General features: G+C 41.1%; 1 protein-coding gene across 3 annotated transcripts; it reads right to left on the bottom strand.

Moving 5' to 3' along the window:
• Positions 1 to 18,070: 18,070 nt before the first annotated feature.
• Positions 18,071 to 71,666, bottom strand: SCGN (secretagogin, EF-hand calcium binding protein). 3 transcript variants are annotated; one of them, XM_040250054.1, is made up of 11 exons: positions 71,299 to 71,666; positions 70,351 to 70,421; positions 58,459 to 58,551; positions 55,412 to 55,501; positions 45,465 to 45,521; positions 44,963 to 45,040; positions 29,781 to 29,836; positions 25,784 to 25,829; positions 25,477 to 25,536; positions 24,323 to 24,391; positions 18,071 to 18,643 (listed from the first exon to the last, which is right to left on the bottom strand). In XM_040250054.1, exons 1-11 carry the CDS (start codon positions 71,378 to 71,380, stop codon positions 18,515 to 18,517), a joined length of 831 nt encoding a protein of 276 aa, XP_040105988.1. In that variant the 5' UTR covers positions 71,381 to 71,666; the 3' UTR covers positions 18,071 to 18,514. The 3 variants fall into 3 exon arrangements, with proteins under 3 accessions (XP_040105988.1, XP_040105989.1, XP_040105990.1); XM_040250055.1 differs by having other exon boundaries at positions 55,412 to 55,447; positions 71,299 to 71,641; XM_040250056.1 differs by having other exon boundaries at positions 18,084 to 18,643; positions 24,305 to 24,391; positions 71,299 to 71,613.
• Positions 71,667 to 72,089: the final 423 nt, after the last annotated feature.

Genomic DNA, 72,089 nt, shown 5'->3' with positions numbered 1-72,089 from the left:
TACTATCAAAAGGACAAGAAATATCAAATATTGGAGAGAGAACATGGAGAGAAGGGAACTTCCGTACACTATTGGTAGGGAAACCGTGCACTTCTGATTGGGACTTGAACCCAGGTGCCAGGACTCAAACCCAGCCCAAATCTAGATGGGGGCTTAAATGGGCCTTTTAATTAGAATCACTCAAACCTGGTGCCTGGACTTACTGAGGCTCCCAGGTTCGTGTGTGTCAGCCCAGAAGGAATTCAGCAAGAGGCAAAGTGATAGGCAAGAAATAGACATTAATATAAGACACTTGTGAAGGGTGCAAGTAGGCATACGAGGGGGCTCTGCCCCAAGGATTAAGTAGGATACAATTTTTATAATCAAAGTAAAGTGGAGGAGGAGGCAAAGACCTTCTTTGCCTCATTTTTGCCTCACCTTCCTCATTTTTCAAGTAGAGGTCTGGGTTACATCACTAGTTCATCTTTCATATAGGGCAGGAGACCCTATGAGTTCAAACTAGGACTGTCATAGCACATATTCAAATCACTAGAAGGATGGTAACATTTCTTTTTTTTCACTTAATGACCTGGGAGGTATTTCATGCTTTATAGTTAAGCAGGCCTGCTTTGTTCCACGAACTATTCAGATAGCTTTCCTGAGTGATCATTAATGTACAATGGTCTCCCAAAATTCCCTAGGTTTCCCTCTCTTTCTGTAATCTCCTACTGGGACTTCTACAACTACCTGTATAACTCTATTTTATCCCTATCAGTAGGACCTACAGAAAACAATTTGAGGAGTCCTCAAAAATTTAAGAATAGAGTTACCACATGATCCAGCAATTTCACCTCTGGGTATCTATCCAAAGTATATGTATGAAAGTGAAAGTCACTCAGTCATGTCCAGCTCTTTGCAACCCCATGGACTATACAGTCCATGGAATTCTCCGTGTCAGAATACAAGAGTGGGTAGCCTTTCCCTTCTCCAAGGGATCTTTCCAACCCAGGGATCGAACCCAGGTCTGCTGCATTGCAGATGGATTCTTTACCAACTGAGCCACAAGGGAAGCCCAGAAACATCAAAGAAACATCAAAACACTAATTCAAAAAGATATCTGTGCCCCAGTTTCCACTGCAGTGTTATTTACAGTAGCCAAGATATGGAAACAATCTAAGTGACCATCAATAGATGAATAGCTTGGAAAGGTGGGATGCATATACATAATGGAATACTATTCAACCGTGAAAAAGAATGAAATCCTGCCCTTTGTGACAACTTGGTTGGATCTTGGGAGCATTATGCTAAATGAATGTCAAAGACAAATACCATTTGATTTCACCCATATGTGAAATCTTAAAAACAAAACAAAGGATTAAAAAAAAAACCTCATAGATACAGAAATCAGAGTAGTAACCACCAGAGAAAAGCAGGGTTGGGGGGTAGAGGCGGGGAGGGGGTATAGGAGAAATGAGCAAAGGGGTCAACTGTATGTAGATGGATGGTAACTAGACTTGTGATGATAATTTTGTAGTGTATACAGATGTAGAATTATAATACTGTACACCTGTAACTTACATATTATATACACATGCCAGATGTTTTTGGCTTTGCAAGACGTTCTCTGTCATAACTACTGGCACAGCATGAAAACAATAAGGATCTAAATGAATGAGCAAGACTTGATGGGGCCCATGTGGGGCTAGATTTGGCCCAGGTTTGTAGTTTGTTCACCCCTGATCCTAGCCCTGACCAGTTGAAGTGCCCTGCCCCTCTGGCCACTGTGACTGGCTCAGGGATAGTATGTGATCCAAGCCAGACCAACCAGAATATTCCCTGGACATTTCTGTTGAAGCAACTAGAAAGGTTGGCCCTGCAGTTAGTTGTGAAGATGTGGATCTGGAGCTGCCAAAGTCCACCTTGGCATGATAGAAAGGTTCTGGCTGAGAAATGGAGGGGAGAAAGAGGAATGAGAGGATTCCTGGGGTCTCTAGAGTCCTAGTGCAGGGTTCAGGTCTTCCTTTATGGTGTGAGTGAGTGAAGTCACGTAGTCGTGTCCGACTCTTTGCAACCCCATGGGCTGTAGCCTACCAGGCTTCTCCGTTACCATTTCCTTCTCCTTTATGGTTCATAGTTCTATTCATACAGAATAGTGCCCACCATTTTCTGGAAGCTAGGTTGAGTCTGGTTTTGGTCTTACTCTGAGACCCCTTTCTTCCTGGCTAGTTAAAACTTCTCTGGCATTCTTGGGAAAGGATCCCTGTCCTTTCCCATCATTGCATCGTGACTCCAGGGCACGTGTGCATGTGTGCACACATGTGGAAGGTGTTTATCATTTGGTCTTCATCCCTTTGTCCACTCTATGTGGTCTGCAGGGCTGCCAAGGCCTGCTGCTTCCCAGACCCTTCTCTGCCATACTTTGGACACAGGGAGCCTCGATGTGACACGTGACAGTCTCCCCTCCAAGCTCTTGCTGAAGCTGGGTCCAGTTCAGCTGCCCTAGGAGCCAAAGGCCTTTTTACCTGTTCCAGCAAAGGGAAAACTTGTTGTTGGAAGTGGGAAGATCAGCTTGCCTCCTGCTTCTCCAAGATTCTTTTCCCCCCTCAATCCTCTTCTCCTTTCTACATTTCCACAGACTTTATGAATTCTTAGGCTTTTGGAAGCGAACCCCCCACCCCCACCCTAGACTTGCCAGCTAAGACAGTCAGCCTCCCCTGCGGCTATGGGGGATAGCGAGCCAGTTGTGCGTGTGCGCTCAGTCGCTTCAGTTGTGTCCAACTCTGTAGGATCCCGTGGACTGTAACCCACCAGGTCCCTCTGTCCCTGGGATTCTCCAGGCAAGTACACTGGAGCAGATTGCCATGTCCTCCTCCAGGGGATCTTACCAACCCAGGGATCAAACCCGCATCTCTTACATCTCCTGCATTGGCAGCAGGTACTTTACCACTAGCGCCACCTGGAAAGCCCAGAGTTGTTTACTTGTTGATAAGTGGCAGGGACGCTTCCCCTGAATTAAAACTTCAAAACAGTCATCTGGCACCATAGGCATAACAAGCTGCACTGGAGCCTGCGGCAAAGGTCAGTGTTACTGGTTTTGCCTTTAACATTTTAGTACTTTTTTTCTTTGTGGGGTTTTGTGTATTATGACTTTAAAAGAAAACACATTGTATTAAAAATAGTATTTTTTTTTTTTTACTACAGAACTTTTTCTGTTTTTACAGTTCCCTAATTTTTTTCTCCCAAGGGTAGCACCTCATGTGCTCTATCCTAGTCCCAACTCTGGCTTGCAGAGACTGCTCCCCAAATGATCACCATAATTATCTTCTGGATGAGAGGAAAGATAGGCTGAATCTTTGTGACAAAGCTCACTTGAGTCTTGGGTCAAGGCCCCCATGCTTGCAACAGCAACAAAAATTCTAATACATTCTAATAGGTAAATGTGGTCTGTGTTTTGTAAATGAATTCATATCCTGCTCTTTTACTTACTAGCTTGGAGACATCAGACAATTTAATTATCCTCTCTGAGCCCAAATATTCTAATTTGTAAAATAGAAAAATAACCTTCCAGTCTGTTCTCTGTTCAGAAATCAGTTCCAATTGGTCAGCTGTTTCAGCTGCTTCCAACCAAGAGTAAGGCCAGATTCCCTGGACTGTTATTAGATGCAGGCCTAGTGGGGAACCTGGGAAGATTTGTTTCAAACTGTTTAAATGTAGGAATAGGGATCAAGTTTACAAGAAAAGAGAATTAAATGCAGGCAGAATGAGTGCCGGGGACTGTGCTGGGGGGTTGGGGGAGAAGAGCCCTCCTTGACCCCTCTTGAGTTCTTGTGTCTGGACCAGCAATAAACTGACACAAGTCAGGTTAACAGGAGAAAAACAAATTTTTGTTCATGCACAGGAAGTCCTCATGGAAATAGGAGCTAAGAAGTGGCCAAAGCAAGCAGCTTCTTAATTTTTTAGACAAACAATAAATGGAATCAATAGGACAAAGAAACTAGGTTTGGGTTGTAAATTATAAGGAATGTAAGCAAAGTTTGCAGTAAATTAAAGAAGTAACAAGGTTTGTTTATAGGGGCTCTTCACCCTGAATTCTAGAGATAAGGGTGTCCTACCTTCAGATACAGGGTGGGTACCTTCCATGTGAAAGATGTATTTCTTCCTTTCAGGAAGACAAGAGGGTCAAATGTTCTCTTGCATTGGCTTTTTCTTAAGTAACTTTAAATCAAAATAATCAGTATGCCACTGAGACACATTTGGGGATGACCCACCCTGAGGCCCAACAACTACACAGTTACATAATCATGACTTGTAGCCTGAATGTGTGGTGTATGGACCCACAGTGTATACTGCATAACTAAAAGGGATTCTGCATAAGCGATTTGTGGAGCAGGGATGAGACAAAGGAATGACAGACTTTGGGTTTGTTTTTTTTTTAATATAGTCAATTTACAATGTTAATTTCAGGTATACAGCTTAGTGATTTTTTTTTTTTTTGCAGATCACATTCTATTATAAGTGTTATATTGAGTATAATTCCCTGTGCTATACAGTATAACCTTGTTACTTATCTATTTTATGTATAGTCGATTACATCTGTTACTAATTTGTCCCTTTTCCCTTTGATAACCATAAGTTTATTTTCTATGTCTGTGAGTCTGTTTCTGTATATAGATTCATTTGTGTTATTCTTTAGATTCCACATATAAAAGAGATATTATATGGTGTTTATCTTTCTCATTGTGATTTACTGTGCTTAGTATAATAATCTCTGGGTCCATCTATGTTGTTACAAATGGCATTATTTCATTCACTTTTATGACTGAGTACTATTCCATTGTGTGTATGTACCACATTTTTTATCCATTCATCTGTCAATGGACATTTAGATTGTTTCCATGTCTTGGCCACTGGAAAAGTGCTAGTATGAACATCAAAGTGTGTGTATCTTTTTGAAATATAGTTTTATGTGAGTATATGCCCAGAAGTGGGATTGCTGGATCATATAGCAACTCTCAGTTTTTTGAGGAACTTCTATACTGTTTTCCATAGTGGCTGTACCAATTTACATTCCCATCAACAGTATAGGAGGGTTCCTTTTTCTCCACACCCTCTCCAGCATTTGTTATTTATAGACTTTTTAATGCTGGCCATTCTGACTGGTGTGAGGTGGTACCTCGTAGTTTTAATTTGCATTTCTCAAGTGTTGACCACCTTTTCATGTGTTTACTGGCCATCTGTATGTCTTCTTTGGAGAAATGTTGGTTTAGGTCTTCTGCCCAATTTTGGATTGGATTGTTGGGTTTTCTTGAGTTGTATGAGCTGTTTTGAAAATTAAGCTGTAAGTTTTCTTTTCATTTTGTTTCCATTGCTATGCAAAAGCTTGAAGTTTGATTAGATCCCATTTGTTAATTTTTGCTTTTGTTTCTATTGCCTTGAAAGACTGACCTAAGAAAATGTTGGTACAATTCATGTCAGAATATTTTGCTTTGGTTTTCTTCTAGGAGTTTTATGGTGTCTTTTTTAACATTTAGATCTTTAAGCCATTTTGAGTTTATTTTTGTGTATGATGTTAGGGTGTGTTCTAACTTCACTGATTTACATACAGCTGTTCAACTTTCCCAACACCGCTTGCTGAGGAGACTATCTTCCCCATTGTATATTCTTGCCTCCTTTTTCAAAGATTAATTTGTCCATTGGTCTATGGGTTTATTCCTGGATGCTTTATTTTATCCCATTGGCCTGAATGTCTGTTTTTGTGCCAATGCCATTCTCTTGATTACTGTAGCCTCATAACATTGTCTGAAGTTTAGAAGGGTTGTGCCTCCTGCTTTGTTCTTTTTTCCTCAGGATTGCTTTGGCAATTCTGGATCTTTTATTGTTTCATATAAATTTTAGTATGTGTCCTATTTCTGTGAAAAATGCCTTGGTAATTTAGTAGGGACCACATTAAATCTGTAGATTACTTTGGATAGTAATGGCCATTTTAACAATATTCTTCTAATCCAAGAGCGGGGCTATCTTTCAGTTTCTTTGAATCAACTTTAATTTCCTTAATGTTTTGTAGTTCTCAGTATATGTCTTTCACCTCCTTGATCAGGTTTATTCCTAAGTATTTTTGGTGCAATTTTTAAAAGGATTGTTCGTTTATATTCCCTTTCTGATATTTCATTGTTAGTGTACAGAAATGCAACTGATTTCTGTATGTTAATCTTGTATCTACCACATCTTCTTAAGCCAGTTGTCTGTTGATAGACACTTGGGTAGCTTCCATGTTTGGCTCTTGTAAATAGTGCATGAAAGATTGTTTTAAACTCTATTACTTAAGATGGTAACGAAACAAACCTCCCCCTTTCCTCTTCCCTGTTACTGTCTCACCTACCTAACGTTTTTGCAAAGCATCAGTTTATAAAATGTTTTCATGTACATTAGTTCAATCAGTCACACAGTGTTTTCACAAATCATGTGAGGTACATAGTCTTATTACTATTTATTATTTCCATTTAACAGGTGGAGAGGTTGAGGCTCAAAAAGGTTGGGCGTGAGTATCCATAGATATGCATGAGTACACATAGGACATAGCTGAGATTTTAACCAGCTTTCCTGATACCAAGTTCAGTTACTTTTGCCCTCATCTGTGTAGGTTTGGTTTTTTTTGTTTTCTATTTCTTTATGCATGTCCTTTCTGATCTCAAGTATCCTAGCACTTTCTTCACATTGGATGCATTTGTTTGGTCCCAATGCCCTGCACTTGCCCTTCTATATAACATACAGACAGGCCCCATGAAGCCATTTAGCTCATAAAAACAACTTTAAACTTTGATCATCCTCTGGGCAACAGTTGCTAGCAAGTGATTTTAAATGATAATATCTGTAATTAAAATACAAAATGAAAGCATTTGCTTACTCTTCCATGATAGTAGATGTTTCCATGATGTTGACTGCTTTGTTAAATTGTAAGCTATTGTTTTCTTTAATAATGGTATTTTATCATTCTACAAACAACCATAAGCAAGGGGTGGAGGAGAGACACACAGATATCAAAACATGTTTGTTTTTATTTTGTCAAGTACTTTTTTTTCTCTTTCTTTTTTTTTTTTTAAGGCAAGTGAGGGAACTAGAAAATTGTTTTCTAATTCTGTCTTGGCAGGAGTCAAAACTGGTAAGGATTTCTCCTGACATACCCTAAGTTCTTCAAGCTTTTTAGAACTGTTAGATTAAATGAGAATATTTACCCAGCTCTTTTCCTTTAGAATATTGCAACATTAGAAACATGTCATGAGACTGCCTCCCTTAAAAGTGTACCCATCTGATTAATTTTGAGTAAGAGTTCAACTCATATTCACTTACTCTGATGTAAAATAAGTCAGGTTTGGCAAAACAGTTGCAGGGAAATTAGACCAGAGGGAAGAAGAGAGAGTAGGAGGCTGGAGTCTGGTCCAGAATCACAAGCCTACCAGCCTCCTTCCCAGCCGATAACTTGCTGTGGCTCCTGGCCAAGACACAGTCTCGTTAGACTTAAGGACTATATTAATATAAATAGTTGTGTAAAACAACCTACATAGTCACAAGGATATTGGGAAGGAAAATAAGAAACCAATATCTGCTTTTCATTCAGTGAGGAAGCACAATCTGTATTCTTACTAAAGAAATATGGGAGAATTGATGGTGTTAATAATATTAGATTTTTTTAATGTATTTGATTTTTTTCTTCATTTTTTAACATAGCAGCCTAAATCCTCCTTTTAACTCAGGCTATGGTAAAAAGCCAGAACCATTCAAATCTACTGCAGCTGGGGGTGGGCCAGGCTAAAGAGGCGAGTAACAGGAAGCACATTATAAATAAATGGGGCCTGGTGATGTGAAAGGGAGCCCGTGGGTCAAATGCTGCATAAAAAGTTTGAACCAGGTCTTCCTTACTCAGGGCTTATGGTAGGTAGGTCACAGAAATGGCTTCAGTTCTTTTCCCCTTAAATCAATGCCCTTGCATAGATTTTGTAGTTCTCTCTTCCTCTTGGTCCTACTCTTTGATTCTGAGCTTTGCTTTAGTCAGTGAAAGGTTAGCAAATGCCACTCAACAGGAAGCTTGAACAGTGCCTGCCCACTCATCTTTCTGCAGTTACCATGAGGATAGTATGGCCAAACTAGCCTCCTAAGAATGAGACTCACAGAGCTGAGCTGAGTTGCCCAAGCTAAGGCCAGCCTCTACCAACCAGCCAACCCCGGGATATCTGAGCCAGCCTAGCCAAGATCAGCTGCTCTTCTTATTGTTATCCTACTGAGATTTTGTGGTTGTTTCAAAGGAAATGTTAATTGACACAGTCTCTATTCTACCAAGTTTTCTACCTGGACTCAAACCTAGTGGTCCTGGTGACAGGGAAAACTAACTTGGAGTTTATCCAAAATACCGATTAGGAGTAGTGGAAATTCAGCTAGGGGTTTACAGTCCAGCCAGGATGGTTCTCAATGGAACTCTTTCCCATGTGACTAGTTGAGTGTTGACCACTTTTCTGTTTTCAATTTCTACTTCCGTCCTGTGGCTGAGAAATGTTGTTCTTTCTATCATGTTCCCTTTCATTTCTGAGACTTCCTTTTCTAAAGAGCTGAAACACAGAACCACAGACAGAAAACTAGGGAAGGCGGTCATTCATGCTGCTTGTTAGAAACTCCAACATGCACCTGTGTCCCCAAAAATCATTTCCACTGGCCTGTGTTTCAGAAAAGAATCCACCTAGCAATGCAAAAAATGCAAGAAACACACCTTAGATCCCTGGGTCAGGAAGGTCCCCGGGGGGTAGGAAATGGCAACCCACTCCAGTATTCTTGCCTGGAAAATGCCCTGGACAGAGGAGCCTAGCAAGCTACTGTCCATGATGTCACAAAGAGTCAGAGACGACTCAGCACAGCACCACCACCCACTCCTTTGAGAGACGGCACCATTCTCAAATAACAGGATTATGGTGCTACTATGCTCACTGAAAGGCAGTTCATTAAGTTATCAATTTTGCAACATGGTTGTTATCAAGTATATGTTACAGCTAGAAGGAACCTTAAGTATCTGTTAGTTTGGTCTTTCATTGTAGGTAGAAGAAGCATAATCCCAGGAAAGTTAGGTGACTTTGTTCAAAATAAAATAACCTAAACTGAAACTCCTCCAGGATTTCATACCTCAGGTTCAATGCCTCTCCACCATGCTGCTGTGTTTCAGGCAGCAGTTCCCAGCCCTTCAGAGGAGAAGAACCCATACACATCAGATTGGCTTTCTGGGTACTACCAGATGTCACTGAATTAAAATTAAGCAGCCTTGTGGCCCACGCCCTGCATGATTTATTCAGGGAAACACCAATCTGATAACCAGAAAACTTAAAGAAAACCTAAAGCATTATTGAACCGTCTCAGTAAACATCAAAGGGAGATTCCATTATTAAAATCCAGTGGCCTGTCTTCTCCCTTCATACTCACACGCAGTCCCGTCTCTCTTCCCTCTCTTGTAAACTCCCAAGCTCTGCCTCAAGTCCAGCTCACACAGCTGCTCGTTTATTCCCTCCTCTCCTCTTTGGATCCGTCCTTCTCCCAACAACTCCAGACCTTTCCTATGTAAACCAGTTGAAATTCTCGACTTCTGCAGTTCTGTCTCTACCCTGTTTCTGCCTAAAAGACTTAGGAATCTAGTGGGCAAAATAAAATTCTCCTCAGTGGATGGGAATGAGAGAGAAGGTATCTGCACACCAGGATGTAAGATCAGGGAGCAGAACTTTGTGTCCTTGATCCTGTTACATATTGACTACCCAGAAGAATGCTAGTATGTTGTATTAATTGAATGTATAAATATTTGCTAAATAAAAGAGATATCACATGCAAGGAAACTTCCAGGAGGTATGAAAGAACAAAGACTATCCAATTGTGTTGTCAGTCATGTGGATACCATGGCAGCAAAGTGGCTGGTGTCAGGGAGAGGATCTTATAATCTGACAAAGCACGTTGTGCCAAAGACATTAATCCTGTTGACTCCAAGTAATAAAGTATTGGGTTGGCCAAAAAGTTTTTTCAGTTTTTTTTTTTCTTTTTAGATGTTATGGAAAAAATCAAACAAATATTTTGGCCAACCCAATAAAATTAAGCATGAAGGATCATATTCTCATCACATGAGGTTTTCCTGGTAATAGGTGAACACAGGATGGCAGACAAGCCACTTGTTGTTGCCCCTCTTTTTACAGTGAGTGAAAAGTGAAAGTTAGTCGTTATGTCTGACTCTGCGATCCCATGGACTGTAGCCAGCCTGGCTCCTTTGTCCATGGAATTCTCCAGGCAAGAATACTGGAATGGGTTGCCATTCTCCTCTCCAGGAGATCTTCCCAACCCAGGGATTGAACCTGGGTCTCCTGCATTGCAAGCAGATTCTTTACCACCTGAGCCACTAGGGAAGCCAGTGGGTATGGAAAGAAAAAGACATTCCCTCTCCTGTAATCTAAAGCATGAAATAAATGGAGTTTATCATTTCATGGTCTAACAAATTAATGATCAATTATTAAAGAATGCAAGATACAAGCCATAATTCTCTGAAAATGCCTTCCCTGTGCAAATGACTACCTCAGTTCTGTTGCAATATCATCTTCAATTTTCATGTAAAATAAGTTGAGAAATCTTTAAAAATAATTAGATCCCAGGAAGGCCAATTAGACAAGTGCTAATACTATTTAAAGAGGATGATAATGGATAGTTTTGTGACAAGACACAGTACCGGGTAGGGGAAGATCAAAGGAATCCCATGAAGTGTGCTTCAACACTGGCCCAGCTTTCCCACATCACCACTGTCAATCTCCACAGAGAGCTGGGAGTATTTCCTAGCAATGTGACATAATGGACTAGAGTCACGACAGATCCCTCTCATTTGTCTAAAGAATGTCTCTAGATGACCGAATGTTCCTTCTAAAAGGTTGAATCATCGATCTCTGCTTTGGAAATATTTCCTAATTCATTTCAGTCTACCTTTAGTCATTTCCTGTTTATGCCCCCCATGATCTGAAATGTCTTTGTACAGTTTTTAAAGTTGTAAAAGACTTATTGGAGAAAAAAATAGTTAACTTCATTCTCTACTGTCAGGAAAGTATGAAGAATAAACAATGGAAAAACTTTTTACCACAAAGGCATTTTCTGAAATGATTAGGTAATAAGCTTACTTGGAAATGCTCCCTTGTCTTTGGCATCTAGCCTTGCTGATTAAAAAAAAAAAAGTCTGCTTGCAATGATAACTTAGTAAATATTCTTCTCATTTTCTCAGCTAGCTTTTGAAGTTTTCCATTTTAATCTTTATTTTTGACAGTTTTGCTAGAAGGTGTCTGATGTGAGTTTATTTTTATTTACTAGATTTAGCGTTGATTGTGTATTCCTATCCTGAGGACTCAAGTCCGTTTTCATATCTGAAAACTCTCACCCATTATCTCTTCAGGTTTTATTTATCCATCATTCCTTCTATTCTTTTTGTTTGGAATTGCTGTTAGAGGTGTTGTGGACTCAATATAGCTACTATCTTTCTTTTACATATTTGTTATCTCAGTAAGTCTCTATGTGACTTTCTGTGTGAATTATCTACTCTATTTCTATTCACTAATTACTTCCAACTGTGACCAGTCAAAAATTATTTCTTGCATAGATATTGTCTCAGTGATTATACTTTAGGCCAAAGCTGGTCATCAGGTACAAACTTCCAGTTATATAAAAAGCCCTGGAGATGCAGTATACAATAGGGTGACTATAGTTAATAATATTGTATTGTGTATTTAATACCAGCTGTTGGTATCAAGCAGTGAGACCAACTCTTGCCTTCAGTCCCTTTTAATGCCTGATGTTAACCCTCTTGCCTTAGAATCAGGAGCTTGGCAAGACCTCAAGCTCTGTGTTATCTTACAGGAAGATTGCTGTACTTGTGGACATTATTTTTAGAAGTCTTTTTATTATTATTATTATTGCTTGCTGGGACACGGCTATGCATTTGGAATGGTGGCCTGGGAAGGGATGTGCTCAAAGCCTGAACAAACAGCATCATTTTCATAGAAAGTCGGCGTGACTGTTTTACAAGACAAGGAAATTGATGTGCAGACAGACTAGGGGATCTTTTCCTGGCAACAGACAGAATTAGAACTAAATGCCCGGCTACATGTAGTCTTATAATTCAGGCTCTTCACATTACACAGTGATACTTTAAGTTTCTGATCAGTCCTGGTGTCAACCAAAACAAACAATCAGTAGTCAATCTAAGAAAGAAATGGAAAATTTTATTCAAGCCAAACTGAGGAGTATAACCCAGGAGACAGTGTCTCTCAGAGCTCTGAGAACTATTCTGAAGAGATGAAGGGGGAGGCCAGTACATATATGATTTTGTCAAAGGGTACGTGCAATCAAGAACTCATCTTTGAAGATTTTACTATTTTTGAGGAACAGATACCTTAGTTAATGAACAGTATCATTGCTTTTCTAAGTATGGGAAGATGCAAGAAACTGGGGTCACAAGTCTGAAAATACCTAGCTCAGGGCCAGTTCTGTCAGTCTTCCCAGAGCACAAAGCATCTCATCCTGATTTTTGCCTTGAAGTCCTTTCAAGGTGTATGATGTCAGTGACTACCACATGGCTGATGACTTGATTCTTACAGAACTAGATAGTGGGTAACATCATTTTACAGTCTCCCCCCGCCTTTCTGTCTTAATTTCAGACAAAATTTGGGAGGCATTTCATGGTAACTTTGTCCCATGGGGCTAAGAATGCTCATTCCCAAGTTAGGCGAGGATTTCCTTGATAGGTCACAGCACACAAGTCCAGTAACAGCACACGAGTTAAAGTAGCCAAAAGTCTCTGGACCACCTGTCTTTCTAGCCTGTTCTGTTCTAGGAAATCTTTCCTTTTTGTTGCTTCTTCCCCTATCTAGAGTTATAATATTACAGCCATTGATCTTACAGAGCTGGATATTTGATCATTTCACATCGCCAAATCATTCATTTTATCTGAGGCTCAGCCATGTATTTAGTAATGTAAGAAATAGTCTTGTAAAATAAGCAGAATACAGGTAACATAGCTAGTAGCCTTAATAAGCTCAGAAGTATTTATGCTAAGAACTTACATTAGGTGTGGTGCAATGTATTGCCCGGCTATCTGACCAGTCTGTTGTGCACTAATTGCAATCTTTAAGGGAAATATTACACTGGCTGCACCTGTAGGTGGTCTGCACCTACAAGGCGAGTGGTGAGTCATCATGACCCCTTATATGATAGAGAAAGAATGTTACCTTCTAAGGAGTTACATGGCTGGCATCAGAAGGAGAAAAGGATCTTTATGGTTGAGCGTGTGTTTCTGCCCCTGGGGAGTCTGATTAACGCATACTGTGGATGCATAATGCACATGAGAAGAAAGGAGGAGGCCCAGAAGGGCAGAGAAAAATTTTATGTCTGAATTTTCCTTGTCTTGTCTTAAACTGTGAATTTCTATTTCGTTACTTGGCATTGTACTAAGATGTATGTGTGTGTGCTATGTTAGGGTAGGACCAGCATTTGGAAGATATCTGAAACAAGGTTTTCTGAACTTGAAAGCAGCTTATCACTTCATTGGAAATGACAAAACCTGATGTCTAAAAAAACTGCAGAATTAGAGTCAAAGTATGAAGTATTGGCTAAATAATGATAGAAATTGGTGGACAATTTGGGAAAATTGACACGAGCATATTTTTAAAGAAAGAATAGATTTTAGCTAGTGAAGGGAAGATATATGAGGTGGGAGGAAGAGACTAGAGACCAGAAAGAGGTAAAGAAGAGGGAATAGCCAGCTGTAGGCACCTCTGCAGAGAAGGGAGAGGGCAGCAGAGAGCAGAGCCCACCCTCAGGGAATGGAGCCCACCCAGAGACACTGAGACTCCCTAGTTATGTGGAGAGGGAGCATTCACAGTTGCAATTATTAGTTCTTCTAAACCTGGAGGGAAAGAGGAGAGGATCCATGAGGGAATAAAGACAGATTTTTATCTGTCAGGTTGATTGATTTGATAGTTAGAAACTTAATTATCCTAAAAGTCTGAGACTCATATATGTTTATCTGAATAAAGCAGAAATACGCTGACTATTACTATTTCTAAAACTTACAAGCCTTCAGAACTTACACACAATCAAGAGGCAGTCAAGCAGTCAAAAAGCAGAACTTTTTAAAAGCCTATCTACTGGTACTAGGGCCTCTGAAGTTGTTGGTTTGTTTTAAAATAGCAACTCTTATCTGAGTTCAGTAAGAAAGTCTGTTATTTGTGCAACTATTAAATTCATTCAAACTGCTGGATTTTATAGGAATTTTGGCTTAATTGATCAGATACTGCAATGTTAGGACAAGGTAAAGCTAGTTACCCACACCAGTTTTACTGAAATTTTATAGAAATTGAAATCTTTCACTCAACCTTTTATTTTAGGTGACATTATGTAGTAAATTGGAGAAGGAAATGGCAACCCACTCCAGTACTCTTGGCTGGAAAATCCCGTGGATGGAAGATTTGTTTGTTTTGCCGTGTAGAAGCTTTAGTTTGATTTAAATCAGTGGTTCCACTTACTGATTTTTGCTTCTCTTGCTTGTGCCTTTGGTGTCATATCCCACCCCCCCCACACACACACCAAAAAAAAAATTGTTGCCAAGACAAATGTCAAGGAGCTTCTGCTCTTATTTTTTTCAAGGAGTTTTATTGTTTCAGCTTTTACATTTAAATCTTTAATCCATATGAAGTTAATTTTTGTGAGTGGTGTAAGATAGAGATCCAGTTTCCCCAACACCGTTTATTGAAGAGACTATTCTTTCTCTTGAGTATTCTTGGCTCCCTTGTCAAATATTAGTTGACCATATATGTGAGGGTTTATTTCTGGCCACTCAGTTCTATTCCATTGGTCTGTGTATCTGTTGTGTATGCCATACCATACCATTCTTATTACTGTAGCTTTGTAGTAGCAGTTTGAAATCAGGAAGTGTGATATCCTCAGGTTTGGTCTTTCTTAGGAATACTTTAGCTATTTGAGATCTTTTATGATTCTGTATAAATTTTAAGATTTTTTTTCTGGTTATATGGAAAATGCTACTGGAATTTCGGTATGGATTGCATTGAATTTATAGATGGCTCTGGGTAGTACGGGTATTTTAACAATGTTCTTCCAAATGATAAACATGGTATATCTTTCCATTTTATTTGTGACTTTTTCAATGTCTTTCGTCAGAGTGTTAGTTTTCAGCATTACAGATCTTTTATTTTCTCGGTTAAATTTATTCCTTAGTATTTTGTTATTTTGGATACTATTGTAAATGGAATTGCTTTTTTTGTTTTTCATATATTTTGTTGTTAGTATATAAAAATGCTATACTCAAATGTTTTTATATTTGAAGATTGGGCTTTGGGGAAGTGATTAGCTCACAGGGCAGAGTCCTCATAAATGTAATTAGTTCCCTTATAAAAGAGACTACAGAGAGCTTCATTGCTCCTTTCCCTGTTAGAGGAACTGTGAAAAATAAATGTCTGTTGTTTAAGCCACCCGCTCCATAGTATTTTTGTGGTAGTAGCCAGAGTGGACTGAGATAACTATCTATTAATGAACAGGTATATGTGTGCTAAGTCAGTTCAGTCGTGTCTGACTCTTTGAGACTCTATAAACTGTGGCCTGCCAGGCTCCTCTGTCCATGGGATTCTCCAACAAGAATACGTGAGTGGCTTGCCATGCCCTCCTCCAGGGGATCTTCCCAACCCAGGGATCGAACAGCATCTCTTATATCTCCGGCATCGGCAGGTGGGTTCTTTACCACTAGTGCCCCTGCAAAGCCCCATTAATGAACACACCAGCTCAATGTCCTGTAGAACATGTGACGCAAACTTATTGAGAATGTCTTTGAGTGAACTCACTCCTTAAGTGGCGCAAACCCATTTTTCTTGATCTCTACCAGCCTTTTCTTTGAATTCTGGGAAAGAAACCTAAGGTTTTCAAACCTAAGGTTATGATTGGGCAGGAACCCTGGGAGCTTCTGATAGAATCTCAGTGCCCTCAGTGAATCTTAACAAATTACCCTTAAAAGAATAAGCTTCTCTTCCCCATCCACTTCCACCTCAGTCATCTCTAGAAAGTTGCTGAGGACCCTAAGCTAAGAATTTATACAGCCACAGTTGCAGCAGTGAACCTCAAAACTGGTCTTCATGCAGATAAAAGGGAAGGTCATGAATTAAATGAATATAGGTCAGTTTAGGGTCCAATTTTTTTTTTCCATCTTATGGATTGAGATCATCTCAACCCTTGAAATGTTTGTTCTTTGAAGGATATCTGGGTACACAGTTACTCAGCATTTGGACAATGAGAAGCCTGTCTGCTTGGCTTGCCCTGTGCTGTTTCTTGGACTGTCTTTAAGCTCCCATGAAGAGTTAATCCACACTGAGTGATCCAGACTTGGAGAAATGTCCTGCTGGGGGATGTGGTGGACCCTGCAGTGAGACCAAACCTCTGGGGAGGGGCCAAGTTTTCCTGAAAGGTACATGAAAACTGACCACATATGTGTGTGTGTACATATACACATTATCCATTTACACTTTATCCATTCCTTGTCAATGGGCATTAGGTTGTTTCCATGTCTTGGCTGTTGTGAATAGTGCTGCTGTGAACATAAGGGTGCATGTATCTTTTTGAATTATAGTTTTGTCCGAACATATTCCCAAGTGTGGGAGCTGGATCATATGGCAATTCTATTTTTAGTTTTCTAACCTCTATACTATTTCCCATAGTGGCTGTACCAACTTACGTTCCCACCAACAGTGTAGGAGGGTTCCCTTTTCTCTGCGCCCTCTCCCGCATTTGTGTGTCGGTTCTAATTATGGCCATTCTGGACTGTTGTGAGGCAGTACCTCATTGTAGTTCTATTTTGCATGTCTCTAATAATTAGTGACATTGAGCATCTTTTCATGTGCCTACTGGCCATCTGTCTTCTTTGGAGAAATGTCTATCAAGGTCCTCTGCCCATTTTTCAATTGGGTGTTGGGGTTTTCTGTTGTTGTTTGAGCTGTTTTTCAGGCTGTATTTTGAGCTGTATTTGGAGATAAAGCCCTCTTCTGTCACATCATTTGAAAATTGGCCATTATTCACTCCCTGAATCCCCACCTCAGAGATGTATAAGCACAGACACCTTGCTTAGCTTCTATTTGCCTCAGTTTCTTCATCTCTGAGGTGGGTGTCATGATTGTATCTACCTCACAGGGTTTGGTGAAGACTGAATTATTTAAGGTATAGAATGCACCTAGAGGTTCTTGGCGCATAGAAAGCACTTGATCAGTAATAATTACTGATACTAATTATCTGTATGTTGGAGGGAAGAGACACCTGAGAGAAAGGGGACCAGGTTGGGACCAATGTGTGCCAGTGAGGGGAATCTCTTAAGTGGTAGAATTTCTTGGGTTATGATCAGCATTCTATACTGTAACTTTTCTGAATTACCTATAACACCTCATTAAAGCTGAAATTCCTGCAGAGTCTGTTGTAAGTTAAGGGTGTTATTGAAAATAAAGTGTCAGGACAGTCAAGGAATCACTCTATGCCTCTGCCACAGGAGAGAACAGCTCCCTCTCAGGGGGACTGAGTCAGAGTTCCAAGAGTGAAGGGTAGAGAGTTTGGTCCATGGGGGATCCAGCAGCCTGCAGAGAGATCCCTGATAGTCACAGGCACAGGAGAAGTCCTCAGGCATTCCAGATTTGCCAGAGGAATCTGTTGGAAAGAGGATGGTTGGAGGGGGTAACAGATGCTTGGGTTACCTGGAAAAGATTTTCTCCAAATTTCTTGTGTTCCTACCTGCCTGGCCATGTGAGTTCACAAAGCATTTAAGAGTGAAACCCAGCCCAGGACGAGTGTTCAGGTCTTCCCCATGCAGTGAGATGGGGGTGATTATTGGCAAATCCTACTGTTGACTGAAACTTATTTGGGCCCCTGAGAACAATGGAAGGATTGGTGGTGTGGCTCCCATCAGGATCTTCTCCCCTCCCCCACCCCAAGTTAGAGAACTGGTTCCTCCTTCCAGCCATCAGGTAGAACCCTCCAATGGTCACAACACAATAAGTTATTTCTGCACCTTTGTTTCCAGCTGCAGGTTTATTTCCACTTCAGAATCTATTTGTAGAAGTCACGAGACTGCCATAGGTGCCTCATACTGTTGAGTAGAAAGCCCACAGGAAGAGGACAGACAGATGGACTCAGCTGCCCCCACCTCCTCAGACAGGCGGAGGACAAGCCAGGCAGACCCTGGAGGTCAGCTGAGTCCTTAGGGGGACAGGAAAGGCCAGGGTCAAGGGGAAAAGAACACAAACTCTGCGTGGGGGGCTTCCAGTAAAGGCAGGGAAACACCATGCCATTCAAACAAAAGACCCTCCAGTCCCTCTCCTTGCCTAAGAACGCCACACCATTTGTTAGAAAGTTTGCCTACTGTCCCCGATAGCAAAGAACAGAATTTTACCAGCAGGAGCTCAGAAACATACTAAGAGCAAAAGATGAAGTGGTCTGAGGATTAGGGGTTGATTTTCAGCCCAAGACACAAAGCCAGTTCAGACTTCTGAATTTTTCCATCCTTGTTCACATCACAGTGGCGCAAAAGAATCTCGCGAAACTTATCAAGGTCCACCCCTCTGATGCTGGGCTGAGGACAACAAAAAATAACATGTCAGTAGCAAGTCAGTGGTGGTCCCACCCTTCATGCTGCCCTGCCCCCACTCCCTGTCTACTAAACTTAGGGGCCACCCAGGCTTCTGGGAGCGCCTCCCTGAAGACAGGCCTCCAGGAAGGATTCCCTCTCTTCACCCCACCAAATATTGCCAAGGACTTGTTTTCTGCTACCTGGTTCAGTTTTCATCCTGTCCCTTCAGGTCAGAGAATATCTGTTCCTACATCACTTCTCTGCAGTTTGTACAGAAAACCTGCCTTTTTCACAACCACAATAAAGATATTTTGCCTTAGAGCAGAAGATGGTCACCAAAATTCTGTCTCACTACAATGATGAGGGAAGGCGCATTTATTAACTCCCTGAGGAGATACTGAAATCTCCCTCTAGTTTTTAAAAGGGTAACAATGAATTAAAATCTAAAGAATTATGTTGTTGAGCCAGTAGACCCCATCAGATTTATTCCAAGGAATATTTCAGGGGCTAAGAAGGAATTGTGATGCAAGTCAGCTAAGAAAATGTTCTAAACTCAAAGGCCTGCAAAAGTGAACAATGGTGGATGGAACTCAGCAGTTCTTCCTAGGTTATTTTATTTAACCCTTACAATAACTTTGGGAGGTAAATGATTACTCGTTTACAGATTAGAACACAGAGGCTCAGAAGAACTGAGACATCTTGCCATGCCAGAAGTTGCCGGAACATTTTTGATCCCAAGTCTTTTGTGTCCAATTAAGAACTCATTTCACCAGTTCTCACTGATCTCATGAATGGCTGGCCTAATGAAAGCCATATGAATGGTGATGAATCTAAATTTGAAAGTCAGTGTCTAAAGAGAATGGAAAAACCAACTAATTAGATTTCCAAACCCTTTGATTTTCAAACCCTTCAATTAGTGGACTAGTATGAGTAAAGAGTGCAGGCAGCAGTTCGCAGGGTTTCAAGAACTCTCAGAAACATTTCCCATCACCTAACCTCACCCCTAGGTTTCCTCACTTCCAAAGAAAGCTCTAGGAAACCTGCAATAGGAAACAAAACCTTTCATTCTACAACTAGACAGCCATGTTAAGATGAGCTAATTGGCACTGTCCCACAGGGTAAATGGCTGACACCAAATCCACCCTGATAGAAGGTTTTAACAGAGAGAAGGGGAAAAAAAACAGCAAGAACTGGGAGCCAGATGGCAGAGAGCAAGAAGAAAAAACACCAGAGTGGGGCAGGATTCTGGGAGAATCAGGAGGGGAAAATTGGGGGCCAGAAACTAAACTTGATAGACTTCATTTCTCTGCCAGGAATCTCTTGAGTGATTGGACGAAGAGGCTAAGGCATAACCTGTTGTCTGTAGGTTCTCTTTGTTGAGTATAGCTCCCTGGGTATCAGTGCCAAGCAGGTGTAGAAGTGGCCCCAGGGAATGTGGCCAAGAAGTTCTGAAAACAGCAAGCTACCCTCTGTGGCTCCATATTAAAGGCTCATCTGTTGCACAGTTACAAGGTAAGGGTGTTTGGTCTCCAGTATCCTCAAACCACTTTGGTTACAACCCTTTCTGCAGCAAGTGACACCCTGTCTTAGGATCCTTTTAGCACTCTTTTGAAAAGACTCAGGTGGTAGTCACTTACATATTAGCAAAAATTAATTTGCTAAGATATTTATGCAATAACCAGACTACTCTAAGTGCTTTTTCCCTCCTTAATGTGTTCCTGCAAAAGAATTATTCCGTTAAGTGAGTTGAAATATTTTTGAATGTGTGGAAGTATGTGTTGGGGAGGCATTTGTGGGTATGAATGTAGGTATATGCAAAGGAAGTTTCTTTGGACCTTTTAAGTTGTGTTTTTAATGCTTGATAACTTACTAGGAGTCAGGAGAACTGAATGACACTGCTCAGAAATGCTTGGATCACAGAAGACAAATGATTTAAAACCACTGAGGGTCTCTGTTTTAATAACAAGTTGCCAATATAAATGCATGCAGTTTCCCCTTTTAAGGTCTCTATGCATCGCCTCTTGCCAACCATCTTCTTGTCAACAACAGAAAAGCAGATGGTGTATCTAGCAGGGAAGAGAATAAACTGTTGAGACCTGGGGGCAGGAGATCTCATCGTCTCCAGGCAGACACCTTGGTCATCTCTGGCGTCTCTTTTATATAGCTTCTAACATTATTGTTCACATGTCTACTTCTTGGTGGGTGCTTAGAATCTTCAAAGTCTTGCCTTCCCACTTTCTAGTTTAGGATGTAGATTGTTTTGTTGATGTCGATTGTCTTGCTGTGCTAAGTGAGCTATAGTCTTTTAAAAAATCTTATACAGAAATTATGGTGTCTGCTCCCTCAGGGACTTGCTGTCTCAACACATTGATGGAGAACAGGCTTGGGTACTATTTTCCAGAGGTTAAAGAAAAGGGTGATCTGGTAATCAAATAATCTTTTTAACACAAATTCAACCCATGCATCATACATGACTGTACAAGAATTAAAAAGCTATAAAATAAGTATGCTCAAGTCATGTCCAACTCTTTGCAACCCCATGAACTGTAGCCTGCCAGGCTCCTCTGTCCATGGGATTTTCCAGGCAAGAATATGGGAGTGGGTTGCCATTTCAGGATTATTGTAAACATCAGAGATTCTGTCCAGAATTGTATGTTTAGAAGTTGAGCCAGCCGCCTGCTAACTCCATGGTGTGCTTTTAAAATAAGTTACAGATATTGGCTTAATTGCCTTGTGGCCCTTTCTTATAAAATGAAAATAAAGAAAATCCACAGGAGATAGCTCTAGCTAATGAAGCTGAGAAATATCAGATCTCAGTGGTCTCTATGTCAGGGTCTCAATGGCCCAATGGTCATATTTGACTACATCTTTCAAATTGTGTGGTAAATATTTTTTTAAGCAACATGGAAGACTAGAAAGGTCCAATAAAGATAGGCAGCTTCAATCATCTTGCTTCAGGGAAGAACATTAGTAACTAATTACTCTGTACATACTTTGTAGCTCAAGAGATCAGCTCCTATAAACTGATTTGTATTACAGACCACAGTCTGACTCAGTCCTTAGAAACCAGCTATCTCAAGCTGTCTGGTACTAACATGGAGAAGTTCCAGTAGCCCCACAGAAATAGAGTGGCAAGGACAGAAATGATGGGGAACCTTTGATTTCCCATAGAGGCGCTATGAGTCCATTAAAAAGTGAGACAGACTTCTGCTTCCAGCCCAGGTTTTTAGATGGTCTCAAATTTTTTCCTTTAATTTTCTCTAGAAAATTATCTTCTCTGCTCTGTTGCTGGTTTAGATTTTACTTCCGTGGAAGCCATTGCCAAACCCAGAGACGGTTGAAAGACAACTGAAAGAGTCTGTAAGGATCTGAAGCCTCTAGGCTTGACAGGCAGTTAGAAGCCCTGGCTCCACTACAGAGAGGAGGCCACACAGCTCTGGAAAACAGGTTCCCAATCCCATTTATTCTAGCAAAAGCAAATTAAAACTCTAGTTAGACAAGGCCTTATGCTGTGCAGCTTTAATGTCCCATAGATAAACTGCTCACTTTCTATGATAGAAATCATTCTGGTGTTACATAGATAATGAGTGAAATGGGATTTTTCCCTTAGCAATCAGCGTGTAAAAGGCAAAACCACACCAACACCCAGCAACTGTTCTGACTGTGCAAACACTGGTGAAATCTCTGACAGGAGCAACATGTGAAGGGGACAAAGAAGGGGCAAGGGGCCAGTTGAGTGGGATTAATAAGAGTTAGGAGTTATCCTCATTAGACCTCAGAAATAAAAGCAATGTCTCATCCATACCTGCTTAACTACAATATGTAAACTTTCTGGAAATTTATGCCAAAATCAGTATCTGGGCATTTTTCCACTGCAAAACCCCATAATTCTAATCAGATTTTCAACAAGGTCTGAGACTTCAAAAAGAGTTAATTGTTGCTACTCTAATTTATTGCCATCAAGGCCAATCAAAAAATGACCCTTGTGTCCTATACAAACCTCAAAAGCAATCCCTAATGATATTATCCCTAAGGTCACAAAGAGTCGGACACAACTGGGTAACTGAACTGAAAGATATGAAACTACTAAATTCAGTGGCTACACAGTTCCATAGAAAAACACCCACGTAAGAATTGAAAATATCTGGATTTTTCCTGGATCGTGCAGCTAGTCAGTACAGTTCATCAGGATCTCAGAGGAGATTGCTTTTTCAAACATTGTTTACCCTACATGGAACAGCTCTGCGATGTAGATATGATCTAAATTACATAAATCCCAACCACTGCAGTGCCTTCCTAAATAAAATAGCCATCTTAGGCTAGGTGTTAGAGCAGCCTGCTGCAGGGTTGGGGGCACTGAGTGCAGCGATGTGTGCGTGGGACATTTTAAGGAGGTCGCCATTATCTTCATGACCTCCACCATAGTTTGGTCTCAGGTCAAACAGGAGGCAACACAACCCCGCCCATCAACAGAAAATTGAATTAATGATTGACTAAGCATGGCCCTGCCCATCAGAACAAGACCCAGTTTCCCCCAGAATCAGTCTCTCCCATCAGGAAGCTTCCATAAGCCTCTTCTTATCCATCAGAGGGCAGACAGAATGAAAACCACAATCACAGAAAACTAATCAACTGATCACATGCACCACAGCCTTGTCTAAATCAATGAAACTATAAGCCATGCTGTATAGGGCCACCTAAGATGGACGGGTCATGGCAGAGTGTTCTGACAAAACGTGGTCCACTGGAGAAGGGAATGGCAAACCACTTCGGTATTCTTGCCTTGAGAACCCCATGAACAGTATGAAAGGGCAAAAAGATAGGACACTGAAAAATGAACTCCACAGATGGGTAGGTGCCCAATATGCTGCTGGAGAAGAGTGGAGGAATAACTCCAAAAAGAATGAAGAGATGGAGCCAAAGAGAAAACAACACCCAGTTGTGGATGTGACCGATGATGAAAATAAAGTCCAATGCTGTAAACAGCAGTATAGCATAGGAACCTGGAATGTTAGGTCCATGAATCAAGGGAAATTGGAAACGGTCAAATAGGAGCAGCCCCTTGGTGTTTAAAAAAAAAAAAAATCCCAAGTATGGAATTTATTACATGAAATTAAACGTTTTAGTTATTCTAGTAACCAAGTCCATAGGAGGAAGACTTTCTTTAATCAAAAAATAAAACAGCAAGGTGCTCCTTTGCTAAAATTGACTTTTAAATAACGGTAACAAGAAGCTCCTATGGGGGCTTCACTTATTTGGAATTACAAATGATCTCAAGAGAGGAGAGATTTGTTGGGTTTCATAAATGCTCAAGGGCTTCCCAGGTGGTGCTAGTGGTAAAGAATCTGCCTGCCAGTGCAGGAGACATAAGAGACACAGGTTCGATCCTTGGATCAGGAAGATCCCCTAGAGGAGAGCATGGCAACCCACTCCAGTGTTCTTGCCAGGAGAATCCCATGGACAGCAGGCTGCAGTCCATAGGGTTGTAAAGAGTCAGACACAACTGAAGAGACTTAGCATACATGCACAGATGATCAAAGTTTGTTAAATAGGCTGCATCCCTAGATTTTCTGCATCATTACTCTTTGGCCCTACTGATTCCCCCCAAAGAAACAATGGAATCAAAACAGCAGGCCCAATTCCTGATGAGAATGATCTATCTACCCAGTCTCATGAAGTCACCTGGACAAGCTCCATCATGTCTTTGACAAAGCCATCCACTTCTGGGCCTTCTAGGGCTCCAGTTTTACTCTGAAAGATGAAAGATCCAATCAGCCAAATATAATTTTCTTAAGTCAAAAAGCTTAAAGAATAAATTACACAAGTAGACCAAATCGGTATTCTTTTGTGACTGCAAACAAGTGTGGAAATGGCACGTTCTAACATGTTCTCTGTGTAGGGCATGAATGCTCCACATAAATCAAAAGAATTCACTCCAAGTAACTCCCCTCATGTAATCAGTGGAATGGTTTGGAATAGTATTGATGGAAGCTGGAGTTTTGAGTTCCTTACTGTGACAAATAGCATTAAAGACTATACCAACTTTATTTACTTCCCAAATACCAGGACTCAGTTCAGACTAGTGCTAATTACACATTCATTGACCCTTTGAAGGACATATTGCCGTTTTAAGATTTTGCTTTATGATTTAGCAATGATTGAATTATTTTCAAAACATTTTAAATTCAAGAGGTACTAGATTGAGCATATTAGAATTATAATATGGTTCGTGTATAAAATGTTTTATACCCATTTTATAAGAATGCCTGTAAAAGTACAATACATATTTAAATATTTCAGTTTCTTCTCTAAAGTTTCAGTTATGACAAGTCATCCATTTTCTTCAAGATTTTTTTAATCCTGACCCTTTAACATATCATTTTTTTAAAAATCCATTTCCTTAGTGTGTTTTACCAGACACCACTACAGTAATTGCTATATGCCAGGAATTCCTCTAAGAGCTTTACAAACATGAATACACTTTCCCGCTATTTCTTTAGATTGGGTGTGGTTTTTTTGTATGACTATTTGCTTTTGTATTTGAGCATACTAATATAGAGACCAAGAGGAAGAAACTTTTTTAGTTTGGATATAAGGCACAGGAAAAAAAAAAAAGACTTTATTTTCTTCTCCATCAATACTCCTATGTCTATTTTTACTTAATTCTCAGAAGGTTTATTATAGAGAAGCTAAGGGTGCCTTGACATAGCAACACACGTGCGATTGCTGCTCATTACATAAGGTTAGGGTCTGTGAGTAAGATGACACCACACAGGGACTAAACAAGCTTCCTACCTAAAGATGGCCAGCATAGTATATCAAAAAAGCACACTTACAACATCATAGTGAGCAAAGATTTTCTCAAAGTCCCTTTTTCTTTCTTCAGAGGAACAAGCCTGTGTATGGAGAAAGTAGTATGTCAGTCAGTAATGTGAAACTTCCGTTGTACCATTCCCCCAGGGTCTTAGGCAACTTTTATAAACTTTGGGTCAACAATCCTTAATCCCTTAATTCCAGCACTCAGCTTTGTCAGTCTCTAAATAAACTGAAGGCAAGAGAATTAAATGCCCATCTTCCCTCCCTCTGAAATCTGTGGAGAAACATGAATGATACAAACCCATCTAGAGAAGTGTCACTACTTACATCCATTTTAAACTGGAGAAGGAAGTTTTCCTGAAGAGCCAGAATCCTAAACAGGAAAAAACCCAAAAACAAAAAATGGAATCCATGTGATGATCTTTCAGCTCTCAATTAGAAGTAAAATGTGTAATTCAAGTGTGAGGAAAGGACAGGCAATTTCCAAGTTATATTCTGCAGAATAGGATATGTGCTTGGAAAACAGGAATTTATACAGTACAAAAATTAAAGAAGGGAAAGACTTTCACAGGAATTAGTAGTCACCATAGACATTTAAAAATTCCAGCAAGGTTGCAGGTACAAGGTCATATGCAAAATTCAGTTTTTCTATATATTAGTAATGGCCAATCCAAAAAAGGCAAGAATACCATTCCATTTATAATAGTATCAAAAAGAATAAAATTCTTAGGGAAAAGTATGAGACCCTAAGACTTAGAGAGTGATTTTTTTCAACATTGATCTATAGTTTTCAAAGATGACCTAAATATTATTGCAGCCGTGAAATTAAAAGACGCTTGCTCCTTGGAAGAAAACTTATGACTAACCTAGACAGCATATTAAAAAGCAAAGACATTACTTTGCTAGCAAAGGTCTATGTAGTCGAAGCTATGGTTTTTCTAGTAGTCATGTATGGATGTAAATTGGACTATAAAGAAAGCTTTGCATCAAAGAATTGATGCTTTTGAACTGTGGAATTGGAGAAGACTCTTGAGAATCCCTCGGACTGCAAGGAGATCCAACCAGTTCATCCTAAAGGAAATCAGTCCTGAATATTCATTGGAAGGACTTATGTTGAAGCTGAAACTCCAATGCTTTGACTACCTGATGCGAAGAACTGACTCATTGGAAAAGACCCTGATGCTGGGAAAGATTGAAGGCAGGAGGAGGAGGTGATGACAGAGGATGAGATGGTTGGATGGCATCACAGACTCAATGGACAGGAGTTTGAGTAAACTCTGGGAGTTGGTGATGGACAGGGAGGCTTGGCGTGCTGCAGTCCATGGGGTTGCAAAGGGTCAGACATGACTGAGCAACTGAAGTGAAATATTATTGAAGGACATCCGTGATCAGGAATTAGACTTAATATTGTTAGGATGGCAATATGCCTCAAATTTATCTGTATATCCAACACAATTACTATAAAAATCCCAGTTGCCTTTTTTGCAGAAATTGATAATCAGATTTTACAATTCATGGGGAAGTGCAAGGGATTTAGAATATCCATAACTATCTTGAACAAACCTTTGAAAATCATTCCTGATTTAAAGACTTACTCGAAGCAACAGTAATCAAGATAAGGTGGAGTGTACAACAGAAGATGTAGCACTATCGTAGGGATAGACACGTGGATCAGTGGAAAAGACAGTCTAAAAATACACCCATACATTGATGGTCTATTGATTTTGCCAAGGCCATTGAATGGCGAAAGAATAGTCTTTAAAGAAATGGTGTTGTGGCAGATGGATATCCACATAGACTCCTACTTCATACCATATATAAAAATTAACCCAAAAGGTATCAAAGGCCTAAAAGGAAAAACTTAAATAATAAAACTCTTAGGAAAAAACATGAGGATAAATCTTCAGAAGCGTAGATTTTGGCAGTGGTTTCCTATATATGACGCCTAGAACATAAGCAACCAAAACAAAATTCTGTTAAATTAGATAAATTCAGTTCACTCGCTAAGTCGTATCCAACTCTTTGTGACCCCATGAACCACAGCACACCAGGCCTCCCTGTCCGTCACCAACTCCCGGAGTCCACCCAAACCCATGTCCATTGAGCTGGTGATGCCATCCAACCATCTCATCCTCTGTCGTCCCCTTCTCCCACCTTCAATCTTTCCCAGCATCAGGGTCTTTTCAAATGAGTCAGCTCTTCGCATCAGGTGGCCAAAGTATTTGCAGTTTCAGCTTCAAAATCAGTCCTACCAATGAACACCCAGGACTGATCTCCTTTAAGATGGACTGGTCGGATCACCTTGCAGTCCAAGGGACTCTCAAGAGTCTTCTCCAACACCACAGTTCAAAAGTGTCAATTAGATAAATTAGACCTCATCAAAATCAAAAACTTTTGTTCTTCCAAGGATACAATCAAGAAAGTAAAAAGGGAAAGTATACAATGGCGGGGGGAGAGTTTGCTAATCATGTATCTGATAACAATCTAGTATCCAGCATATGTAAAGAATTGCTACATATGCTACAGAAAATTGCCACATATTGCTACATATTTTAATTTCCAGTAAAAGGAAAATTAACCCAATTTTAAAGTAAGCAAAGATGTGAATGGACATTTCTCCAAAGAAGATGTACAGATAGCCATGAAAATATGTACAAAATCATTAGTCATCAGGGAGATACAAATCAAAATTACAGTGAGGAGCACACCCACTAGGATGATGCCAACAATAAATGCTGGTTCGAATATGGAGAAATTAGAACCAAACCTTCGTACAGTATTGGTGAGAATGTAAAATGGCGTGTCCACTTTGGAAAGCTGTTGAGCAGTTTTTCAGAAAAGTAAGCACAGAACTACTATATGAATCCCGATTTCCACTCCCAGGTATATAACCAAGAGAATCAAATACTTATAGTCACACAGAAACGTGTACAAAGGTGTCCATAGCCTCATTATTCATAATAGCTAAGTAGTAGAAGAAATAACCTGCGTGGTCATCAACCAATGAACATATAAACAAAACAGTATATTATTCAGGTAGAAATATTATTCAGCTAGAAAAAGGAAATATTGATATATGCTACAGCATAGATGATCCTTGAAAACGTTATGCTAAGTGAAATAGCCAGACACTAAAGACCACATATTGTATAATTCCATTTATATGGAATGCTCAGAACAAATATATAGGAACAAAAAGTAGATTAGTGGTTGCCAGGGACTGGCGGGAGAGGGGAGGAGATAATAATTCTTAATGTTATGCAATATCTTTCTGCCTTAGTGAAAATGTTCTGGAATTAGGTAGTAGTGATGGTTGAGCAACCTAATGAATATACTAAAATATACTGAATTGTACACATTTTTAAAGGGTGAATTATATAGTATATAAGTTATCTTCAATAAAAGTTACCTATTTCTCTTTTCTGCATAATTTCAATTGTACTTCAGTGGAAATGAGTCAGTTTCAAAAGACAAAAACCTTGCATTTATGTTGTATTTATAATCATGGGTGTGTATATATAGGGAAAGGTAAAAAAAATATAACAATTTGGAAAATTTTGCTTCTCTGGGTGTCCAGGGTAGAGAAAATTAAATTAAGCCAAATAGAGGGTAGAACATCCTGGGACTCGGCAAGAAGTACTGTTCTCATCTATTTGTTGGCATCATATTTTAGAGATTTTAGGCATTTTTTCCTTTGGAAAGGAGCTTGTATATAGAGTAATAGGGCTTCATTTCAGAATTAGGGATAGAGAAAGAAGATGCCCATGAATAAATACTTTAGGAATTTTTTGTCATTGAATCTGTTCCTTATTGCTGCTGTAACAAATTACCATAAACTTAGTAGCTTAAAACAACACAAATTAATATCTTATAGTACTGGAACTCAGAAGTCTGAAATGGACTTCACTGGTGTTTCACATTGTTGACAGGGTTGTATTCCTTATGGAGGTTTTAGGGGAGATCTGTTCTCTAGCGTCTTTCAGCTTCTACAAGCTACCTGCATTCTTTTATGGCCCCTTCCTCTACTTCAAGACAGCAATATAACAAATTTCTCTGTGATTCTGATCTTCTGCCTCCTCCTTCCATGTTTAAAGGACCCCTGTTATCATATTGCATCCACCCAGATGTTTCAGAATAGTCTATTTTAAGGTCTGTTACTTAGCAACATTAATTCTATCTGCAACCTTAATTATCTTTGCCATGAACATAAGATATTCACTGGTCCTGGGAGGCCAAGTCTCACCTTTCAGAAAGGAGAGTGTGCTGTCTTTAAACTCCTAGGAATGTGTTTCTGAATCTTTGACACCACTTCCGTGCTACTCACCTTGCCAAGTCATTAAGATCCAACCGGCCATCTTTATTTTTGTCAAAGATCTTCATCTGGAATGCAGAAGGGGAAAGGACTGTAAGAAATACGTGTAATGGGAATTCATTTTGAAAGTCATTAAAGTGCTTTGCTAGTTTGTTCTTCTGATTATATATTTAAATTGGCTGAGGCTGACTCATAGGGTCTCTCCCTACAGAGGATAGAAGAAATATTTTTTCCATGAAGGCAAAAGTAGCTGAGGAGGATATGATACAGGAGAAAGTCTCCCTCTATAAGCCTCAGAGGACTGTAGGAAGGAAGAGAGACAGTGAGGCAGAGATGAGAGTGAAGTAGACAGATGTGTGAGCTCACTGTACTGGAAAGGGGTTCTGGAGGGAGAAGGGCACTGGCTACGGAAGGACAACACCGCATGTAGAGAGTTGCTGTGGCTTCGCTTTCCCCGGACACTCTGAGACCCCAAGGATTTGGATGCTGAGTCAAGGACTAGTAGGCTTTCCATGGAGCCAGCTGAGTATGAGATGATGTGGGTCAGAGGGTAGGGGTGGGTCGCTGAATCAGCAAGCTGGAAGGAAGGTGTGGCAGAGAATTAGTGGTCTGCATTCAGCAGGAATTAAAGGATAGCTTCAACCATGAACATCAGCAAGGTAGCAGCAACTGTGTGGTCAGGAGGCATCACCCTGGAAACCAGAGCAGTGTATCCAGGGACCTGGACTCCTCCCCTTCACCATGAGGTTCTCAGGGCCACTCTTCTCTCCTTACCCACCTTGATGTCACTTTTAGAGAAGGGTCTGGCTGAGAAGTCTAAGATGCTGAGCTCTTCCTTACTCATAGAGGCTGTTTAAATTTATTAGATCAGACTAAGCTTTAAACAAGATAGGATTAAAAATTAAAATGGGAAAGACCAGATTGGTTTAGGCAAGGTAGAGGAGACACATTTTTTTACATATCTAAGTTGTACTAGGAGTGGATTTTGTGACTTAGCAACATTTTGGTGGTGTAGGGTATTTCTAAATATATCCTTATGAGGAGGCTGTACAGGGAAGAAGAAACAGTGAGATAATCTGAGGATAAATTTAACAGATTTTTACATTAAAAGCATATGAGTCCTTCCTTCATCTTTCCTCACTCTCTAAATCAAGTTTATTTTTACTATTTGAAGTGAATTTGAAATCCCATTCTCCCCAAACCTTGGCATCGCAAATGTGTATTACAAAATTTATTAAAACACAGAAGCCATCTTGAAAAGATAGAATGGTTGCTAATCTGGTTACATGAATTTATCAGGATTTTCTTCCTCCCCAAACTCAATTACGAAAAGATCTCAGAAAATGACCAGTTTGTAAGAGGGAGGGAAGAGTAAGTTCCTAGTAATTCATGATCTCAGTAACTGAGAAAGTTGTTTGTAAATAGGTCTGTACTAACTCAAGAAAGTACATTTGGTGAATTTTGAATGTTTGGCAATTTCTGTGGCAGGCAGGGGACATAATGGTTTCTTAATTTTTAAAACTCTAATAATGAACTTTTGTAGAGCAGCCAACACTTCATATTTTAATTTCATTTAATCATCACCACATTCTTAGAAGAAATAGTTGCACGCCATACAGGCAGGGAACTGGAATTTAGCAGGATTAATATGTCTAAGAAAGTAGCAAGATTTGAATCCAAGCTTATCTGTCACAAGAACGCTTTCCATAAACCAGGCTCTTAGCTTTACAGACTCTGGACATCTCATGGTTAATGTGGTACATGCTTTATTTTTGGTAATGAAAGAAAACATCTGGCGCCATAGATTATGACAGAGATATGGTATTTACTTTTTATGATTGCCCTTCTTTCTGTGAGAAAGCAAAAAAAAAAATTCTATGTGCATTTCCCTTTGACCTTTGTGGACATTTGCTCATGGTACAAGTTGCTCATGGAGGGCTTTGGTGGTTCATGGGCGTGGCAGTGGGGACAGGATTCCATTCTGGGGACTTCCCTGGGGGTCCAGTGGCTAAGACTCCCATGTTCCCAATGCAAGGGGCCCAGGTTCAATCCCTGGTCAGGGAACTAGATCCCACATGCCACAACTAAGAGTTCCCATGCTGCAACTAGATCCCTCATACTGCAAGTAAGACTCAACAAGGCCAAATAGTTTAAAAAAAAAAAATGCCATTTTCATCCCCAAGGTTTTCAGTACTAAGTACATGAAAAGTTCTATAAAGTCTCTTGAAATGGAACACAATGACTTACGAACAAACTCCTTAAAATTCTGTAGGCCAGCAGGTCCCCCTCTTAGGCAAAAGACCCCTCAGAGCCTGTAGTTATACCCAGCATTCTCCTAAGATTGAATAATAGCTTTATCTTAATTTTTAAGATCCATATAGGTGCCATCTGGTGGTGCTTTAGTCGTTAAGTCGTGTCTGAGTCTTTGTGACTCCATGTACTGTAACCTACCCAGGCTCCTCTGTCCATGGGATTTCCCAGCCAAGAATACTGAAGTAGGTTGCCATCTTCTTCTCCAGGGGATCTTCCCAACCCAAGGATCAAACTCATGCCTCCTGCTTGGCAGTTGGATTCTTTACCTCTGGGCCACCTGGGAAGCCCCAGTAGATGCCATAGTGATTGTAAAATACAAATTCATTTAAAACCATTACTGGGTTAATCATAACTTCTTACCAGAAACAATAGGTCCAAGGTACGACTACAGTCCCTGAATTTTTTTTAACAATTGTTAATTGATAATTTGAGGTAGAGTGCAAGGTCAAAAATATGCAGACAGTTCAGAGCAAAGAGTACAAAGGAAAAGTCCCTCCTGTCCTTATTGTAGAGATAATTACCATTCATAGACTGTATCCTTTCAGAAAAATTTTAAACATTTTAATATACCTCTCAATTTTTTTTTGGGGGGGGGACAAATAGGACCACATTCTATGTATTATTTGCAACTTACTTTTTAAGCAATATTTTTGGAAATCACTCCTTAACAGGTGTTTTTGTTTCTTTATTGACTTTAAAACATTCTCATTTTTTAAAAGTCTGAATATTGTTGTCATATACACTCTCAAAAAGGATTTAGAGCCCCCTCCCAGGTTACTAAGTCAAGAATTGTATGTTGAATAATTGGGTGTCCCTAGTGGTTCAGCACTAAAGAATCCACCGTCAATGCAGAAGATGCAGGTTCCATCCCTGGGTCAGGAAGACCCCCTGGAGAAGGAAATGGCAACTCACTCCAGTATTCTTGCCTGGGAAACCCCATGGACAGAGGAGCCTAGCAGGCCATAGTCCACGGGGTCACAAGAGAGTCGGATATGACTGAGCGACTAAAGAACAACAACAAATGTTGAATGGTTACCATGTGTCTAACAACATGCAAGGCACTGTGGGAGACTCTCAAAAATCGTTAAGGTGGTACAGGCTTTTAGGAGGTTACAATGTAATTGGAGCAGCAAAAATGAATATCAGAAATAAGATTCAGCATTATCTCCTTGACCACTGAGACAAAGAAACAGAACAATGTGTTAGAATACTGAAGAATACTGAGAAAGGATATGGGATTTCAGATAAGTCCCGAAGGAGGGGCAGCTTGAAAGGTGGAATTCATATTCACTGGGTTGAGGAAGATCCCCAATGAAGCAGGTCTTTAGGGGAAGGTCAGAAGGTCAGTCCTGGATATGCTAGGTTTGAGAGGCATATTGGGCTTCCAGCTGGAGACATACATTCAAGTATATGCAAGCAGCTCAGAGAAGTACTCTCAGTTAGAGCTATAAACTGGAGGAGGTCACCATTAGCTGGTATTTCAAACCATGACACTGGGTGAGGTCATCAGTAGCATAATGGTGGACATGGAGGAGAAAAGATTTCAAGAGAGCCTGGCAGGGGAGGGATAAATTTGGATTGGAGTTGAAATAGACACATGACTGTATATAAGTTAAGAGCTCCAAAAAATAGCAATGAGAGATAAGAAAACCTTCCTCAGTGATCAGTGCAAGTTCCAAAGAATAGCAAAGAGAGATAAGAAAGCCTACCTCAGTGATCAGTGCAAAGAAATAGAGGAAAACAATAGAATGGGAAAGACTAGAGATCTCTTCAAGAAAATTAGAGATACCAAGGGAGCATTTCATGCAAGGATGAGCTCAATAAAGGACAGAAATGGTATGGACCTAACAGAAGCAGAAGATATTAAGAAGAAGTGGCAAAAATACACAGAGGAAGTGTACAAAAGGGATTTTCATGATCCAGTTGATCATGATGGTGTGATCACTCACCTAGAACCAGACATCCTGGAATGTGAAGTCAAGTGGGCCTTAGGAAGCATCGTTGTGAACAAAGCTAGTGGAGGTGATGGAATTCCAGGTGAGCTATTTCAAATCCTAAAAGGTGATGCTGTGAAAGTGTTGATATGCTAGCAATATGCTAGCAAATTTGGAAAACTCATCAGTGGCCACAGGACTGGAAAAGGTCAGTTTTCATTCCAATCCCCAAAAAAGGCAGTGCCAAAGAATGCTCAGACTACTGCGCAATTGCACTCATCTCACACACTAGTAATTCTGACATCTCCTCCATGTCAAAATTCTCCAAGCCAGGGTTCAACAAGATGTGAACTTCCAGATGTTCAAGCTGGATTTAGAAAAGTCAGAGGAACCAGAGATCAAATTGCCAACATCTTCTGGATCATGGAAAAAGCAAGAGAGTTCCAGAAAAACATCTATTTCTGCTTTATTGACTATGCCAAAGTCTTTGACTGTGTGGATCACCACAAACTGTGGAAAATTCTGAAAGAGATGGGAATACATCATCAGGTATACATCATCAAGACCAACTTACCTGCCTCTTGAGAAATTCGCATGGAGGTCAAGAAGCAACAGTTAGAACTGGACATGGAACCACAGACTGGTTCCAAAGAGGAAAAGGAGTACGTCAAGGCTGTATATTGTCACCCTGCTTATTTAACTTATATGCAGAGTACATCTTGAGAAATGCTAGACTGGATGAAGCACAAGCTGGAATCAAGAATGCTGGGAGAAATATTAGTAACCTCAGATATGCAGATGACACCACCCTTATGGCAGAAAGTGAAGAAGAACTAAAGAGCCTCTTGATAAAAGTGAAAGAGGAGAGTGAAAAAGTTGGCTTAAAGCTCAATATTCAGAAAACTAAGATCATGGCATCTGGTCCCATCACTTCATGGCAAATAGATGGAGAAATGGTGGGAACAGTGACAGACTTTATTTTTGTGGGCTCCAAAGTCACTGTAGATGGTGATTGCAGCCATGAAATTAAAAGACACTTACTCCTTGGAAGGAAAGTTATGACCAGCCTAGAAGCATATTAAAAAGCAGAAATGTTACTTTGCCAACAAAGGTCCGTCTAGTCAAGGCTATAGTTTTTCCAGTGGTCATGTATGGATGTGAGAGTTGGACTATAAAGAAAGCTGAGCACCAAAGAATTGATGCTTTTGAACTGTGGTGTTGGAGAAGACTCTTGAGGGTCCCATGGACTGCAAGGAGATCCAACCAGTTTATCCTAAAGGAGATCAGTCCTGAGTGTTCATTGGAAGGACTGATGTTGAAGCTGAAACTCCAATACTTTGGCCACCTGATGTGAAGAGCTGACTCATTTGAAAAGCCCCTGATGCTGGGGAATATTGAAGGCAGAAGAAGGGGAATGACAGAGGATGAGATGGTTGGATGGCATCACCGACCCAATTGACATAAGTTTGAGTAAGCTCTGGGAGTTGGTGATGGATAGGGAGGCCTGGTGTGCTGCTGTCCATGGGGTTGCCAAGAGTCGGACACAGCTGAGCAACTGAACTGTATGTAAAATAGATAATAAGAACCTACTGTATAGCACAGGGATCTCTGCTCAGTATTCTAATGGCCTATATGGGAAAAGAATCTAAAAAAGTGTATAACTCATTCCCTTTGCTGTGCATCTGAAACTAACAGAACATTGTGAAAAGTGAAAGTGTTAGTCACTCAGTTGTGTCCAACTCTTTGCAGTCCCATGGACTATATCCTACTAGGCTCCTCTGTGCATGTAATTCTCCAGGTAAGAATACTGGAGTGGGTAGCCATTCCCTTCTCTAGGGGATCTTCACAACCCAAGGATAAAACTCCAGTCTTCTGCATTGCAGACAGATTCTTTACTGTCTAAACCAACAGGGAAATCAATTCTATTCCAATGAAAATTCAAAAAAAAAAAAAAAGCCTAGTTGTGTCTTAGGTTGGCTTGGATCAGAGACCTAGGGAAGGAGGCAACTGGAAGTTAGATGCTATAATCCAGGCATGAAGGATGAAGAATGAGAGCTTGGACAGGCTAGAGGATGGGGATATTCTCTTTGTGTGACACATTCTGATTTCATTATTTTTGCAGTAGTTCACATTCCATGCTCTAATTAGGTATATGAGTTTAGTATGTCCCACATGTATGAGCTTACATTTTAAAAAGCTCAATATTACCTAATAATATTCTATTCAGGCAGCTAATCTTTCCCTCTGCCAGGTGTTAGCCTCTTAATTAGGTGTCATAATTGGAATTTGTTAATAGTTTCCTTCCTTGTACAGAACATTAATTAGGAGTTTAGGTGAGACAAGGTTGCAGACCTTAGCTTTTCTCTTCTGATTGGGTGTTCTGCCTTGACTTGTTCATTTTTCAGGTTTCAAACAGTTTTCAAATACACCAATCCTTATTTGGGTCAATTTGAATTCATTTAGTAGGTTACATCTAAATAAAGCATTTAATGCTAAACCTTGGAGCCACATCTTTAATGCATTGTTGCTCTGACTATGTCCATTGCTCAGTAAAAAGCCATTAAAGCAGCAGTAAAGTGATTTCACACTTGGTGTATCACTTAGTTAAAGCTCAGATTCTCAAAGCCTTTTTTTTAAGTGTTGAGTTTCTAAAAGTTAGTGTACCCAAAAGTCTTTAGGGAAATGTAAAAGGCCTTTAAAAAAAAAAAAAAAACACTGTAGCCCAGTTCCCATATCTGTTCATTGGAAAAGTATAAATTGCCTCTGCAATTTAAGAAAGAAAAATGAAATAGATGGGCCTGAATCTCATTAAACTGGTCTGATTTTTCAGGGCAAACTCAGATCCTTGGGTAGAAACTCTCACTAGATTCTTGAACACTTACCTTTCTCACCAGTGCATAAAGGACCAATGAGGGGTCATCTGGAGTTTGATTGATCATGGTCCTATCCTCATGGGATAGTTTGGAATAAAAATGAATGCTTAACTGCAGCATGCTTGAGCAGAAGCAGCACGGGGTTTTAGCTATGAAACAGACACACAACATGAGTAACAGGACAGTCTTGGTCCATGGACATCTCTCAACCTAGATACTCAAAAGTTGGTTAAGACCCTTCGGATTCCCCTCAGCTGCCTCAGGACTCTCAGCTTCTGGATCTAAGCTCAAAGTCAGCAAAAGTGTACATTGCTGTTTCTGTCTTCATTTCACTGATTTTCCTCAGGTCAGGGCATTCCATGGTAAGGGCTGCCGGCCTGAGGTTTCTTAAATGTAAACCAAAAGACTGTGAAGAAAAGAGCTTTGGGCAACTAGGGTTGCAGGGCTGATGAGCGATGAGCAGAATCTCTTTTCGGCCAAGTATCAGCTTTGTAAACAGTCTACATGTCTCCTCCCTGCCTGCTCCTATGCCTTATGATGGGATGTTTGACTGAGGTGAGCCCTGGGGCTTTATGCAGCCACAGTTCACTCTTCTTCCCTTTCTCCCTTCCCCAGTTTAATCAATCAATGTTCCTCTCTTCTCCAGAACAATTTTGTAGAACCCATTCTTATTTCCCATTGTCTTTCATTGCTTTGTTTCCTCTTTGATGTTTAATAAGATGTCAGTTTGCAGGATTGTTTAGGTACTTCATGAGGAGAAAAATCAATTTTTCTGGGTAATAAATTTTGTTTTGGCTATCAGAGCTCCTGTATTATCTATAAAAATATTAAGAGAATCCTAATCTCCTAACATGGCCTTTTCCTCACCTTGCTCTTCATTTTATTCATAGGGATTTGTACCTCTTCTTGATTTCTCATAGAGCTTAACCCTCCCTCTTTTGAAAATTTTCAATTTTATAATTCAGCACTTAGACTTTCAATCATAAATGTTTCAGTTTGAATACAATTTGAAGATAGATTGGGGTCTGGGAATTTCCACTCCATCCTTATCATCTCTGACCTGTAATCCTCAGTTTTTTCATTTATAAAATAGATTATTTATTTAAATACTTATTTCATAAAGTTCATATAAGAATCAAATGAGATGTTTGAAAAGGGCTTTGCACAGGGCCTAGCACAAAAGGAAGTCTCAGTTATTATGATTAAGATATTTAATACCAGAACAACACTGGCAGTGTTTCAAAGAAAATAAAGTACTGCATGTTAAGAAAGCGTCTTTTAAAAGTTTAACTTTAATTATGAACACCTACCTTTTCTTTAAAAAAAAAAAATTGAAGAATAGTCCATTTACAATGTTTCAGGTATACAGCTACGTGATTCAGTTATACATATGTATGTGTATATATATTCTTTTTCAGATTCTTTCCCATTATAGGTTGTTACAAGATATTAAGTAGTTTCATGTGCTATACAGTAGGTCCTTGTTGTTCATCTATTTTAGATATAGTGGTGTGTATCTTAATCCCAAATTCCTAATTTATCTCTCCCCTGGCGTTTCCCTTTTGACCACCTAACTTTTCTCATCCTGCCTTTGCTAAAGTTCTAGAATTGCTGCTTCATTGTAATGCATCTTGTTTTTTTTTTTTAACCAGGAAAACTTTTTAAAAATAGTTTAATTGCATTTTAAGGTGACGTTGACGTATTTAAGGACTGAAGGGAAAATTGGACTCGGCTGCTACTAATGGGTAGATACAGTATGGCAGTGACGTGCATGGCAGGGATGGAAGAGAGGGACCAGAGTGAATTTTTGCTCCTTTTCCCTTTGTTTTTTTAATCAAATTTTCTCCCAATTGGAAAACTCTATAAGGTCAGAGACCATATCTTTCTTGGTAGGTTGTCCCTAAATAGTCGTTGAAGGAGTGAACGTACATCTTTGTGTGAACTAGTTTACCAGATCACATTCTAACTGGAGAGAGAAGCATGAAGAGAGTGGGGTTTTGGTGAGGGAGCGGGTGTTCTTGGTCACTGTGAGATCCTACCCCTCAGGCCTGAAAAACCACTTCAGACTCAAGAAAAGGAACACAGTGATGTGACTTCCGAGTCCATGAGGACAAATCCTAGGCTGGTCCTGCTTGTCTTTTCTGGATTGTCTTTTCTGGATTTGCTGTGCTCAGTCTCCTCAGCTGCCTGTAGCTCTAGCCCTTACTCCTATAGCTCCTACTTGCCATCATCAGCATGGGGCTCCCCTCTCCCTGTCTGTCTCCATACACTGGGTTCAGCGTGGCTCAACCTCACTCTCTGATTGGGGTCCCTCTGGATGACTCTGTGATGAAGGATCCCAGTGAGAGACCTACGGATGGAGCCCAGCACTCCCAGGCACCCTTTCTGGTTCTGCCCTGGAGCGTCTGGTTTTAAAAAAGGAAAGAGAACAAGGAGAATTTCAGAACATGAAACACCACTGGAGGAATATCAGGTCTGTGCAAAATGCTGCCAGGTGCAGTAAGAAGTGTGGAAGACACCCCAGGAGGGGGCAGGAATCACGCTGGGCCTGGAGGGGCAGGAATCACGCTGGGGCCAGAGGGTCATGAGGAACACACAGAAGAGAAGCAGGAGGAGCCCAAGGGCAGTACTCATACTGTCAGTGTTTATTCCTAGCTGTCTATTAGGTAATAACAGAATTAACTAAGGAGCCCGCTGTGTGCCAGGCTCCGTGTGAGGGCTGGGAACACGCAGGTGAGATGCCACCTTGCCCCAGATGAATCACAGGCTAGTGGAGTGCAAGATCCATGAATAGTGTCAGAGTCGCCCTTGACTCTTAGCTGTTTGATGAGGAAATCCTACTGATTCCATCTTCAAACAGATCTAGCTCTCATCTCTTCTGCTTCCCAGCCCTGATCCAAGCTGCCGTCCTTCCACCTGGATGAAGGGGTGGCCTCTTAACAGGTCCCCCTGATTCCCTCCTTGCCCGTTTCAGGTACTTTTCAACACAAAAGCCAGCTCATGGCATCCTCTGCTTCAAGCCCTCTGTCTCCCTCCAACTAAACCACCAAGTTCTCACAATGGCCCCCAAAGCCTGACTTGGTCTGGCTTCTGTGTCATCCTTTCTTCCTCTGCTCCAGCCACACTGGTCTCCTTCTGTTCCTGGAAATCCTAGGCACACCCCTGACCCAGGGGCCCTGCTTGCTGCACCTTTGGTCCTTTCTCAAGCTGCATCATCTTGAAAGGCCACCCCTGACCACCCTGTTGAAAATCACACCTTCTTCCCAATCTCCCATCCTAGCTGCCCTGCTTGCACTATCTGGTCTACTGTTTAATTTGTTCCATGACACTCATTAACTTCTATCATGCAATGTAATTAATTATTTATTATGTTTATTATTAGTGTCAGTCTCTGTTTTGCTCACTGCTGAATGCTTGCTGACTAGAATAGTGCCAGAGACATAGCAGGTATTCAGTGAATATTTGCAAAGTGAATTAAACAGATGACTGTGATGTTAAGACATTGAAATACTCAAGATACTACAGGAGCACAGAGGAGAGGCACTCGGAGCCATTATAGAAAAAAATGATGGAAGAGAGCAAGATGATTTCTAACGAAATTTTGAAGGATGAGCAAGAACCAGGTGGAGGAAAGTAAGGAAAAAATAGCTGAGCTGTGTTTAAAAGTCAGAAAGTAGTGGCTTAGTATTCTAGCTGGAGGTGGGAGGAAGCCCCTCAGAGTCAGGGTATTCAAAGAAATGCTAGAAATCTGCTGGGGATTCTTAGTGCAAGAATTTTACTGCCTAAGGTCTGCTTTATAAGTTAATAAAATCAAGGTAACAACAGCCAGAGCTAAAATAATGTTAAATCAATGTTGAAAAAAATGCCCAACTGGAAGAGTAATCTCCTTATTATTCTCTCTCCCAGGCAGTTTCAGTCTAATTTCCTTTTTCAGAGTATTCATGCTATTAGAGAGTTTCACAGGAACCTAGGACAAAAGGAAACCAGAGATACACCAGTAGGTGGGAAATTGCTTCCTGCTTCTCAGGGATTTCCCACTCACTCTTTAGTGTTAAGCCTGTCAAAGGATTTCAAATAGCATTATGCATGCTATTAAAACAGGTAAGCATAGTAGGAAGCCAAATTATTTCCTGGCCTGGGTGTGAGTCTTTCCTGAGCATCGGCTTAGCTCCCATCCAGGCCATTTCTAAGTTGTCATCATCAAGACCACATTCTTCCTTCCCAGGGCCTGTGGTCTTGGCTGGGGACAGCATTCGGAGTAGTCGGAATACAGAGTGACAGCCAGAAGATCCAGGGCTGAAAGCTAGGCGACCCCAACTTCCAGTTTAACTGGTGCCTTAGGCTAATAGAGTCAAAGGCTAATAGAGTTTTGCCAAGAGAATGCACTGGTCATAGCAAACACCCTCTTCCAACAACACAAGAGAAGACTCTACACATGGACATCACCAGATGGTCAACACCAAAATCAGACTGATTATATTCTTTGCAGCCAAAAATGAAGAAGCTCTATACAGTCAGCAAAAACAAGACCAGGAGCTGACTGTGGCTCAGATCATGAACTCATTGCCAAATTCAGACTTAAATTGAAGAAAGTAGGGAAAACCATTAGACCATTCAGGTATGACCTAAATCAAATCCCTTATGATTATACAGTGGAAGTGAGAAATAGATTTAAGGGCTTAGATCTGATAGAGTGCCTCATGAACTATGGACAGAGGTTCGTGACATTGTACAGGAGATGGGGATCAAGACCATCCCCATGGAAAATGCAAAAAAGCAAAATGGCTGTCTGGGGAGGCCTTCCAAATACCTGTGGAAAGAAGAGAAGCAAAAAGCAAATGAGAAAAGGAAAGATATAAGCATCTGAATGCAGAGTTCCAAAGAAAAGCAAGGAGAGATAAGAAAGCCTTCCTCAGTGATCAATGTAAAGAAATAGAGGAAAACAACAGAATGGGAAAGACTAGAGATCTCTTCAAGAAAATTAGAGATACCAAGGGAACATTTCATGCAAAGATGGGCTCGATAAAGGACAGAAATGGTATGGACCTAACAGAAGCAGAAGATAAGAAGAGGTGGCAAGAATACACAGAAGAACTGTACTAAAAAGATCTTCATGACCAAGATAATCACGATGGTGTGATCACTCACCTAGAGCCAGACATCCTAGAGTGTGAAGTCAAGTGGGCCTTAGAAAGCATCACTACGAACAAAGCTAGTGGAGGTGATGGAATTCCAGTTGAGCTGTTTCAAATCCTGAAAGATGATGCTGTGAAAGTGCTGCACTCAATATGCCAGCAAATTTGGAAAACTCAGCAGTGGCCACAGGACTGGAAAAGGTCAGTTTTCATTCCAATCCCAAAGAAAGGAAATGCCAAAGAATGCTCAAACTACCACACAATTGCACTCATCTCACATGCTAGTAAAGTAATGCTCAGAATTCTCCAAGCCAGGCTTTAGCAGTACATGAACCATGAACTTCCAGATGTTCAAACTGGTTTTAGAAAAGGCAGAGGAACCAGAGATCAAATTGCCAACATCTGCTGGATTATCGAAAAAGCAAGAGAGTTCCATAAAAATGTCTATTTCTGCTTTATTGACTATTCCGAAGCCTTTAAACTGTGTGGATCACAATAAACTGGAAAATTCTGAAAGAGATGGGCATACCAGACCACCTGACCTGTCTCTTGAGAAACCTATATGCAGGTCAGGAAACAACAGTTAGAACTGGATATAGAACAACAGACTGGTTCCAAGTAGGAAAAGGAGTACGTCAAGGCTGTGTATTGTCACCCTGCTTATTTAACTTATATGCAGAGTACCTCATGAGAAACGCTGGGCTGGATGAAGCACAAGCTGGAATCAAGATTGCCAGGAGAAATATCAATAACCTCAGGTATGCAAATGACACCACCCTTATGGCAGAAAGTGAAGAGGAACTAAAAAGCCCATTGATGAAAGTGAAAGAGGAGAATGAAAAAGTTGGCTTAAAGCTCAACATTCAGAAAACTAAGATCATGGCATCTGGTCCCATCACTTCATGGGAAAGAGATGGGGAAACAGTGTCAGACTTTATTTTGGGGGGCTCCAAAATCACTGCAGATGGTGACTGCAGCCATGAAAGTAAAAGATGCTTACTCCTTGGAAGGAAAACTATGATCAACCTAGATAGCATATTTAAAAGCAGAGACATAACTTTGCCAACAAAAGTCTGCCTAATCAAGGCTATGGTTTTTCTAGCAGTCATGTATGGATGTGAGATTTAGACTGTGAAGAAATCTGAGCGCTGAAGAATTGATGCTTTTGAACTGTGGTGGTGAAGACTTTTGAGAGTCCCTTGGACTGCAAGGAGATCCAACCAGTCCATTCTAAAGGAAATCAGTCCTGGGTGTTCTTTGGAAGGACTGATGCTGAAGCTGAAACTCCAGTACTTTGGCCACCTCATGCGAAGAGTTGACTCATTGGAAAAGACTCTGATGCTGGGAGGGATTGGGGGCAGGAGGAGAAGGGGACGACAGAGGATGAGATGGCTGGATGGCATCACCGACTCGATGGACATGAGTCTGAGTGAACTCTGGGAGTTGGTGATGGACAGGGAGGCCTGGCGTGCTGCAATTCATGGGGTTGCAAAGTCAGACACGACTGCGTAACTGAACTGAACTAGGCCAGACAACTTATCATTTCCCAGTTAATCAGATTTTTAGAAGGAGTTTAGGAAATCAACTTGGTGGTAGCTTAGTCACTTACCCTTTCTAAGCCTCAACCATCAGATATACAGAATAGCAGGAACAATGCCAAGGCTATAGAAGAGTTGTTAGAAATAATACAGTATTTGGAAGCATCAATTAAAGACCTAAATAGGTCAACCTTGTAGTACACATTTTAACAGGGATCCATTAATCTTCTCTGTGATACGCAGCCCTGATGGTTCACCAGAAGGTTCAGTAAGATGAGTCTGTTTAAGAACTTTCTATAGTAAGTATAGCAATTGCACAAGCAATTAAACCTTTACCAGTAGTTTTGGTGCTTATTAAGAAACCTACAGAGTTTGATTGGAATGAAGCACACATTTGGGGATGGGAAGGGACTTAGAGGAGACAAAAGGTAGAGAAGCCAGATTAGATTCAATACAGATGATTATAGAGTAGCTCTGGGAGAAAAGCTTCAAGCTAGGAACTGAATGAGAATGCAAGAATGAATTCACCAAAGGCAACTCCTTCTACTTCACCATTTTCCAGGGAGCTTTGATGCTAAAATAATCTCAGGTCATTTAGGATATGATTGCATGAGTGGCAAAAGGAAGTAATGACAAGGACTACGACAGCTGCTACAGGAAGAGCTAACGTGTTGAATGTTGGTTATTTCCTGGATGCTTCGCAAAGCACTTCATATGCATCTACTCACTTGCCCTCATAGCAATTAGGTATTATTAACCACCATTTTTCAGCTGAAGTAAACAATAATAAACCATTTCTCAAGCTCATACCTATAGTTGGCAAAGGTGGAATATGTATTTCCCAGCTTTCTGACTCTCCATTGCCCTAAATGAATGTACTAAATAAGTAGAATCACCCATAGGGGGTGGGGCGGAGGGAGTGGGGGGCCCCCATGTGTTTGGTCCTGGTTGTCTAGGTCCATGTTTCCTTGTTTCTCTGTGACTTATTACTGACTGGTGCTTAGTAACCTGATGTTAACTGGACTTTCCAGGTCTCCCCAAGGACAGATGAGCAGCTCCCTTTCAAATGCATGCAGTCTCATCCCAAGAAAGAGACTAAAGTAGCTCAAATTTAGTCACTATTTTCCAAAGTTGATGGAGAAGGAAATGGCAACGCACTCCAGTATTCTTGCCTGGAAAATCCCATGGATGGAGGAGCCCGGTGTGCTACAGTTCATGGCGTCGCAAAGAGTCGGACACGACTGAGCGACTTCACTCACTTCCCAGAGTTGAAGGTCTTTTCATGCATTTGTCTAGTCTACAAACACAGAGACCTTAATTTTGTGCCAAATGCTGTTTCTGGGCCCTGGGGGGATGGTGGGGAAGCTGTCTTCATAAAGATTGCATTGCTCAGTTACTCACCATGGTGCCAGTATATTCTTCCAGCTTAGCCTCTGAAATGGCCTTTTTGTGGTGGAAGAAGAGGTCTCGGAGGAAGTTCTGTGAGATCAAGAGAAGAGCCACATTTTATCTAGTGACAAATAAACCTAAAAATTGCAAGAGGCTGTTTTTTAAGAATTGTCATTTGCTTGTTTTAGGGAGGAAATGTAATGCTTTTTATCAAGCAAGAAGTCCAAAACGCAGAGCTGTCACAGTTTGAAGGGAGCACTGTTTAAACAGAACCCAGAGAACAGCTCGAAGCATAAAAAGGTGTCATAAATCCTCAACTATGTCTTTCCTAGAGAGAGCAACAGTGTCACCTACAGTTTCTAGACCTTCTAAACATGAATCAGTTTTTTAAAATTAGCAAATTCATATCCATGTTTCTTGGAAACAGAAATCAAGCTCATGATACACACATATCAAATTCCCAGGGATGAGCTAACCCGCCGTTCGTCCAGAGACAGCTCCCAGCAACACTTACACAAAGCTCAGCAGCTGATATAAAGCCACTGCTGTCGGCATCGTATTTGCGCCAAATCTGAAATACACAAAAGCCAATAATCCATTTATCCGCAGATAATTTGGGTTCAAGTTATGCTGATGTCTACTAAGGTTCAGCATCTGATAACAGTACTTAACTGGGTGCAAATAAAACTATGTGGAGAAGTTTAGGCTTTCTTTGGTGACAGCTCTTTTGGGGCAGAACTCCCTAGAAATGACTCCCTGCATTCACTTACAGCCACTTAGGGAGGACCACAGTACACTCACTGAAAGGAAGCTCTTGGGAAGTTTGAAGTGGAAAGATATGAAAGAACAGCCTTCAGTGGGAGAAGATATGGCAGAGTAAGAACTCTTATTTGTACTAAATTCCTAAAGATGCAGAGCCTTCTAAAAGCGACTCTTTAAATATAAAGCTCAGCTGGCAAGAGACTGAGATGACAGAAACTAAAGTCTGTCCTGGGTACATCTACTGATCTCTGAGTTAGCCTGTAGCTTTATCAGGATACTTCAGTGTGTGTCTGTATAGCCCTCCAGGCTCCTCTGTCCATGGGATTATCCTAGCAAGAGTACTGGAGTGGGTTGTTGTTTCCTCCTTCAGGGGATTTTCCTGACCCAGGGATCAAACCAATATCTCCTGTACTGGCAGGCAGATTCTTAACAAGGCAGACGGCAGACAAATCCCTGGAACCACCCAAGGTGGGAAGTCAAACTGAAACACCTAAATAAGACTAAAACCCCAAACAGCAATAACCATAATGAAAAGGTGAACTTCCCCTATAAAAACTGCATGGCAAAAAAACCCTAAAATCTTGCCTGTGTGGTCTTGGCTCTGGGTAAAGGGAATAAAACATCTCTGAAAATTCCCAGTAACAAGCCAACCCTTTCATTAGTTCAATAACAGCATTCATCCAGCTGAAGATACAGTTACTTATACTAGAAGACAGAAGAGCTCAATATTTTTAAGGAAGCATGGAATTACTTTCTTTAGTAAATGATGTGACTTTGACCACCTCTGATTATTGCGTTTTAAAGCCTTACAAGTTGGCAAGTTCCCTAACTCCGATACAAAATGAAAAAGTAAGGTGTTTTGTTTTTTTAAGTGACAGATTTTTCCATTGATGTGGAATGGGTTACCTGAGTCACCAACTGCAGGTACCTTAGTTCTAGACCACAGCCAGAGTCCTGGCTAAATATGCTACAAGGATAGTAGGAACTACTGATGCTGATGTTCCCTGGGAAGTGTTCAGAAACTTCACTCCTTTCAGTCCCAGTCACCAACATTTCTGCCTGAATCTAGCCAGGCTTAGAAAATCAACTGGTTAAATGTGATTTATATCCTAATTTTAATGGTATGAATATATCAGAACTAAGAATGAGAATTTCAAATAATAAAAAGTTTACATGCTTTTTTTATGCTGTTCACCAAATATTTTCCATCTAAGTTATCTTGTAACTTTACTACAGCTGAACTATTGGAGGACCAGAGATCTTTATGTGAATGCTGCACATGCCATCTTGAAAGAATGAAAGCAAAATAAAGAGGTTTCCAGGCAAGCCAAAGCAGGGTTTATTACCAGCAGATTCTTGGTAAAGGATATGCTCCAGGTAGGAAGAACTCAAAGAAGGAAAATTTAAGATGAAAAAGGAATGATATACAAAGACAACACTTGGGTAAATGGCAACATAAAATCTTGTTAGCTTAAAATTTATGGAATTAAAGAAAACAAGCTAGAATTAATATTCTGGTTGATAACGGCTAGTGAGTTGATTGATACATGCTAGCACTCAAGTATTTTAAGGTCTTATAGTTCAAGGGGAATATAAATATATTAAGGTAGAATTTCTTAAAATATGTGTGATATTAATAGGTTATAACTAATTTGATTTTAGAAAAAGAATTCAGAAATCCAACATTTTTTTAAGTTGGATAGAGAAGGATTTCTCTTTGCAGAAGAAATTGACAAACTAGAAGGGAGGGAGAAAAAATGGAAAAAGTTAAACAACAAAAAAAAGTTTCCATAATGCTATTTCCTTTTCCCATTTCTCAAGATTATTCATGCCTATACAGGCCTAGCATTTTAATACTTTTTTACTGACTGTAAAATGAAATCATATTCACTGTACAAAATGAATAATATACAAAGAGAAGAAAACTCTAATCTTCAGAAATTTCCACCCCAGAGATGATAACGTATCATTTTTATGTCTTTCCTTTTCGTTATATTTCTGTTATATATGTGACATAATGAAGGGGAGGTCATAGAGGCTATATACTTCAGTGGTCTATTATTTTTCATTTAAAATTTTTATGAGCATTTTTAAGTACAACTGAAATTATTTTCAAAATGTCATTTAAAATAACTTCTAAATAATTGTGATTCTAAGATGGAAAATGCAAAAATACAAAGAATTAAAGATCATCCGAAATCTTATCCCTTAAAAACAACCAATATTTATCTTGCATGTATTTACTCATTACCTTAGTTACATTGATGTTAACGGTAAATAATTTAAGCAAAATTAAGGTCATATTGTTTATATAATTTTGTTTCATAACACTGTAATGCAATTCCTTCGTGTCATTAAATATTGTTTGAAAACTTGATCTTTGGTGATCTGTAAAATTCCACAATGGGGTTTTTCTTTCTTGAATCTCCTGGCCTAGAACAGTTTTCAGCATAATGCAGGTGCTCATAAGTATTTGTGGGATGAGTAAATTGTATGAATGTATCATAATTTACCATTTTTCCTTCATTGTTGGACATTTATGTTATTTTCAGTTCTAACTATACTAAGTAACACTGGAATATTTAATGTACATCATAGTGTTGAAAACTTGTCTACATCTCTGATTATACTCTTACGTAGATGCTTGGAGAAGTAGGACTATTAAGTCAAAAGGTAGAATTTTCAGAATTAATTCTGGCTGATGAAATTTTAGTGCACTATGCACTTCCATGCACCATGTCACCTGGTTACATTTTTGCAAAATTGCTTTCCATAAGATTATCCCAGTGTGCATGCCTACCAGCAGAGTATGAGAAACAGTCTCAGTGCTTCCTTGCCAGTGCTTCATCTTTTTGTTAATCCCTCTAAATTTTTACCACTTCAGTAAAAATTAGTTGTTTCTAATTTTCTATTTCTTTGGCTACCACTATATATCTATTGTCTACTCAGATTTTTTTCTGTGAATTGTTTATGCAAATACTTGTTCAGTTTTTCATAACTTCCATTTGACCAGAAGAGAAAGTAGTGTAAAAGGGTGCTAGGTTATTATCTCCTAAATGGGGACTTGGAAACTCTTTTGGGAATGGGGCCCTGGGTGCAGTAGCTTTCCTAAATCTACCGCTCTGGCCTTTAAGATGCCCTGCTCTGTCCTCCCTGTCCTATTTTTCACCCACAGACAATAACACCTATGTGGTGACCCAAAGATGAAAGAGCAGATAAAACCAAGGAGGGTCTTGGAATGCAGGAACGGAAAAACCAGACCCTTAGCATCTTTCCCTCCCGCATGTTGTAACTATAATGGAACAGTATAACCTGTCTCCCCTCCTACCCCATAGAGAGAAGGTAATTGCCCTACTCTTCCCCCACCCAGTATACGTGCCTCATCCCATCAGCAAATGACCCACAAGACCCCTATCCCACTCCTTGTTCCCTGGGTATAAAAGTGGACTAAAGACCCCTGTTCAACATCAGTTCTTCCTTGAGCTGGCCCGCTGTTCTAGCAGCGTCTTCCACTCAAATAAACTTCATTTCCCTCTCATTCTGTCTCATGTCTGGAAATTCTTTTCCAACCCATGCCCGGACCACACCATTTTTGGTGGCCCATACGGGGACCTTGGAGTCTCCTCCCCCACCTCCTCACTTCTCCTTTCTTATAGGGACCCTCTGTGAACAGGCAAGTGCTGTGGAAGCAACTGAGGAACTCTGGCCAGGCTTACCCTCGGTGTGTTCCAAAGGCCCCACTGCTCACTGCACCTCAATAGCTGGCGCCTGAACGGGTGAGGGTCTCTTTGTCTTCTTTCCAACTGAGGACTAGGCCAGCCAATATTGTGTGGGCACAGGTCAGGCACTTAAAAGCTGTTAGGGCACCTGCCACATGAAGACTCCCTTGTGAGAATAAGGGGAACACGGAACGGATCAGGCCACAAGGGCATCTGCCCCCAGCAAGACAACTTCCAGGCACCATGTCAGGCACATAGTGGTTGAAGCAAAACAGAGACCATCATCCCCTAGCCACTGTCTCCTCGATAGAATTGTAGGGCGGATTCCTCAGCCTTCTTCCCTGTGACGTTCACTTCTTTCCCTTTCGGTCCAGATTTACAGGAGCCTAGGTGTTGCCTCTGAGCCATCCCAAGAGTGCCTTCTACATTTCAGGGAATCGCCAAACGGTGAGTCACCTAGTTGCTCCCAGCCTACTTTACCTGAGACCTCAGCCTTGGGCAAATTAGAACTTCAGAAAAAAAAAGGTGGGGGCAGGATGAGCATCACAGTTCAGTTCAGTTCAGTCACTCAGTCGTGTCCAACTCTTTGCGACCCCATGGATCGCAGCACGCCAGGCCTCCCTGTCCATCACCAACTCCCGGAGTTCACTCAGACTCACGTCCATCGAGTCCGTGATGCCATCCAGCCATCTCATCCTCTGTCGTCCCCTTTTCCTCCTGCCCCCAATCCCTCCCAGCATCAGAGTCTTTGCCAATGAGTCAACTCTTCGCATGAGGTGGCCAAAGTACTGGAGTTTCAGCTTCAGTGTCAGTCCTTCCAAAGAAATCCCAGGGTTGATCTCCTTCAGAATGGACTGGTTGGATCTCCTTGCAGTCCAAGGGACTCTCAAGAGTCTTCTCCAACACCACAGTTCAAAAGCATCACAGAGACATTTTAAATCTCAAGCAGAAAACTATGAGATCTCTGTCTGGATTTATGTATGTCTCAGTAGTGTGTGTCTTTTGGGTTTTTTTTAAATAATATTGCTGAAGTTGTAAATGAGTTCTAATTTAATTGGCCTAAAAAAAAGTAAGCACTTACAAACCAGACAATTCTAAATACAAGAGAAATTAACCTAAATGAATTTCAGATTCACATGAATTGGGAAATATGCAATATTAAATATTTAGTATAAATGTTTGCTAATCTAATATAGACATGTGTAAGAGTCGTTAACATTAAGCATAATATTTTCATTGTGCCTAGGTTTATTGTAAGTTAAATATTGTTACATTGTTATATTTGTTACAATTTTGTCAGCAAGGAAAGTAACTTGAGTAAAACTTTTAAAAAAGAAAAATCTAAATGAGACAAGAGCTTTTAGTTAAACTATTAAGAATAAGTATACTTTAGAAATGTCTGTCTAAAATAGTCTTTCCAGATTGGGGTAACTTGAATTTCTAGAGTTGTGCTAAACTAAGTGACAAAAGTTTGCTGAATAGCTAGGTCATTTCCAAATAAAATAAGATTCTGAAACATTCATTACCGAACACTAACTTCCTCTAACACAGAAACTAAGAGATTTGGGACTATTAATGAATAATGTTTGATGCCATCATGAGATGTTCTCTAGAATTATTTTTTTTAGAATTTATCACTGGTATTTATGTTCACCAATCTATAGAATGCTAATATATATAAGGTCAGTTCTTGGTTGCTTAAGGAAAGTAGGATGTGTGTTTTCAGTCAAGAAGGTATGAGAAATGAAATTACATTTTTTGAAGGGAAAGGGAAGTAGGTCTGACTTACAAGTGGCTGTTTCAGGATGGGAGAACAAAGTAATGGGTACAGAACATGATAAGAAGGTTTTATGGAAAGTGGACCCCAAAGGGAAGAGTTTTGTGCATAAATACAAGTTTTCTTGAGATGTTGAACTGCCTTCGATAATGGATTTTAAGTTTCTTTACCTCTGAAGTGCTCTGTTCTATTTACCTTTGAAATCTTTGTTCCTTTGGACAAGTGAATATATTATTTCACAGTGATCTATATGATCCTATCTGATTGTTATAAACCCTTTTGATATTTATCAACAAAATTTCCTAAATAACTTGACTTCTAGCTAACTTTAGGATGCCTCAGAGAGCCCCTGAGACATCCAAAAGAGCTATTAAATTACCTGAGTTCATTTGACATGTTAAATTACATGGGATGTATTGTTGGAGGAGTGATGAATCTTCTCAGGTTATATTGTATGGTTGATGTTACTTATATAGATATCCTAGAAATTATGTGAAATTCATGAAAATCTGATATGTCCTGGTAAAATGTTGTCAGTTATAATTCTAATTATCGTGTTAAAGTGTTACAAGTCACAGCAGTGACCAGGCTACTTTGCGAATTGCAATTTAATTAGATTTTAAACATGCCTTCTATGGTTTCAGTCTCATGCCTTTAGAAAAATACTGCTAGTTCTTCAAGATTTATGGGAAAGACGTTTCTAAGATTAACTGATAAATTTTGTTATCTGGTAAACTGGTAACAGACTGGAATTTAGTCTACTCTCTGTTAAGAGAACAAAGTTTTCTTAGAATGAAGCTTTCAATAACAGATTATGAATTTCTTTGTGTTTAAGTGATTTATATTTGTTTTTAAAATCTTTTGTTACTTTGGTAAAGTAAACAAACATTATAAGGTTATGGTACATGTAAACAAAGCTCATTCTGCTTCTACAAAAATAAGCCCTCACTGTTAGACTTTTGCTATCCTGATGTCCTTAAACATGGCCACAGTCTACTCCTAAATCAGGGAATTAGAAATGGGTGAACAATAGCTGAAATTCAGAGTCAGGGCTATGAGAAATCCAAGAGAGCCACTTGGCTTTTCCTGTCTCCCTGGTGAACCTCATTTTTATTTGATGGATTAAAGCCTTTGCTGGCTACAGGGTTAATGCCTTCATAATGAAAATATCATGTTTCATTGAATATTAATTTTTTATATTTGTTAATTGTTAAACTAAGTTTCTAGTTTTGTTAATTAAGGTCTGCTGCTAAGTCACTTCAGTCATGTCCAACTCTGTGCGACCCCATAGACGGCAGCCCACCAGGTTCCCCTGTCCCTGGGATTCTCCAGGCAAGAACACTGGAATGGGTTGCCGTTTCCTTCTCCAATGCATGAAAGTGAAGTCGCTCAGTCGTGTCCAACTCTTAGCGACCCCATGGACTGCAGCCTACCAGGCTCCTCCATCCATGGGATTTTCCAGGCAAAAGTATTGGAGTAGGGTGCCATCGCCTTCTCTGTAATTAAGGTCTAGTGTTTACTAAGACTCACTTCTGAGATAGTTCCTTGTTGTTATATTGCTAAAAAGTTTAATTAATTAAGTTACTTAAAAAGACACTCTAAGTTTGTTTCTAAAGCTTATCTCAGTAACCAATCTTCAGATAAAGATCAGACGTTCCATGATGTACAACCAGGAGATTAACATCAGGCTATATGCTAAAGCTGAAACTCCAATACTTTAGCCACCTCATGCGAAGAGTTGACTCATTGGAAAAAACTCTGATGCTGGGAGGGATTGGGGGCAGGAGGAGAAGGAGATGACAGAGAATGAGATGGCTGGATGGCATCACCGACTCAATGGACATGAGTCTGAGCAAACTCTGGGAGTTGGTGGTGGACAGGGAGGCCTGGCGTGCTGCGATACATGGGGTCGCAAAGAGTCGGACACGACTGAGCAACTGAACTGACTGTTAGTCACTTAACAAATGAAGTCAGTTGACCTGGGGTATACTGGGCTATACCTAATGAAAGTTCTTAAATTCTTGCTTGTGACCTTATTAATAACTGGTAGCTATATTATTTTCTATATCACTTGTTTCAGAAGATTGTTTTTTATGTTACCAAATGTGTGACTGAGCCTGTGATAAAATGCTGATATGTAGTTCCATATGAGATCAATGATTGTAACAAAGTAACTCTAGATATGGGAAGAGGCAACAGAGGGAATATTTTCCTGGACAAAGAAGCTAGTAAGACAGGTATGGTCCAGAGACTTTTGCTACTCACAAGGCCTGGTCTAGTAATAGCACATTGAGTGGCCTGTCAATGGAATCTTTGTTAGACTTGGGAAAGAGCCTTCCCAGAACCGCAGGACACAATGGCCATGAAATGCCCCCAAAACATGGTCAAATATGTGGTTATGAAGGGACTCTGCTAACTGGAAGTTGTCACTTGCCAGCTGCTTCTACAAGGATTACTTCGTGACCACTGCAAGCTGCTAACCTTCAACATCCCCTGAAAGGAGTTCAGGGTGGAGATCAGAAATAAGGCACTCTGTGCTCTGGAAAAAACCCACAAGAACCAGCCTTCAGATAGTTAGATGTTTTCAGGTAAAGACTTCATGAGCCCAAAGCCTTGCACCTTCTCATACCTAGAGAAACACTAACGTCATGAGCCAATGTCTGGGCCTGGTTCTCCTGGTAGCACCTGAGCAGCTTTGCTACTTCTATTAATCTTTGGGCCATGTACCTTTAACTTTCTTGTTAAGTTTGTTTCTTCTAAAATACAACAAATCTCCAAGTGGTAGCATGAGAAGAATATTCCCTGACCAACCCCTAGACAATGCTGGAACAAGTCACCTTATCATTCCATGGACTCTCATCTCCCTCCATAAATGCACCCTGATAGAGAGCAGGCAAAGGGAACCCAGAGCCCCACAACGCCCTAGTACAGCCTGAAGCCAGAGTGGTCATCACCCCTTTTCCTTTGAGACTGGGTTCCCCAATGCCTGAGAAAGGAAATAGGTAGACATGAGCAGGGTATCAAAAGGGGCCAAAGAATTGGCCCTAAAAATAGAGGAACATGGTGACCCAAGGACAAAAGAGAAGATAAAACCAAGGAGGGTCTTGGAATGCAGGAATGGAAAAACTAGACCCTTAGCGTCCTTCCCTCCCCCATGTGGTAACTATAATGGAACAGTATAACCTGTCTCTCCTCCTCCCACATAGGGAGAAGGTATTTGCCCTCCTCTTCCCCCACCCAGTATACGTGCCTCATCCCATCAGCAAATGACCCACAAGACCCCTATCCCATCGTTGTACCCTGGGTATAAAAGTGGACTAAGGACCCCTGTTCAACGTCGGTTCTCCCTTGAGCTGGCCCGCTGTTCTAACAGCGTCTCCCACTCTAATAATCTTTATTTTCCTCTCATTCTGTCTCATGTCTGGAAATTCTTTTCCAACCCACGCCCAGACCACAACAACCTAGAGGCTGAAAGAGAAGCCACTGATTCTGCCTTTAATTTTCACTCAGGCACAGTGATTGCAAAGAGACACCTGCTGGCTAGATCTGCCCTCTAACAAGTTATATTTTGACCATACTGTGCCTTCAAATCTAGAATTAGTCACCAACATTTAAAAGTAAGTGGTAGCCCATATGGGCTTCTCTGGTGGCTCAGTGGTAAAGAACATGCCTGCCAGTGCAGGAGACCCAGGTTTAATCCCTGGTCTGGGAAGATCCCCTGGAGAAGGAAATGGCAACTCACTCCAGTACTCTTGCCTTGGAAATCCCATGGAGAGAGGAACCTGGCAGGCTACAGCCTATGGGGACATGACTTAGTGACTAAACAACAACGAAGTTGCCCATGGAATCTGGATGTCTAGCCTGCATTCTCAGAAGGCAGCAGTTCGCTGGAGCTCACAGGGCTCTGGGTGGGCTGGTACTCTCTGGGCTCCACGTTCCTCACCCTACCCTCCCATTACATTCCTCAGATACCCGCCTTCCTGCAGCACAGGCTAAGGAGTCTGTTAGCTCAGGAGCAGCCTAGGTCAACCCACTGAGGGAGCACATTGAGACTGGGGGCCACAGTCCAGGCTCAACACCAAGGGCTTCTTTGCGTGGTTTTGTCCCATGGGCAGCTCTCGCTGGGGGAGTGGGCAGGGGAGGTGGCAGCCATGGCAGGTGCCTGGGATCCTGGCCTGCATAGAGATACAACTAAATGCTCACCCGCATAAACTCCACACTGCTGTCCAAGGGGGTTTCCTGGCGAAAGAGCAGAAGAAAGTTTTCATCCTCAGATAAGAACATGCCGGCAAGCTAAAGAAAAGGAGAGAAATAGCAGTTGGTGACAGAGACCAGTGCTCCCTGGGTAAAAGACACAGAGCAACATATTAGAGGGCAGAACAACTTAGAACTCTCAGGATGGTGAGCTCATATTGCAGTTCTGTGCTCTCAGTTGTCATTTTGGATTCACTAATTTCTTTCAAGAAGTATTGGGCACTCTTACTAGATATGAAACGCTATGAGTATCTATTTTCTATGAGCTTACGACCCCAAATCATCATCATTTAATCATAAATGTGTTAGTGTTTAAAATGTTCCACACTTTATCTTAGAAGCTCCAGCATTAACAACTACACATATTAGAAAAGAAAAATACCAAATAACTTTTTTAGAATTAACAATCACTAATATTGATTGAGCATTTACTGTGAGCCAGGCACTGTGCTAAGTAAACTGGCATTTTTCTTTATTTTATTTTTGGTTGCTGGGTCTTCATTGCTATGCAGGCTTTCTCTGTTTGCAGTGAGCTGGGGAACTACTCTTCATTGCAAGGTGCAGGCTCATTGAAGTGGCTTCTCTTGTTGTAGATCATGGGCTGTAGACACGGGGGCTTCAGTAGTTTAGGTACACAGGCTCAGTTGCCCCATGGCATGTGGGATCTTCCTGTGTCCCCTGAATTGGCAGATTCTTAACCTCTGGGCCACCAGGGTGGTGGTGGTTGTTTTTAATATATATATTCTTTATTTGGCTGTGCTGGGTCTTAGTTGTGGCACCCGAGATCTCTCTTCATCTTCACATGCAAACTCTTAGCAGCAGCATGTGAAATCTAGGCTCCCTGCATTAGGGGTGTGAAGTCTTAGCCACTAGACTTCCAGGGAAGTACCCCAAATAATTTTTATATGTCCTATGAATTATTCTGTGGGCTTCCCTCATGGTTCAGACAGCAAAGAATCCACCTGCCAATGTAGAAGACCCAGGTTTGATCCCTAGATCAGGAAGATCCCCTGGAGAAGAGAATGGCAACCTATTCCAGTGTTCTTGCCTGGAGAATTCCATGGAGAGAGAAGCCTGGTGAGCTGCAGTCCATGGGGTCGCACAGAGTCGGACATGACTGAGGGACTAACACACACATGAATTGTTCTAAATGGTTACATATGCTAACTCATTTAATCCTAACAACCTATAGGGTGCATAGCACATCATTATTATTTATTAGTTAAGGAAACCAGGTTGCACAGAGACAAGGGACATGCCATAGTTATATAGTAAGTGGCAGTGTCAGAACTTTAAGAAAGAAATCGCTCAGTCGTGTCCAACTCTGCAATTCCATGGCCTCTAGCCTACCAGACTCCTCTGTCCATGGGATTTTCCAGGCAAGAATACTGGAGTGGGTTGCCATTTCCTTCTCCAGGAGATCTTCCTGACCCAGGGATTGAACCCGGCCTCCCACATTGTAGGCAGGCACTTGACCGTCTGAGCCACCAGGGAAGTCTGTGCTGTAGAAATGCTGTGTATACAGATGACTTTGATGCCCCATGGAAAAGCAGGAATGATTGCTTTCTGACTTGATTCTTGAGTGTTGGCTAAGGTTTATACTCTTGTATATTATTAGTGTCTGTATGATACTTCAAAAGTTGGTTCACTTAAATTTAACCATGTAACTGTGTATATTGGAGACCTGGAAGGCTGCAGTTCATGGGGTCAAGAAGAGCTGGACATGACTGAGCAACTGAGCAGACACACACGCATAACAAATATTTACTGAGCACCCCTATGCACTGTGCTCTGTTCTGTGGGCAGAAGGATGCAACCGTGAATATGTCATTATGAATACTTTGGTATTTTTACCTGAAACTTGCAATTATATTTCCATTAATGAATACATTGCTACTTTTACATTGATTGCAATGCAATTATTGGTTGTATAATTTTTTTGCCTTTTAGTAAAAATTTTGGAAACAACTACACTCATAAATATCCAGTATAGCTTATTCATCTTCTGAGAAGGCAGCCTTCTGGTGAACATGTCTATTTTTTTTTATAAGAAGATATTATCTTGCTTTATTATCATAACTTTCTGAAGAAAAATTGCTATTTTCATTGATAATATTGACCAAGTATGACAGGATCAAGAGACTAGCCTTTCAGACTTCAGATAATATGTCTAGCAGGCAATTCTGACTATGAAATAAATATCTTAGTTTCATAACAGCTCATTTTTATGTATGAATTCGTAACTCTGTAGAATAAACCTGTATAGATTCATACCTGTAACTTAAACCAGTGCCACTTCTTGGCCATATGATGCTGGATAACTCAGTTTCTTCATCAGTTAAAATAGGGATAATGTTTGATGACCATTTTTGTAGCTACTGTTACAAAATGTAATATACAATGTATAATACATTAACATACAATACAACATGTTACTCTAGAGTAACATAATATGTGTGGAAATTCTAAACTGTGAATCTTTTTGTAACTGGAAGGGAAAATAATCAGGTTAAGAGACCGGCTATGTGAGATACTGTGTGCTTAATGCATTTCCTTGCTTTAGTAGGTACTTAGTAAATGTGGGTTGAGTTGAAGTCAAGACATCAGCTGTCTGTTTTGTTTTCATGATGTTCAGGGGCAGATCTTTCCAGTCTGCCCTGGGAGCTAATGCTGAAATTTAAACTTATTTATTGTCAGTAAGTTTTTCCTTATGTCAAGGTTGAATTTGAACAGGACACTGTGTAACTGAAAAGCCTCCAGCATATCAATTACCCAATTATAATATAAGTATAAATATTGATTGACCTAAATAAAAGGATGCCCTTGTCAATAAGATTGATGAAAAAGGAAAAGTGAGTACTTCAAAAGTGTTATCCAACCCAACTGCCTTGCAGAGGGTTCTAATTTCCCAATCAAATGTAAAACTTTCTTTATTGTACAGAGAAAATTGCAGCCCAAGAAGGTATTGTCAAGAAAGGTACAGTCGTAAAAGATACCTCTTTCATCTGTATGCAGCCATCTTTAGAGACCTCGTGGGGAGCCATAAATTGTTGTTTCATCTTCTGTACATTTTCTTCTTTGACCACATCCTACAGTGGGCCAGACAGAACCATATTAAAGCCACTGGGATTCCAAGAATGTAGTTAGGATATCAAATATTCAGAGTATACAGCCAGATAATTACATTAGTCTAACCAAGTTCCCTAGTCATTGAAAGAGATCTCACCAATTGCAGACAAGAGAGAGGTGATGGAGATTTCTTAAATAACCATTAATCAGAATCCTAACTAGGTAGCACAGCTAGTGAGCTCCTAATATATGAATGAAGAGAGACTTAGAGTGTTGACAGTATGAATTTGAACATTTTTCTATATTTTTTTGTGACAAGAGATTGTATTATAGTGAACATATAAACTTTCTTCCCAAGAACATTTTGTTCTATTTTTAAGTGAAAAGTCCAGCTCTTTTGGGCCTTCAGTTTGCCATAGTTCATTCTCTTAATCTTGGACTCTCCAAAAAAAGATAATAATTAGAAGGGGAAAATAATTAAAGAGGAAACCAAAGAAGTAATCATTGAACTACCAAAGATGTGACATATCCCTTCCTTGTACAGCTTTTTCCACACATTAAATTCTTCTTCATCAGTGGACTGTAGATGTATTTTAATGCAGAGGCTGAGAGTCACAGACACTCCCAAACAGTGCCAGATTCCTAGACTCCAGACTAGATCAGTTACACTAAACTGACTCTCCTTAATACTGTCATGGTATTCCTGCCAACCAGGTTTCCTCATCTGACACTCCTCTAAGTACAGAGAGATTAGCCTCTTTAGTCTTGGCACCATTGACTGTGGTTGGTTTGTTGTATGGGTGTGTATGTGTATCGTACAGAGAAATCGTTTAAGAAGATGGGTCTGCACTTTGAATTTTGGCTTGGTCTTCTGCCTTTAGTTTGAAGGCACAGAACTTGACTTGTCCTCTCAGACCTCTAACCGCAAAGTCCATGACTATCCCTTGAACCTAAAGCAAGACAGCCTAGGGTTCCCTCTGTTGTTATGTCCAATCAGCACCCACCCCGCCCACCTTCTCTGAGACTCTAAGTCCCAAGAGGGTACTTAGCATCTATGAAGCATTGAGAGTCTCAGCATGTGTGGCAATCTGTACATGAAAAATGTGCACACAGCCCCCAAAAGTGATGCTCTGCAACAGACTGGCTAGATCTAGACCTAGTTCAAAGGCAGTTCTGAGCATTTGAAAAGAAAAAAAGTTGGAGGGACCAATGCAGTGGGTATAGTAACAACCAGCAGCAAGAGTGGCTGTTTCCATGAAGTCAGTCCCCTCAGAGGCTGTGAGGAGCAGGTCATTACAAGCTGCTTGTTCTCCGAGATTGACTAGCAGGCAGCTTGCTGTTCGAAATCTTAAATTCCTTCTCCCCAGGTCTGTGTGACTCGCTAATCAAGGGAGGAAAGTAGCCCTAGTCAGGCCTCTGATGAACTGCCCGCCATGTCTAAACACCAGAGTGAGTGGCTGCCCGGTCATGGAGGCCTCCCTGCTGGTGGTTCTGGACTCACGGGGGCATCACTGATTAGAATTAGGTGTCACAAATGGTGATTGTCCCTCAGCTGAGAGGAACATGCCTTGTTAAGGACGTACTTAGGGTCTTCTCATTTCTCAGCAGGAAAAAAAAAAGTCCAGAATTAGGAACAGTTTCCTGAATCGTGGTTGTTCCAGTAGCATGGAGTGCCCAGTGAAGGTCCCTGTAGCTGTATTCCCTGAGGGGATGCCTCCAAAATTTGAAAGGCAGCAATGGCAGACAACAGCACTTCTAACAGTTTAAACAGCTTATCCCCTGGCTCCAAAAGTCTTCTCCCTCGCCAGGAGCTGAGGAGAGGTGCCTGGGGCTACAGCCACAGCTCAGCAGGACTGGCCTGATTATATCACAACCCCCTCCCTGATGTGTACTGTCCCTGAAGGGAACAGAGGGTGAAAGGAGATGTGGAGTCACTTAGGGTGCTTTTAATTGCAAGATCCTAAGCAAACCCCAAATGTACTGAAATACCTAAGAGGTGGGACCTGGGGCTTTGCATGTTAACAAATAAATGTAATTCTTAGGCACATCAGAATTTTATTTCCACTAGCCTAAGGACTTTGCAACCTCCAACCCCTCCGCCTCTGGCTTCAGGAATGCCTGAACGGCACACAGTTGCCCAGGACACTGGCAAGTCATTTGTTGTTTCCTTTGCTCTGAGGACCATGCCTGTGCATGTGTGAGAAGGTGAGGCCAAACCGGATCTGAGGCAGGGGTGAAGTAAGAACAGCCAAGCTATGGGAGATGGCATCCGTCTTCTCCCTCACTAATGGAAACACTGCTTCTAATGTCAGCCAAAGCCCCAGAAGACGACAGCCGTGTCCCCACCCTAGAGCAGATCCTAGTGTTTGAGTAGTCCCACCTCTCACCCCATGACTGAAAATAAGATACTTTCAGTACTGAGAGTATTTAGTTTCAGTTTTCAGTATTCAGAAAAGAGAGCAACTTTCCTTTTCTTTAAATCACTAAAGCAAGAAGCTTTCTGAAAAGATGTGACTTGGAGGGCACTCTCTGACCCCTTCTGATGTCTGTGTCAGAAGCTTTCTCTGTCCGTTTTCTTACTTTAATAAAACTGTGCTACACAAAAGCTCTTGAGTGATCAAGCCTGGTCCCTGGTCCCAAAGCTAAACCTTCCTCGGTGATCACAAATCTGGCATTGTTCACTGTAAGCTATCATTTTGGGGGCTTGTCGGGGATCTTCAGGACAAGGTAAGAACACTCAGAGCTCTAGCCTCTCTGCTTTCTCAGTATACACACTTCCTGCTTTACTTGACTAACTCTTCAGTGTGCTTTTGTGAGTGAATGACACACCCTGCGTGAAGCAAGTGATGACCCCTGCTCTGTGGTTTCACAGGGTCTTGTAATGACTGAAGGCAGCCTCCACAAAGGGGACCTTGTCGGGGGTTTATACCGACCTGCCAATGCCAAGAGACACCCAAGGTCCCTGCGAGGGGAGCGACCAAAAACGGGCAAAGCGTGTGGACTGAACTTCCCTTTCTCGGTCAGCTTTTCCTGGTCTCTTTGGCCATTTCATAATGGCGTGGGAAATTAGAACTACTAATCTAATCTGTTGGGTCATAGACTTTCAAGGGACTTGTGATCCATGTTGTTATTGTGTACTTTTACTTAGACCCCATGTATGGAAGTGCTTAGCCTTGCTAGGCTTAGGCAAGCCTTGCCAGAAAGTTACAAGAGCACGTTTGGGAGCTAGGTGGAGCTCTAGCTCCAGGGACGTCTCTCAGGCTAGAGATCACTCTCTTGGCTGTCTGCCTCAAGGGCCAGAGTCCTAAAAGTAAGTCTTTGTCATGCCTGTGCCTCCGATCTGTGTGAGTAGAAGCATTGCTGGTGACCATAAGGTTTTTGAAGACACAGATCAGGAATTGCAAGATATGGTCAGATTGGAAGTACAGTGGGCTTCTTCCTTTGGTAGTGCTAGCTCTTAGCAGACCAGAGAAAGCTCTCCATTGGCTTCTATCTCAACTCCCTAGATGTTCCTTTTGTGGAATCTGTGGGTATGAACTGGAGGGATTGGCCCTAGTAGCTTGAAGACAAAATCACATTTTCTTTGCTGTCCGACCCTCCACTACCTCTTTTGCTTTCACATATACCGGTGTGGCGACACTCAGAAGAGACATCTTGGGTTTTTTGTTTGTCTCTTTATAACTCAATGCTTCTACTGCAGTCAGGACTGCTCGGGAATGTGCCCAGGCACATGGGAGGGGGATGCTCCCCCTAGTGGTCCTAGCTTGGGGAACATTCTGGGCTACTCTGCTCCACCCTGGGTGGCATCAGAGGAGGAGCGAAAATCAGACAAAGGTCTTAATGGTGAGAAACTGGACATCAATCTGGGATGCCATCAGGCCTACCCTTGGGGCATCTCCACCCCACCTTGGTGGGTAGAACCGCGAGGGATGAGTAAGAAGCCTGTGTTGGTAAGGGACAGACTAAGTCCGACCAGGGAAGGAAAGCTTTGGTTGGAGAGTCTGTCTACACCCCCATCTAAACCAGGGAAGGACACTTCTGGTGGAAAAAAAGCCACAGCTATAGAAGCCACTGTTTTCTCTTTTACAGATGGGAGCTAGCAGTTCCAAAACCACTCCTTTAAAAAAAAAAATTTTTTTTTTTTTAATGTTGGTACAAGTTTGATCACCAGAGTTTAAAAAGATATGTCTGATCTTCTTCTGTGATACTGAATGGCCACAATATCCTTTGGAAGACAGGGAACGCCGACCTTTTGAATGATCCCAATTATTACTGTTCTACAACTAGACTGGTTCTGTAGAAAATAAGGGAAATGCCTTATGTAGAAGTGCCTCATGTGTTCTTTATCTGTCTGCGAGACATGCCAGACCTATGTCCCAAGGGTACAGATTTGGGTGCGAAACCTTTAGCTCCCTCCTGTTCTCTTACTTTGCCCCTTTATCTGGGGCTCCCAACTGAACAGGCTGAAAATCATGAAACCCTTCTAGGAGGGGTTGCCTCAGTCTCGGTAGAATTTCAAAGAGTCCCAATTGTGGCCGAGACTATTTAGAGGATCCAAAAAGTACCTAGAAGACTTTACAGGCCTAACTTTACTTTATGACCTTACTTGGTGAGATGTAATGCATGTCTTGGGACAGACTCCTGACTCAAAAACTTGAGTTTCGGGGGAAGCTACTACTTCTGGACATGAATGGCTTGAGCATGAGACAAGGGGAAAAGGAAACACAAAATAGCCCTCCTTCCTACTGGGATCCAAGTGGCTGCAATAACAGAGCCACATAGCCAGATGTATTCTTAAAGGACTCAAGTGAGCACACGCTAAGACTTTAGACTATGCTAAGTTGGCTAACATAGAATAGAGAAAGAAGAAAATTCCTAGTGAATTCCTAGATAGACTATGGGAGGCTCTCCACAAGTTTACTGATTTTGAAAGTGCAGAAGGAAGAATGATCTTAAAAGTTAGGTTTCTCACTCACTCAGCTCCAGGTATTTGCTGTAAGTTACAAAAACAGGTGTTTGGACCAAATCCGTCTTTAGGAAAACTGTTACAGCTGGCTCAGACAGCCCATTATGGTAGAGAATCTGAGGAGGAAAATAAGAGGCAAAAAAGAACAGGCAGCCACGACAGTGGCTGTTAAATCTGCTCTGAAATAGCCTGAGGAAAAATGCCTAGAGAAACCCAGGTGAAAAGGGATGGACTTAATATCGCATAGGAACCTGGCATGTTAGGTCCATGAATCAAGGCAAATTGGAAGTGGTCAAACAGGAGATGGAAAGAGTGAACGCTGACATTCTAGGAATCACCAAACTGAAATGGACTGGAATGGGTGAATTTAACTCAGATGACCATTATATCTACTACTGTGGGCAGGAATCCCTTAGGAAAAATGGAGTAGCCATCATGGTCAACAAGAGAGTCTGAAATGCAGCTGGATGCAATCTCAAAAACGACAGAATGATCTCTGTTCATTTCCAAGGCAAACCATTCAATATCACAGTAATCCAAGCCTATGCCCCAAACGATAATGCTGAAGAAGCTGAAGTTGAACGGTTCTATGAAGACCTACAAGACCTTTTAGAACTAACACCCAAAAAAGATGTCCTTTTCATTATAGGGGACTGGAATGCAAAAGTAGGAAGTCAAGAAACACCTGGAGCAACAGCAAATTTGGCCTTGGAGTACAAAATGAAGCAGGGCAAAGGCTAATAGAGTTTTGCCAAGAGAACGCACTGGTCATAGCAAACACCCTCTTCCAACAACACAAGAGAAGACTCTACACATGGACATCACCAGATGGTCAACACCAAAATCAGACTGATTATATTCTTTGCAGCCAAAGGTGAAGACACTCTATACAGTCAGCAAAAACAAGACCAGGAGCTGACTGTGGCTCAGATCTTGAACTCCTTACTGCCGATTCAGCCTTATATTGAAGAAAGTAAGGAAAACCACTAGACTATTCAGGTATGACCTAAATCAAATTCCTAACAATAATACAGTGGAAATGACAATAGATTCAAGGGACTAGATCTGATAGAATGCCTGATGAACTATGGGCCGAGGTTCATGACATTGTACAGGAGACAGGGAGCAAGACCATCCCCAAGAAAAAGAAATGCAAAAAAGCAAAATGGCTGTCTGAGGAGGCCTTCCAAATAGCTATGAAAAGAGAAGCAAAAAACAAAGGAGAAAAGGAAAAACATAAGCATCTGAATGCAGAGTTCCAAAAAATAGCAAGGAGAGATAAGAAAGCCTTCCTCAGTGATCAATGCAAAGAAATAGAGGAAAACAACAGAATGGGAAAGACTAGAGATCTCTTCAAGAAAATTGGAGATACCAAGGGAACATTTCACGCAAAGATGGGCTCGATAAAGGACCGAAATGGTATGGACCTAACAGAAGCAGAAGATATTAAGAAGAGGTGGCAAGAATACACAGAAGAACAATACAAAATAGAGCTTCACGACCCAGATAATCATGATAATGTGATCATTCACCTACAGCCAGACATTCTGGAGTGTGAAGTCAAGTGGGCCTTAGAAAGCATCAGTTCGAACAAAGCCAGTGGAGGTGATGGAATTCCAGTTGAGCTACTTCAAATCCTGAAAGATGATGCTGTGAAAGTGCTGCACTCAGTGTGCCAGCAAATTTGGAAAACTCAGCAGTGGCCACAGGACTGGAAAAGGTCAGTTTTCATTCCAATCCCAAAGAAAGGCAATGCCAAAGAATGCTCAAACTGCTGCACAATTGCACTCATCTCACACGCTAGTAAGGTAATGCTCAGAATTCTCCAAGCCAGTCTTCAGCAATACATGAACCGTGAACTTCCAGATTTTGAAGCTGGTTTTAGAAAAGGCAGAGGAACCAGAGATCAAATTGCCAACATCCGCTGGATCATGGAAAAAGCAAGAGAGTTCCAGAAAAACATCTACTTCTGCTTTATTGACTATGCCAAAGCCTTTGACTGTGGATCACAATAAATTGTGGAAAATTCTGAAAGAGATGGGAATACCAGACCTGCCTCTTGAGAAACCTATATGCAGGTCAGGAAGCAACAGTTAGAACTGGACATGGAACAACAGACTGGTTCCAAATAGGAAAAGGAGTACATCAAGGCTGTATATTGTCACCCTGCTTATTTAACCTGTATGCAGAGTACATCATGAGAAACACTGGGCTGGATGAAGCACAAGCTGGAATCAAGATTGCTGGAAGAAATATCAATAACTTCAGATATGCAGATGACACCACCCTTATGGCAGAAAGTGAAGAGGAACTAAAAAGCCTCTTGATGAAAGTGCAAGAGGAGAGTGAAAAAGTTGGCTTAAAGTTCAACATTCAGAAAATGAATATCATAGCATCTTGTCCCATCACTTCATGGCAAATAGATGGGGAAACAGTGGAAACAGTGTCAGACTTTATTTTGGGGGGCTCCAAAATCACTGCAGATGGTGACTGCAGCCATGAAAGTAAAAGACACTTACTCCTTGGAAGGAAAGTTATGACCAACCTAGATAGCATATTAAAAAGCAGAGACATTACTTTGCCAACAAAGGTCCATCTAGTCAAGGCTATGGTTTTTCTCGTGGTCATGTATGGATGCAAGAGTTGGACTGTGAAGAAAGCTGAGTGCCAAAGAATTGATGGTTTTGAACTGTGGTGTTGGAGAAGACTCTTGAGAGTCCCTTGGACTGCAAGGAGGTCCAACCAGTCCATTCTAAATGAGATCAGTCCTGGGTGTTCATTTGGAAGGACTGATGCTGAAGCTGAAACTCCAATACTTTGGCCACTTCATGTGAAGAGTTGACTCATTGGAAAAGACTCTGATGCTGGGAGGGATTGGGGGCAGGAGGAGAAGGGGATGACAGAGAATGAGATGGCTGGATGGCATCACTGACTCAGTGAATATGAGTTTGAGTAGACTCCAGGAGTTGGTGATGGACAGGGAGGCCTGGCGTGCTGTCATTCATGGGGTCACAAAGAGTCAGACACGACTGAGCGACTGACCTGAACTGTTATTACTGTGGAGAGGAGGGGCATCTCAAGCGGGATTGCCCTCAGGCATCTAATCCACCTCTAGCTCCTGGTCTGCAAAGGACCATACTAAAGAAGGGACTGCCCTCCAAGGTGTAGGCCCCAGGGGTTGGACTCTCAAGACAATCAGGACTGAAGGTTCCCAGGGGGTCCCCACACAAGCTCCTGTCCTAATTACACCTGAGGAGCCCCAGGTATTAATAACTGTGGAGGGCCCATCAGTCAATTTCTTTTGGACACTGGGGCAACTTTTTCTGTGCTCACTGAAGCCCCTGGCCCACTTTCCTCCTGATCCACTACCGAAATGGGGCTATCTGGATGAGCCAAACATTATTATGTCAGTCATCCTTTAAGTGGCACCTGGGACTCTGTGCTATTTTCTCATGGGTTTCTGTTCATACCAGAGTCTCCCTCACCACTTCTGGGGAGGGATATACTGAGCAAGGTCTAGGCCTCTGTTTCATGAATATGGAGCCTGCTCTTTCTCTCCCATTAATTGAACAAAATGTAAATCCTAGAGTGTGGTCTGATGGAAAAACTATGGGTCAAGCACAAAATGCTGTTCCTGTCATTATCAAGCTCAATGACCCTCACCTATTCTCACATTAAAAGCAGTATTCACTAAAGCCCAAGGTTAATGAATGGGCAAAACCTTACTGTACTGACTTATGATATAAGTGGGATCTTACACCCTAAAGTTCAGAGTGACAATGGCTCTGTCTTTAAAGCTGCTGTAACTCAAGGGGTGTCAAAAGCTCTAGGAGTAGAATATCACACTGTTCCTGGAGACCCCAATCTTGAGAAAAAGTTTGAAAAGCTAATGACATTATTAAAAGACATTCATGTATGCTAAGTCAGGAAACACAAGACAGTTGGCTTAAAGTTTTACCCATGGCTTTAATGAGGGCTTGAACTGCCCCTAAGAAGAAGGGACTTTCTCTAAGACAGACTGTTTTTGTGTACAGATATTGTCATAGATCCTGAAGCCTTAAAATTGACTATATGACTCAGCTTTTAGCTTTTCAACAGACATTATTGGGAGGTTAACTCCTGACCCAGCCTTTGAGTCAAACAAGCTGCTGTTTGAGCCAGGAACCGAGATGGGCCTGAGAATCTATGTGGGCTTGCTTCTGCTGACTCCAAAAGTCCTGAGTCTGCCGTTTGACCCTTAAGACAATGCCTTCCTGTCCTGGGCTCGTTCCTATGAAGCATTCCATAATCGACATAATTGCTGGGTTTGTGGAGCACTCACCTCCTCAATTGAAGACTTCCCATGGTGGGTTTCTCCACTTCAAGGAAAGGACTTTCTTCAACTCTGTGATGACATCTAACAATCCTAAGATGGACTGGTATGACATAATTGTACCTTAACTGTGGACAAAATGTGACTTTTTATTTTGTTTAGGTTTTAACTTGGTTTAATGGCTATTTTGCCTTACATCTGTAACTGTAAAACTAGGTTTGTTTCTAACCATCTGAAAGCTTTTAAGTTACAAATGGTTGTCTAAGCTTCTGTGAGGGCCATAACCTCCTCCAACTATTACTTGGGGCCCCTCGATCAAAGACCCTCAATATGAGGATTAGGAGAATATGTTGCCGCAACATTTTAGGGACCACACCCCTCAACGGCAGGAAGAGGTTATGGAACAAAAATGATGCCCCTTTCCCGTGGCAACATATTTCTCCTAAAAGAAAAAGGGAGAATGAAAGTCAATACTTAGGCAGATTGATAAGAAGCCCGGGGTCCCCGAGGAGGAGAAAGGGGTCTGGAATTCTCAAGAAAAGGACAAAAGTTCTTCTCTACGTTTCTTTGTCTTAGTCAATATAGCGATGTATCTTGCTCAAGGACTTGTTTCTCCTTAACAAGAACCTTCTGACTAATCCTGTCATGTTAAAATGTATATTATAGGAGTGGGTCTTGTAAGATCTTTCTATTGTTCTAATCTTGTTAATTTAAGATGTGTGTTGTGTGAGTGGGTCTGAAAAAAGTATATAAGGCCTTGATAAGACTAGCTGGGAGGAGGCGGGGGAGCATTCCCCCTTCTGATGTCTATGTCAGAAGCTTTCTCTGTCCCTTTTTTTACTTTGATAAAACTCTGCTATGCACACACACACACGGTGTGACTTGTTTTCTCCAAGTCTCTGGGTTTGTTTTTTTTCCACCATCCAGTTTATTCTAAGGCTTTGAATGGTTTTGCCTTCATCTTTTTGTTTTCCTCAAATACTCCTGTCGTGTTTGACAAAATGGTATCAGACGCGTGGATTCTGGAATGCCATGAGCCTTTGCATTTACAGTAGTATGCGTAGTCGCTCAGTTGTGTCCAACTGTTGCAACTATGGACTGCAGCCTGCCAGGCTCCTCTGTCCATGGGATTTTCCAGGCAAGAATACTGAAGTGGGTTGCCATTTCCTTCTCCAGGGGAACTTCCCAACCCAGAGATTGAAACTGGGTGTCCTGCCTTGCAGGCAGATTCTTTACAATCTGAGCCAGCAGTAAGGGGGAGCAAAGCAGAAATGAGAGAGGCAGAAAAATAAGGGAAGGAAAGAGAAAAGGAGAGAAAATGATATTGATAAAAGAAATGAAAGACAAAGAGACATGACATTAAAGAGAGAAGAAAAAAGAGAGGGAGAGAAAGGCACCATGAGAGCTTGAAAAACAGACTAAAGACAGGATAAATAGACAGAGACCAGTGGAGAGACATATGAGAAGTAAAGACGAGAGAGAGATAAGAGAGACAAGAGACAGAAATCACAGAGAAAGTCAAGAGATGATGGAAGATGATGGCTATGAAACACAAAATAAGAAATAGAAATGGACAGAAAAATGAGAGAAACTGAGATGAGACTGAAAATTAGAGCAAGAGTTCTGTGTGGCTGTTGGAGGCAGATGGCAGCCTTGTTTATCTTGAGCTGACTGCCCTCCCTCCAACTCAGAAACACCATCTCCAAGCTGCTTGTTCCCCTCACTGGGCTCCTACATGAAAGTGTCATGCACTCCAGGACTCTTCCATGCAAAGAAGTATATCTGAAGATAAGCTATCACCACAATTCATTTAAAATGCTACTGTTTCCAGAGCTACTCCCATTACCATGCATCCCCCGATGAAGTCTTTATCAGGTTCTCCCAACCCCATGCTGGCACGTCTCTGTGTGTGTTTTTCCTCTGCTTTAGTAGAGGGCTCATCAAAAGTTAATCTTCCTCTCTCAGGGTCAGATTTACCATCAGGGAAGGATACAGATGCTTGATAGATTGGTTCACATTTATATTTGGGCTCTGAGTATGTTTATTATTTTCTGGTTTACCATTTCATAAGTTTAACCTTTTCTAACAATGAATAATGGAAAAAATTATTCTAAATGATTTATTTGTGGTTTGCTGTCCAAGTAATATCCAATGCACTTAAACACTCAGCACCTTAACACTCTTAACATCTTTTCCATCTTTTTGAACAAAGTGAGCTACCTTATCTCTAGATTTAAACCCATTAGCAGAGACATAACCAAGGAGACATTCAAAACAGACTTGTTTTAATTTACAGTTGAAATAGTGGATGACAGCTGTCACACTAAAAGTCAGTGGCCAGCACATCTAATGCTGCGGTTGAACCTCTTATAAAATCTACCTAAATCCCTCTATGTTGCTAGGAGAGGGAGGAAAATTGCATGCAAGGAAGAAAAGAGGTCAGATGGGATTAATGGGTATTATACAAATCAACATACGACTTGGATGCTTTTTGTAACTCACTGAGAGACAAATTAATGCTTAGTGGCAAAGTATACTTACATCAACACCCAGTTTTGTCAACATGTGGTAAAAGAAAGCATCAAGCTCCTTCTCTTCTATGTAACCTTTTTCTAAATGCAAAAAGATGTGCATAAATAATAGTCACTTACATATAATATGTGGAATTTAGTAATTAACACTTAATATCTAAATTTGTTTTCAATCTCAAATTTATAAAATCCCCATGGATCTTATTTTGTACAACTCTATGTGGCAACATCTTCTCTAGAAGACATGGATTTGAATAACAAATAACACAGTCAAGAGTAAATGCTTTGTGCTGGGGCTCATATAAATATTTGGGAAAGGAGAAAGGAGAGCTATTCATGAATTTTAATCCAGAAATAAACATGAGGTTTAGAATAAACTCTAACCCAAGGTTTTTTCAGTTTTCAAAAAGTTTAAGAGATGTAAGTGTTGAATGTTAGTTTTCAGGGTTAAAACACATCTTTAGATATTTTCATGTTTATTAATGAGGGCAAAACAAATGTTAAGTTCTTTTCAAATAGATTTTTGGTGGAGTGGGGATAGTGTCTTTTTGAAATTTGCTTTTTAAAAATTTCACCTTCTCTTTAAGAGACAAGAGGTTACCCAGATAGTCACTGTGTGAAAATGAGCAGATTGGAGTAAAAACAAGCCAGAACTGACTTCAGATACCCGGGTGTCAGTCCCCAAGCCTCTAATATATACAATGATATCTATACCACCACACACACACACACACACACACACACACAGATTGGGAAAGAGTGGTGGGATTCAAGTCTCTCCTCCCACCCTGAACTTTCACAAGACAATCTGGAGGTACAACTGCAGTATACCAAATGTCTGTTAAGTATATTGCATTAACCTCACTGGAGGGCAACTTTTGCTGCAGGGAAAATGTACGGGGAAGGGGGAACTCGAGGTCCTTTCACCAAGACTGAACAATTAGCTTGTTTTACTCACCCTCCACGTCAAAGCGCTGCCAGACCTGCCAGAAGCCAGCGGCGTCCAAGCTCCCCTGAGTAGGTTCCCGGGCGCTATCCATGGTACTGACAACGAAGCGCGGCCACCGGCTGGAAAGGAACCCCTAGAGAACTTTGATCAAGACTCCTTTACTGTATCGTCTGACACCCTCGCTTGCTTCTTTCACTCTCTGATTTGCTTTGAGCACCTGTCTGAGGGGTGGGCACGAGGGTAGCTAGCAGGGTGGCTCCTGGCGCCTTGGCGACACTGTGCAGTCCCCAAGCCCCCACCGCGGACGCAGCTCAGGGAAACCAGGGGCTTAGAATCCGCCCTGTTCCTAGTGCGTTGCCCCGCCCCACGTGCTGTCTGTCCTGGACAGATCCACCCGGGAGCTCTTGTCTGTTGTAGCGCTAAAGGGAGAAAGCTGTTTCTGGCTTGTCCATGGTTCACTCTCCTTGCCCTTTAACTTGTGTGTCACTCAGAGAAAGCATCCCCCTTAAGTTTCACTACCTTCCAAACGTGTGTCTCAAGGGGTTTTCTAGAGAGAGCCCCCCATTTAAAGAGGTGGTGTTTGGACCTGATGATTTAGAAATGTAGTGTGGGGGTGAGGTGGACAGAGGGGTAATAGTGATGGTGGTGATAGATTACCAGTAAGCAAGGAGACTGTCGAAAGGCAATTACTGAGCTCTGATTGTATAGGGCATGCACACTGCAGAGATAAAATGCACTATAAAGACTTGAATCTAAATAAAGATTCTGCAAGGAACTGTGGTCTAAATCAGGATATTAGG

This window comes from Oryx dammah, unplaced genomic scaffold (genome assembly GCF_014754425.2).
Source record: "Oryx dammah isolate SB20612 unplaced genomic scaffold, SCBI_Odam_1.1 HiC_scaffold_11, whole genome shotgun sequence".
Classification (NCBI taxonomy): domain Eukaryota; kingdom Metazoa; phylum Chordata; class Mammalia; order Artiodactyla; family Bovidae; genus Oryx; species Oryx dammah.
The sequence above is the reverse complement of the archived record's forward strand: the minus strand, read 5'-3'. Positions and strand labels throughout refer to the sequence as shown.

What these genes read in the sequence shown, in the direction of transcription:
- SCGN (XM_040250054.1), bottom strand. Translation starts at nt 71,380, where the DNA reads ATGGATAGCGCCCGGGAACCTACTCAGGGGAGCTTGGACGCCGCTGGC. An exon ending in GCTGCATACAGATGAAAGAG is followed by an intron (nt 55,502 to 58,458) that starts GTATCTTTTACG and finishes CCTTTTCTTTAG; the next exon opens with CTTGCCGGCATGTTCTTATC. An exon ending in AAGAATATACTGGCACCATG is followed by an intron (nt 29,837 to 44,962) that starts GTGAGTAACTGA and finishes TCTGCATTCCAG; the next exon opens with ATGAAGATCTTTGACAAAAA.